This window comes from Aphelocoma coerulescens, chromosome 27, assembly GCF_041296385.1.
Source record: "Aphelocoma coerulescens isolate FSJ_1873_10779 chromosome 27, UR_Acoe_1.0, whole genome shotgun sequence".
Classification (NCBI taxonomy): domain Eukaryota; kingdom Metazoa; phylum Chordata; class Aves; order Passeriformes; family Corvidae; genus Aphelocoma; species Aphelocoma coerulescens.
The window spans coordinates 1,058,209-1,124,360 of NC_091040.1; the positions used below are offsets into that span (position 1 = coordinate 1,058,209).

The 66,152-nt window shown below is 56.7% G+C and overlaps 6 protein-coding genes and 1 non-coding gene across 10 annotated transcripts in view; 3 read left to right on the forward strand and 4 right to left on the reverse strand.

Moving 5' to 3' along the window:
- Positions 1-874: 874 nt before the first annotated feature.
- On the reverse strand, positions 875-946 carry TRNAQ-UUG (transfer RNA glutamine (anticodon UUG)). Its single transcript has one exon. It is a non-coding gene; the product is annotated as a tRNA-Gln (tRNA).
- A 9,726-nt stretch (positions 947-10,672) lies between these two features.
- On the reverse strand, positions 10,673-30,284 carry IGF2BP1 (insulin like growth factor 2 mRNA binding protein 1). Of its 2 annotated transcripts, XM_068996412.1 has the most exons (15): positions 30,110-30,284; positions 28,903-28,963; positions 18,883-18,931; positions 18,342-18,393; positions 17,994-18,057; positions 16,584-16,856; positions 15,820-15,954; positions 15,520-15,642; positions 14,550-14,685; positions 13,330-13,452; positions 12,782-12,898; positions 12,597-12,671; positions 11,922-12,053; positions 11,714-11,827; positions 10,673-10,765 (listed from the first exon to the last, which is right to left on the reverse strand). In XM_068996412.1, exons 1-15 carry the CDS (start codon positions 30,282-30,284, stop codon positions 10,673-10,675), a joined length of 1,722 nt encoding a protein of 573 aa, XP_068852513.1. The 2 variants fall into 2 exon arrangements, with proteins under 2 accessions (XP_068852513.1, XP_068852515.1); XM_068996414.1 differs by lacking the exons at positions 15,820-15,954; positions 16,584-16,856.
- A 7,699-nt stretch (positions 30,285-37,983) lies between these two features.
- Positions 37,984-43,018, forward strand: GIP (gastric inhibitory polypeptide). The gene is made up of 5 exons (XM_068996133.1): positions 37,984-38,192; positions 39,513-39,659; positions 39,949-40,080; positions 42,340-42,432; positions 42,890-43,018. The coding sequence occupies exons 1-5, from the start codon at positions 37,984-37,986 to the stop codon at positions 42,897-42,899; spliced, it is 591 nt and encodes a 196-aa protein (XP_068852234.1). The 3' UTR covers positions 42,900-43,018.
- Positions 43,019-44,451: 1,433 nt separating this feature from the next.
- SNF8 (SNF8 subunit of ESCRT-II) lies at positions 44,452-48,727 on the forward strand. 2 transcript variants are annotated; one of them, XM_068996460.1, is made up of 8 exons: positions 44,452-44,528; positions 45,353-45,403; positions 45,538-45,676; positions 45,922-46,026; positions 46,509-46,581; positions 47,050-47,191; positions 47,447-47,521; positions 48,498-48,727. In XM_068996460.1, exons 1-8 carry the CDS (start codon positions 44,475-44,477, stop codon positions 48,633-48,635), a joined length of 777 nt encoding a protein of 258 aa, XP_068852561.1. In that variant the 5' UTR covers positions 44,452-44,474; the 3' UTR covers positions 48,636-48,727. The 2 variants fall into 2 exon arrangements, with proteins under 2 accessions (XP_068852561.1, XP_068852562.1); XM_068996461.1 differs by having other exon boundaries at positions 48,469-48,593.
- A 123-nt stretch (positions 48,728-48,850) lies between these two features.
- On the reverse strand, positions 48,851-58,698 carry UBE2Z (ubiquitin conjugating enzyme E2 Z). The gene is made up of 7 exons (XM_068996459.1): positions 58,373-58,698; positions 56,454-56,526; positions 54,302-54,489; positions 53,643-53,754; positions 52,423-52,535; positions 52,009-52,099; positions 48,851-51,106 (listed from the first exon to the last, which is right to left on the reverse strand). Exons 1-7 carry the CDS (start codon positions 58,696-58,698, stop codon positions 50,936-50,938), a joined length of 1,074 nt encoding a protein of 357 aa, XP_068852560.1. The 3' UTR covers positions 48,851-50,935.
- A 2,084-nt stretch (positions 58,699-60,782) lies between these two features.
- On the reverse strand, positions 60,783-64,398 carry ATP5MC1 (ATP synthase membrane subunit c locus 1). Its single transcript, XM_068996579.1, has 5 exons — positions 64,293-64,398; positions 63,618-63,666; positions 62,821-62,898; positions 61,955-62,130; positions 60,783-60,982 (listed from the first exon to the last, which is right to left on the reverse strand). Exons 2-5 carry the CDS (start codon positions 63,654-63,656, stop codon positions 60,868-60,870), a joined length of 408 nt encoding a protein of 135 aa, XP_068852680.1. The 5' UTR covers positions 63,657-63,666; positions 64,293-64,398; the 3' UTR covers positions 60,783-60,867.
- Positions 64,399-65,694: 1,296 nt separating this feature from the next.
- The window catches only part of CALCOCO2 (calcium binding and coiled-coil domain 2), a 14,269-nt gene continuing 13,811 nt past the window's right edge, over positions 65,695-66,152 (forward strand). For both annotated transcript variants that reach the window (XM_068996438.1, XM_068996436.1), the window contains exon 1: positions 65,695-65,760. The gene's annotated coding sequence lies outside the window, so the exon portion shown is untranslated. The remainder of the gene's footprint in view (positions 65,761-66,152) is intronic.

The window sequence follows — 66,152 nt, forward strand, 5'->3', positions numbered from 1 at the left end:
AATCCGTGGTGATAACGGGGCCGCGGGCGGAGGGGATTGACCCGTTAATCGACGTTAAACGGCTGGAAACCTGCGTCAGAGCCGGCTAAGCCGCCTCTGAGGGGATTCGGGACGCTGCCGGAACAACAGCGGCTTAAGGCAGGGCCAGAGGGGCCGCTCAGCGCCCACGAGCGATGGCAACGCGTCGTGAGGGCTCGAACCCGCCATGAGGGCTCCGGGTTGCTGAGGGGAGAGGCGGGCCAAAGCGCGCTCCGAGCCAATAGGAACGCGGGATTGTCAGAGTGACATTCCCCTCAGCCAATCAGCGGTGGGGAACGGAGAGCGCGAACCCGCTCCCGGGGGAAACGGCCGTTGAAGCGGGAGGCGGGGTAAAGAGATGGTTCAGCCAATAGTAATGCGATATTACGAGAGTGACGGGAGGCGTAGCCAATCAACGATGGGAAACGGAGCGCGGGAACTCCCCCGGGAGCTACAGATTGCTGCAAGAGGAGGCGGTGCAAAGAGCGCTCTCAGCCAATAGAAATGCAACGTTTTCGGAGTGACAACTCGGGCAGCCAATCAGCGGTGGAGGGCTCCGGACCGCGCCGGTGGAAGGCGGGGTGAAGTGCGCTGTCAGCCAATAGAAATGCAGGATTGCGAGAGTGACATCCCATTCAGCCAATGAACGGCGGAACGCGGAGCGTGCCCTCCGGCTTCCACCCACCGCCTTCCCCCCGCGCCTGCGCCGTGAGGCGCCGGCGCCCACGCACAAAATGGAGCGCAGCGGCCGCCGGTGCGGGCCCGGCGCTCCCGGTGCGGGCCCCGCCACCCCTCAGCCGCCTCCGGTCCTCACCTCTTCCCTCCTCGGCCCCGCGGGCGGGCAAAAAGAAGCGCGAGGTCCCACCGAGATTTGAACTCGGATCGCTGGATTCAAAGTCCAGAGTGCTAACCATTACACCATGGGACCGCTGGGTGTACCGGGAGGCTCCGCGCGCCCGCCCTATCCCTCCGCTCCCGGGAAATAGTCCCGGCTCCCGCCGGCCGCGGATTCCCGGGAATTCCGGGACGTTCCCGGCCCTAAAACCCCCCTTAAATCCCGGCCCCGGCCCCGTTCCACCCTCTGGGACAGCCCCGAGCTCCGCCGCTGGCAGCCGCGCTCCTCGTGCCCAGCACTCTGATTCCCACCTTTATTTTTGGATTTTTAAAATTTATTTCCCCCTTTATTCCTCTGGGTTTTTTCCCTAATTCCCCCTCCTTTCTTTCTCTGTTTTCCTCTATTTCCCGCTTTATTCATGTGTTTTTACTCGATTCCCCTTTTATTTCTCTGTTCCCCATTTATTTCTCCTTTTCCCACTTTCCCCCTCTTATTTCCCAATTTTATTTCTTTTTTATCCATTCCCCCCCTATTTCCCAATTTCCCCATTCCCTTTTATTGGTCCCCTTTCCCTCTATTACCTCCATTTCCCCCCTCTTTCTTTTCCCCTCAATTTCTCTTTTTTCTCCATTTCTCCCTTTATTTCTTACTCCCATTTTTTCCTCTCTTCCCTTTACTTCTTTCTTCCCATTCCCCCTTTATTTATTTTCCTTTATTTTCCTATTTTTCCCCTCTAGTCCCCTTTCGTTTTCCCTCTATTCCCCTTTTTTAAAAAAAGAATTTCATTTTAAATTCCCCATTTCTTTTTTCTCCCCTCTTCATTTTCCCCCGAATTCCTCCATTTCCCCCCTTTTTTTCCCTCCCCAATCCCACGAAACCGCACAAACACTCAGATTTGTTGGTTTTTTTGCTTCTTTCTCTGTTTTTGCTCTTTATTTTTCACAATGAAACAGTGGAAATAAAGCGGTTTGTGGCAAAATAAAATAAAATAAAATAAAAATAAGGAAAACCATCCTCCCTGGAAAAGAAGCAGAGCCCAACATCCATCCCTAATCCCGGGAAAAGGGAAGGACACAGATTAGGAGAGGTCAGAGGAGAGGGAGGGGGGGAGAAAAGGCGAAAACAACTCAGCAAAGAGGCAAAACATCCCAGAAATGACAATTTTTACCTAAAGAGCCTGAAATTTCCTGGGAAAAGCAGCAAAGCAGCACCTTTGGATGCTCCCAAAATTCAGCTCCATCCCCTCCCCCCTCCCCCACGCTGCCATCACCCCAAAAAAAACCCCAAAAACCACTGGAAAAAAAAAACCCCAAATGATCAACTTTGATTCCCCCAGCCCCGAATGGGGAGGCCGGAGGAGCGAGGAGGATGGAGGGGGCGGAGAGGGAAGAAGGAAAAATCCGAGGAAAAGACCCAAAAAAAAAAACCCAAAAAAAAAAGGGGAAATCGAGTCTTTAAAAATAAAAATAAAAATAAAAATAAAAATAAAAATAAAAATAAAAATAAAAATAAAAATAAAAATAAAAATAAAAATAAAAATAAAAATAAAAATAAAAATAAAATCAGTCCCAGCCCAAAGTTGGGACTGGTGAGGTCTGGAGCTTCAGAGGACTAAAAATCCACTTTCCTCGAGGGAAAAGCGAGCCCATAAATCCTGGTGGTTGTTGTTGTTGCTGTTGTTGTTTTTAAGGAACATTTTTCTTTGGAAAAAGATGAATTTTTATTTTTTTCTGGTATTTTTTTTTTTTTGGTTTTTTTTTTAATTAATTTTTTTTTTTAACTTTTTTTTATTTTTAATTTTTCTTTTCTCCCTAAAAGCTCCGCCTGGGGAGGTGCCCCTAGCGAGAGTCCCCTACGGCTAAGAGGTAGATAAACACAGCTGGCTTGGTTCTGGGTGAGGATTCCCGGGATCACCGCCGGGATCGCTCCCGGGCCGGAGCCCAGCGGCTCCGTGGGCGCTGCACGTTCCAGGCTCTCGGGATCGCCTCCGTTCCCCTCCTGCTGCCCCGGCCTGGAATTCATCCCGAAAGGCGCCGTGGGGCCGTGGGTTAAGGCTGGGTTTGCTCCTGGAATTCCAGGGAATTCTCCGGCCCGAGGCGAACCCGGACGCGCCGATGGAATTCCGGGCTGGGCGCGGAGCGCTGGCGCCAAGCGCGGATTTTTAGGGATGAATTCCCGCCGATTCGGGTCGATGCCGTCGATTTCCCGGGATCAGCCATGGGAGAGGCGCTCCCTCTCTTCCTGCCCCAAAAATTCCCGCTGGGTCTGGCGTCGCTTTGCAGAGACCGTTCCCAAACCGCTCCGGAAAATTCCTTCGGTTGTGGAAGATCCCAAAGGCCGCGGCTCCGGGAGGGATTCCTCTCCTCAAAGCGGGACTGTGGAGTTGGATCCTCGGCACCCGAATCCTCTCCGGGTGGGAATTCCCCGCTCCCAAGGGAATGAGGGGCTGGAGCATCCCAGGGCCGGAGGATCGCACTGGGGTCTGGGGGGAATCCCAAAAATCATCCCAACGCCAAGATCCGGGAATTCATCCCTCTACGAGGATCTGAAGCCATCCCACTCCCAGGATCCCAAAAATCATCCCACTCCCAGGATCCCAACAACCATCCCACCACTGGGATCCAGGAATTCATCCCACTCCTGGGATCTGGGAATTCATCCCATTACCAGGATCCAGGAATTCATCCCATTACCAGGATCTGGGAATTCATCCCACTCCTGGGATCTGGGAATTCATCCCATTACCAGGATCCAGGAATTCATCCCATTACCAGGATCTGGGAATTCATCCCATTACCAGGATCCAGGAATTCCTCCACTCCCTGGCTCTGGGAAACCAGCCCGGAAATCATCCCCACGCTCTGCTGGAGCATCCCAAAATCCTCCTGGGCCAGGAGAACATCCCAGAACCCCCATGGTCCATCAGAGCATTCCCAAAGTCCGGCGGAACATCCCGCCCCGGCTCATCCCCCTTCCATGGTTTTGGTGGAACATCCCGGGAATTCCTCTCCCACAAAAAAATCTCCAGGAATTCCGTCCCGCGCAGGAAGCCGCGGGATCAGCCAGACTTTTCCAAGGGATTCTCGGGAATTCTCCCAGCCCGCTGCCCTCCTGGGGTGCTCCGGAGCCTTCCCCACGGGCTCCTCCTCCTCCTCCCCCATGGAGTGATCCCAAAATTCTGCCTCCAACGGGAAAATCCCTGCGGAGCCGGGGCCGCCCCACCCCCCCCCCCGGCTCTGAGGTAGTTCCAGGTGTGTGTTCCCAGCTGGCAGCGCTTCCCAAAAAAAATACGGGAAGAAAGGCAGGATGGAAGAGGCTCGGGATGGCTCTGCTCCGGAATCTCATCGGCGAGGAAAGGCGGGATAAAGTCAAAATAAAACACGGAGAAAAGCTGGTTCAGGGAAAGGGGGAATTCCCCTCCCTGGGGGTATTCCCAAGATGATTCCAGCCTGGATCCGTTATTCCCAGCGCCATTCCAAGGTTGATGCCCAGGATCCACATGGAAATCCAAGCGGGTTCCAGCGCTCGGAGCCTCCCACGCTCCTCTGCCGCCGCCGCTCCCGGAGCGGATCCACGGCCAAATCCCGGCCAAACTCCCGGGAAAAGCCTCCCAGGGATGCCGGGATCCATCCGTGCCATCGGGAGCAAAGGGATTTCCCGGGATCCCAGAGATTCCATCTGGGCAAAACAAACGGCAACGGAAAGAAAAAAGGAACTGGGAAGGAGCCAAGGAAATAAATCCAAAAAAAACCCAAAAAATCCGCAGCTTTCTCGGGAAATTCCCAAAAAAATCCCAAAAAAGCCTGGGCTGGGTGGAGCAGCTGGGACAGGGAGGGAAAACCGAAAGGAATTCAATGAAGGAAAAGTCCTGGAGCAAATCCCATTTCCGAGTGGTTTCCTCAGAGTCTAAAACCCCAAAACCTCGGAGCTGGGAACTCAAAAAATCCCTTTTTTCCCTGGCACTGCTGAGCTTTTCCCACTTTTCCTCTCTTTTTTTGGGGGAATTTTTCTTTTTTTCTGCCCTACGAAAATCAACCCAACCCCAAAGGCCTGGAATTCCCAGGAAACAGAAGATCCGGCTGGGAGGGAGCTTCTTTTCCAATCTTTCCAAAAGATTTTCCGTGGGTGGGATCCCAGGAATCCGTTCCGTGCCCTTCCTCCAAGTCCAGGGAATGCCGGGAAGGCGTTGGAAGAGCTCGGAAGAGAAGGAAGATCCGCCGGGATTTGGGATCCGTTTTTTTCCCAGTTTTTCCGGCTGGGTGGTGAAGGAGACTCCGATCCCATGAAATCCAAGTCATTCCAAGGCTCATTCCAGCGACGTTTTCCACGGGATCCGCCGCTTCCAAATGGGAATTTCTTGCTGCTCATCCCAGCCCCCCTGGGAATCCGGACCTTCCCTGCAGGGGGAACTGGGGCCCAGGGAAATCCCAGCTTCCCGAAATTCCATTGCCCTGTTCCCAATCCTTCCTGATCCTGCGGAAATTCCAGGATCCCGCTGTGTTCCTGGAGGGGGGAAGATCCCAAGGAATGAAACAACCCCGGATGATTCCTGCCGGGATGAAACCCCCGGCGCCGCTCCTCCCTGAATTCCAGTTTTCCCTCAATTTCTTGGCACAAAGGGAGCGGATGGAGGATCTTTCCTGCTGCTTTGGGGGGGATTGTTCCATGTTTTTCCATTCCAGGCCGGATCCATCTCGTTCCCAGTTTCCTGCCCCCTCCAGGATCCCGTTTTTCCCCCACTTCCAGCTCTCCCCAGCTCCAGAGAAAAGCAGGAGATGCTCTGAGGTCTCTTCCTGCCCACAAATCGCTTTGATGTGAATCCAATTCCCCCCCGGAATTCTGACAGCGCTGCCGCCAGGACCCGGGAATGGGAGAGAGAGGGGGAAAGCACCAAAGATTTCCCTGAATTCTTGGAATTTTAGGTCAAGATCGTCTCAGAGATCCCGGGGTTGGGAATGGTTATTCCCGGTTTTCAGCGCTCACTTGGAATGGGATGGGAAAGGTTTGGGATTCCCGAGGTCTGGATTGGCTGGGAGCGGGAGGAGCTGAGAGCCGGAGGTTTCAAGTATTCCAAACCAGCTTTTCCTAACAAAAATTCCCAGAAAAGGCAGGAAAACGCCCTCGGAGCTGCCAGCCCCAAACCCGGCTCCTTTCCCCCCAGATTTTTTGGGAATAAGAGCTCGGTGCTGCCCCGCTGCCGGCGAGGGGGGATCCCACCTTCCCCAATCCCAAATATTCTTTGGGAGCACCGGGACGGGGGGAGAGCGGCGCCAGCGGCCGCTTTTCCAGCGCGGAATTTTGGATGGGTTTTTTTTAGGATTTCATCCAAAACTTGGATTTTCCTGCAGGGACAAAAGCAGCGGGAATTCAGCCCAGGGAAAACCACCCTGTGAGGGTCTGGGAGCATCCTCGGGCCGGGAATTCTCCTCTCCCTGCTCCGTGTGCGTCTGGAGGGAATAAAAATCAGCTCCCACCTTACGAAGGAATCCTTTCATTTCTCTCTCCTCCCTTTTCAAAAATAATTTTAATCTGTTTTTTTTTTTTTTACTTTTTTAAAATTTTTTTCCTTTTTTAAATTTATTTTTTTCCTTTTTAAAATTTTTTTCCTTTTTTCAACTTAGTTTTTTATTATTAACTTTTTCCTTTTTTTAATGAACTTTTTTTCTTTTTTAAAAATTATTTTTATTCTTTTTTTTAAATTATTTTTTCTATTTTTTAAATTATTTTTTCTCTTTTTAAAATTATTTTTCTCTTTTTTAATTATTTTTTCTCTTTTTAAATTATTTTTTTCTTTTTAATTATTTTTTTCCTTTTTAAATTAATTTTTTTTCCTTTTTCCATTAATTTTTTTCCTTTTTTCATTAATTTTTCTTCCCCTGTCTTAATTCATTTTCTCCTTTAATTAATTCTTTCTTTTTTTTCCCTCGGTAAAACGGAGGCAAAAAAATCTCTTTTTAAAGAACTCTTTTTTTTTTTTGTCCTCTTTTTTTGTGGTTTTCCTTTAATAAGTTCACAGCACCATAGTGGAGAAGATGGATCGACACCACCCCCCCCTGGAATTCTGGGAAGGCTGGGATCGCCTTGGGATTCTGGGATCTTTAGGAATTTCTATCAAATATAGAAAAGCAAAAATCTCTTTATGGCTTCCAAAAAGAACCCAAAAAAGCCCTTTTTTAACCCCACTTTGCATAGAAAACGCTGCCCGCGAGTGGAAAAACTGATCCCAAAAAATTCCTGGATTCCTGCTGGCTGCCATCGGGAAAAGCCTTTCAGCCTTTCACGGCCGGCTTTGCTTTCACCCCTCGAAATTCCCGGAAAAAAAGATCAAGAAACAAAAAAAAAAAAGGAAGAAAAAGCCAAAAAAAAAAAAAACAAACCCAAAAAACCCCCAAACCCCGCGAGTTTTTCCCGCTGGGAAATCCAAGGCGGCTCCGATTCGCGCCGGGAGCTGCAATCCCTCGGGAAAGGCCCCGGAGCGTCCGGAGCAGCGGGAGGGCCGCGGAGGCTGCGCTGCCGTCGGTGCCAGCGGGGCCGGGACTGCCGGGGCTCTCCACAGGGAGCTCGAGGAACGCCCGGACTCCTCCTCCAATCCGGGAGAAAATTCCAACAGAAACAACACCAAAAAAAATTAAAAAAAAAAAAAAAAAAAAAAAATCCCCCCTCCCCCCCCCCCGAAAAAAATGAAAATTCTCTTTTTTTTTTCTGTTTTTCCTTAAAAAAATAAAATCTTCCCCCGCTCAGCCCTTCTATAAAATACCCACGAACCCCAAAAAAGCGAGAACGGCCCCGCAAGCCCCGCACCTCCCCTGCTGAGGTAATCGCGCCTGAGGTAGAGTTTTTATCCTTTCTCTGTGGTTTCTCCTCCTTTTCCGGGGGTTTCTTTTGGCCCCCGCAGCTCCCTGGAGCCGCAGAATTCCAGGGAATTCCTGCTGCCGCCTTCCCTTCCCCAAATCCCGCTTTTCCTGCTGCTTCGAGAGTTTTGGTTCTGGAGGATTTTCCCCCAAAAATTCCCCGCTGGGAAGGGCTGGGCTCCACTCCACGACAGCAAAAGCGTCAGTGCCGCTCTTGTCCCGAATTCCCACTTTTTTGCCTCGTCTGGGAGCTTCCCAAGTTTCCTTCAATGGCTCTTTTCCCTCAAAATTCATCCCAAATTTGCTTTCTATCCCAAATTCCCACTTCTTTGCCTCCCCCGGGAGCTTCCCGGCTTTCCTTCCATCACCTTTATCCCTCACAATTCATCCCAGTTTCACTTTTTGTCCCAAATTCCCACTTTTTTGCCTCCCCTGGCAGCTTCCCAAGTTTCCTTCCATCATCCCTGTCCTGCAAAATTCATCCCAAATTGCTTTTTGTCCCAAATTCCCACTTTTAGCCTCCCCTGGGAACCCTCCAATCACCCTTCTCCCTCAAAATTCATCCCAATTTCGCTTTTTCTCCCAAATTCCCACTTTTAGCCTCACCTGGGAATCCTCCCATCATCCCTGTCCTGCAAAATTAATCCTAAATTTGCTTTTTGGCCCAAATTCCCACTTTTTTGCCTCATCTAGGAACCACCCAGCTTTTCCTCCATCACCCTTCTCCCTCAAAATTCATCCCAATTTCACTTTTTCTCCCAAATTCCCACTTTTTGGCCCCTCCCAGGGCTTGCTCCCAGCTTTCCTTCCACCACCCCTCTCCCAGTCCATCCCAATTTTCCTTTCCCACCCTCCCCGCTCCAATTTTGGGGGGAAAACCATTGGAAAATCCCCGTTTTCGGGGCTGGAATCGCAGCAGAATCCCTGGAGCCCAGACCGTGCCCTGGCGGGAGGCGGCGGCACCTCCTGACCCTTCCCAGAATATTCCACATCCCAAAAACCCAAATCCACGGAAAATCCCTCCGGGAGCGCCGGGGATCCGCGGCCGCTGCCGTTCCCGCGGGTTTGGCTTTTTCCTCTCCCGGGAACGGGGATTTTCCTGCACAAATGAGGGAATTCGGGGCATTTTCCCTCTTTTTCCCCTGGAATCGGGAAAAAGCCCAAACCCCATCGCCTCCAGCCCCGATCCCAAAGCTCGGGAATTCCTCCCCGCTGGAGGAGGGGGATGGGAATGAGGAGCCCCAGGGGGGGCCGGCTTTGAGCAGATCCAAAATTCCCTGGGGCTTTTCCTCCCCCTCTCCAGCTCCATCCCTTCCGCATGGAATTCCCGGGTTCTGATGGTGGAGATGAGGATGAATTCCATGGGTTTTACCAAAAAAAGGGAATTTTTTTTGCCTTTTTTTCCTGTTTTTTCTTTTTTTTGCCTTTTTTTTTTTTGGTGGTTTTATTGCTGTTCCCGGCAGGAAAAGCCAAAGCTTTTCCCGGGATAAATCTGCCTCATCCCTAGGAAAGGTCGTCACCTCCACAGCGGAAATCACCGGGAAAAATGGGGGAAATGAGGAAAAATGAGGAAAAATTGAGGAAAAAATGAGGAAAAAATGAGAAAAAAAATGAGGGAAAATGAGGAAAAATATGGAAAAAGGTCACGTGTCCCACTCCTGCCAGAATTCCATAGGCTTCCATAAAAAATAAAATGTAAAAGAAATCGTTTCTGAGCTACTCTAAACTGGGAAAAAAACGTTCAAACAATGGAAAGAGGGGAAAAAATCCTGGAAAATCCAGGTTTTCCTGGCTTTAAAGGCTTTCCAAGGCACTGCAGGGAGGGAGGGAGGGAGGGGGAATTTCCCGCCCGTCCCGTGGTGCTCCCGAGGGATCCCGGATCCGTTCCGGGGGAATTTGGTGGATTTTGGTCCCAGTGGATCCGATCCCAGCACAGGAGGGTGGAAATCCACTGGGATTTGTCTTGGAGGAAGGAAAATTGGGATAGGGAAGAAACTAAAATGGGGAAAAATAAAAAAAAAGGGGGGAAAAAATTGAGGAAAACAGAGGAAACTAAAAATGGAGGAAAGTAAAAAAAATAGGGAAAAAATAGGGAAAAATTAATAAAAAATAGGAAAGGAAAGCAGGGAAAAATAGAGAAAAGGTAAAATGAAGTGAAATGAAATGAAATGAAATAAAAAAAAATTAAAAAATGAAATGAAATGAAATGAAATGAAATGAAATGAAATGAAATAAAATAAAATAAAATAAAATAAAATAAAATAAAATAAAATAAAATAAAATAAAATAAAATAAAATAAAATAAAATAAAATAAAAGGGATGAAATAAAAAAGGGGAAAAAATAAAATCGGGGGAAAATGGGGGAAAAGGTAAACTAAAATATGGAAAGAAATATTTAAAAAACAGGGAAAAAAGGTCAAAAAGAAACCAGGAAAATCACAGAACTGGGAAGGAGCAGCGCAAAGGCAGCGCCCCACAAGGAAGGGCGGCGGCTCCCTGGGAATGCCCCGCAGCCAGGGAGGGAGGGAGGGAAGGAGGGAGGGCCGGGGAGCCCCGGGATGGCTCCTCCAGAGGGGACGGGAACGGGAACAACGGGAGCAGCGCTGCTCATCCCGGAGGGCCGCGGGATTCCCGCCGAGCCCTGCAAGCCAATGGAAGCGCCGTGATCCCACGGGGGCCGGAATTCCCAGCGGAATTCCCGGTGCCGCTGGTGGAAGTGGTTCCCAGTCCCACTGCGGGGTGACATTCCCAATCCCTGTGGAAGCGATTCCCAATCCCTGTGGAAGCGATTCCCGATCCCTGTGGAAGCGATTCCCGATCCCTGTGGATTCCCAGTCCCTGTGGATTCCCGATCCCTGTGGATTCCCGATCCCTGTCTCCCTGCGGTTACTGATTCCCAGGCACTCCGAGCCCGGCCTGGCTGGGCCGTGTCCTCGCTCTCCCGGGATCTGGGGATCCTTGGGGTCCCTATTTCCTCCGGGATTGGCTCTGGCTGCTCTGGCCCTTCTGGTGCTGCTGCTTCACCTGCGCCAGGATGTCCCGGATCTTGCGCTGAGCCATCTGGGAACGACAGGCAGGGATTCATGGAATGCTGCAATCCCATCCCATCCCATCCCAACCCATCCCAGCCCTCACTGGCCCAGGCTGCTCCCAGCCCTGTCCAGCCTGGCTTTTCCCATCCCAATTTCCCAATTAAACCCCTTCCTTTCCCAGTTTCCACCCAAGTCCAGGTGCAGCTCCTATCCCAGGGCTCTCCTGTGTTTTTCCTGGGAATGATGGGCAGGACTGATGAGATGATGACCAAAAATGAGCTCTTTGAGCAACGCCAAAGCTTTGGATCCTGCCCATGCAGTCACTGGTGGGAATTTAATTATGGGATTCCCAGACTGGTTTGGGTTGGAAGGATTTAAATCCCATCCCATTCCAGCCCCTGCCATGGGCGGGGACAACTCCCACCATCCCAGGGTGCTCCAGCCTGGCCTGGGACACTTCCAGGGATCCAGGGGCAGCCACAGCTTCCCTGGGAATTCCAGCCCAGCCAGGAATTCCTCCCCAGTGTCCCATCCATCCCTGCCCTCTGGCACTGGGAAGCCATTCCCTGTGTCCTGTCCCTCCAGGCCTTGGCCCCAGTCCCTCTCCAGCTCTCCTGGAGCCCCTTCAGGCCCTGCAAGGGGCTCCGAGCTCTCCCTGGATCCTTCCCTTCTCCAGGTGAAAAATCCCAAATCTCCCAGAACTGCAAAGCAGGGGGGGATCCCTGAGACCTCAGGAAAAGGGAAACGACCTCGTTTGCCATGGAAAATGCTCCAGTGTGTCCAGCAGGGCCAGCAGACATCTCGTGGACATCCCATTTTCCATGTTATAGTCGGGTTTGGGATTGACGCTCCCACATCCCAAACAGCAGCCATGCCCAGCAGCCAGGCACGGAATCAACCATTCCCAGGAGGATTCCCACGGGGACACAACCCTGGAGAAGCCCCGGAGATTCCCCCGCAGCTGCCGGGGCCGTACCTGGCTGGCGTAGAAGTGCCCGATGATCTTGACGATGACCTGCTCGTTCTCGTCCGGGGTCTGCTCCCGCGGCACCACCACCTCGGCCGCCGTCAGGTTCTGCAGCTCGTTCACCTGCGGGGCACCGACGGCGTCAGCCCCGCAGGAAAACCCCGGCTGCTTCCCGGGAATTCCGCCCCCGGGCCGCGCTCCTCCCGTCCCCACTCACGGTCTTGCCGCCCTTGCCGATGACCCGGCCGGCGGCCGAGGCCGGCACGCGGATGTGCGTCTCCAGCTTCACCTCCTCCTTCGGCCCGAAGAAGTTCTCCTCCTTCAGCTTCCCATAAATCCTGCCCTGGGCCTGCAGAAGGGATGGAGTCAGGAAGTCCCACCCTGAGATCCATCCCTGGATGGGGCAGCGTCCCATAAAATCTCAGTCCTTTGGAATTTGGAAAACTGAGGAGAAATGTCACGTGTCCCGCTCCCCGCCAGAATTCCACAGGTGTCCGGAAAAAAGTAAAATTTAAAAAAAAAAATTGTTTCCGGGCTACTCTAAACTGGAAAGAAAACCACTCAAACAACAGAAAGAGGGGAAAGAATTCCCCTGGGAGAGCTGATCCTGGGATTACCCAGCTGCGGATTGGGGGGTTCAGAGCTGGGGTCACCCCCCTGCCCTCCCTCACAGGGGACACCCCGAAGCCCCCGGGCTGGTGGCAGCACAGGGAGCTCCATCCCCAGATTTGGGCTGGATTTGGGCTGGGGCATCATCCCGTAAAATCTTGGGAATTCCAAACCCTCTCGGCCCCTGGGAGAGCCCAGCTCTAAATTCGGGGCTCAGTTGGGGTCACCCCCCGCCCTCCCTCACAGGGGACACCCCGAGCTCCCCGGGGTGGTGGCAGCGCACCTTGAACTGCGCCTCGGGCGGGCCGGTGATCACCACCATGCGCACTTTGGAGTCCGGCGTCTCCGGAGGCGCGATCTGCAACGGGACGGACACGGCGCTACAGCCCCGCCCGCGCTTCCCGGGGGCTTTTCCCGGGAAAAATGTTCCTAACTGGGGACAAAAGGGCCCCCGAGGGACGGCCCCACCTTGATGGAGGCGCTGGCGAAGCGCGAGAGCTGCTTGATGTGCTGGCCCTTCTTGCCGATGATGGCCCCGACCGCCTGCGCCGGAATGAAAACGTGCACGGTCTCCTGCTCCGGGGGCTGCGGGAACGGGATCGGGAGGCAGGGTCACTATTTGCGGTCAGTGCCACCGTTTGGGGGGTTCCTGTCACCATTTGGGGATCACTGTCACCATTTGGGGGGTTCCTGTCACCATTTTGGAGTCATTGCCACCATTTTGAAGTCACTGTCACCATTTGGGGGGTTCCTGTCACCATTTTGGGGTCACTGTAACTATTTTGGGGTCATTGTAACCATTTTGGGGTCACTGTCACCATTTTGGGGTCACTGTCACCATTCTGGGGTCATTGCCACCCTCCTACTCCCCAGCGATGCCCACACCTCTCCCACGGGGCTGAGCCACCCTCAGCGCCTCTCCCACCGCCTTTCCCCCGATGAATCCAGCCTGTCCCGCCTCCCTGCCCATCCCGGGGGAGTTTTCCATCGGGAATATCCCGAGCGGGGTCACCCACCATGAAGGAGCTGTAGGGAGCTGCCCCGGAGACGCTGCTCGGGGGCGGCGGCACCGCCGTGGAGGAGGCCGGGAAGAGCCCGACGGCGGCCAGGTTCAGGCCGGGAATGAGGTGGGATTGTAACTGAGGGGAAAAGAAACATGGATTTGGTCAGGAATCGTAACTGAGGGGAAAACAAATGGGGATTTGGTCAGGAATCATAACTGAGGGGAAAAGAAACATGGATTTGGTCAGGAATCATAACTGAGGGGAAAAGAAACGGGGATTTGGTCAGGAATCATAACTGAGGGGAAAACAAACGGGGATTTGGTCAGGAATCGTAGCTGAGGGGAAAACAAACGGGGATTTGGTCAGGAATCATAACTGAGGGGAAAACAAACGGGGATTTGGTCAGGAATCGTAGCTGAGGGGAAAACAAACGGGGATTTGGTCAGGAATCATAACTGAGGGGAAAAGAAACATGGATTTGGTCAGGAATCATAACTGAGGGGAAAAGAAACATGGATTTGGTCAGGAATCATAACTGAGGGGAAAACAAATGGGGATTTGGTCAGGAATTGTAACTGAGGGGAAAACAAACGGGGATTTGGTCAGGAATCGTAACTGAGGGTAAAAGAAACATGGATTTGGTCAGGAATCATAACTGAGGGGAAAACAAATGGGGATTTGGTCAGGGATTGTAACTGAGGGGAAAAGAAACATGGATTTGGTCAGGAATCATAACTGAGGGGAAAAGAAACATGGATTTGGTCAAGGGTGAGGTGGGATTGTAGCTGAGGGGAAAACAAACGTGGATTTGGTCAGGGATTGTAACTGAGGGGAAAACAAACGGGGATTTGGTCAGGGATGAGGTGGGATTGTAACTGAGGGGAAAATGAACATGGAATTGATCAGGAATGAGGGGGGATTGTGGCTGAGGGGAGAAATCAGTGTGGATTTAGTCAGGGATGAGGTGGGATTGTGGCTGAGGGGAAAACGAGATCAGGAATGAGGTGGGCTTGGAACTGAGGGCAGAAATCAGCATGGATCTGATCAGGGATGAGGGGGAATTGTGACTGAGGGGAGAAAGGAACAGGGATTGGATCAGGGATGAGGGGGAATTGTGACTGAGGGGAGAAAGGAACGGGGATTGGATCAGGGATGAGGAGGGGTCGTGACTGGGATCAAAGGGGCGCTGGTGTCCTGGGGTCGCCGCCCTGGCCAGGCCCGGCCGCACTCACGCTCATGGCGGCCACGTCGTTCTCGTAGGCCTCCCGCACTTTCTTCATGATCTCCTGCTCGGCGCGGCAGCAGCTCTCGGGGGAGCCCTTCACCGTGATCGTCCTCTCGGGGTTGTACAGGGTCAGGTCCTGCAGCCTGAGGGGGAACGTCAGCACCGGGGCACGGGGACATGGCCGGGGCAGGGATGGGGACAGGGCTGGGGCAGGGATGGGGACAGGGCTGGGGCAGGGATGGGGACACGGCCGGGGCAGGGAGGGGGACACGGCCGGGGCAGGGAGGGGGACACGGCCGGGGCAGGGAGGGGGACACGGCCGGGGCACGGATGGGGACATGGCCAGGACATGGACGGGGACACGGCCTGGGCAAGGAGGGGGACACGGCCGGGGCAGGGACAGGGACACGGCCGGGGCAGGGATGGGGACACAGCCGGGGCAGGGATGGGGACACGGCTGGGGCAGGGAGGGGGACAGGGCTGGGGCAGGGACAGGGACACGGCTGGGACAGGGATGGGGACACGGCCGGGGCAGTGATGGGGACACGGCTGGGGCAGGGAGGGGGACAGGGCTGGGGCAGGGACAGGGACACGGCTGGGGCAGGGGATGGGGTTTGAGCCAGGGGGTTCTCGCTGCCTTCCCCAAAAATGGGGTTTTACAGGAAAATCCCAGTTCTGGACACCAAACTGGGCAGTGCTGAGAGCTGCAGCCCTGAAAGGGTGGGAGGGGACAGCAAAGAGGTGGGGACACTGAAGGGAACACTGAGGGAATAGGGAAGGAACCCCAAAGGGATGGAGAAAGGACCCCAAAGGGACCCCAGAAGGGATGGGAAAAGGGAGTACAGAAAATCCAACACCAAGGTTTCCCGAGAGAACTTTGGGGACTAAAACCTCTCCCCCCACTCCCATCCTCATCCTCCTCCCCCACCCATCCCAGAGTAAGGAATTCCCGCCCCGCTTCCCAGGGGAATCCTTACGAGGAGATGGTGATTTTGGTCTCCGTGTCCTGCTCCACCTTCTTGAGGTTCCGGCCCTCTTTGCCGATCAGGCGCCCCACAAAGTTGTTGTGGGCCAGGATTTTCAGTGGCACCTCCTCAGCCCTGGGAACGGGAACGGGGGGAAACCCCACAGGAGGGATTGTGGAAGCAGGGAAAGGAGGGGTTGGCACAGAGGGACGGGGGAAGCTCAAACCCCATCACTTGGAGTCCCCAAACATGAAATTCCTGCCCCACAGAGCCCGGGGCAGACCCCGGCATGGGATCTGTGGGAATTCTTACGTCTTGGTGTCCTTGGCCTCCTTCTGCATGATGTCCAGGATCATCCTGCAGGCGGCCGAGCAGCCCTCGGGCGTGGAGTGGATGCTGATGGCTTTTTCCGCCGCTCCCGCGTTCTCCTTCCGGTGCACGTCGATCCTACAAAAACTCGGGATGGGCGCTGGGAGCGGCTCCCCGGAGCTCCCGCTCTGCCCTAAATTTGTAATTGCACCCGGGAAGGCAAGAGGAGGGAATTGTGGGCTGGATATCCCGTAGGGATGCGGGGGGCTGGGAGCTCAAATCCCAAAAACCTGAATGGGATTTTTAACAGCGGGAGGGATTGAGGGACGAGCACCCGACTGGGGTGGGATGGGATGGGATGGGATGGGATGGGATGGGATGGGATGGGATGGGATGGGATGGGGTGTCCACCTCCTCGTATCCCAAAGAAATCCTTCCCCGGGGGGTATAAAGGGTTCCTTGGGGGGATTTAAAGGGTTCCTTGGGGGATAAACCCTTCCTTGGGGATAAAGAGCTCCTTGGGTGCCAGTACAAGCTCAGGAGCCAAATCCAGTAGGGAGAAATCCCACAAATTTATGTCCAGTGCAACCACTTGGGTCCCAGCCCAGCCCTGGCATCGGGAGACACGGAGGGAAGCCTGAGGGCCGGGGCAGGGAGCAGCGAGGAGGAGCCACAAATCCCATATTTCCTAAAAAAAAAAAAAAAAAACAAAAAAAAACAACCCAAAATCCCAGCCAGGCAGGGAAATTCCGGGCAGAGGGACTCACTTGGACTGGGTCTGCTTGGTGATGTTGCGGATGGTGGCCCCCTCCTTGCCGATGATGGCCCCCACGAACTGGGTGGGCACCAGCAGCCGCAGGGGCACGTCCAGGGGGGGCTGCTTGGGGGGAGCCCCCGCGGGTGTGGGGGAGCCGGGCCTGGCCGCGCCCCGGGCCCCGAAGGCCCTGCGGCCGTTCTCCGGCCCCGGCTGCTCGTCCGGGATGTAGGAGACCTTCAGCGCGTGGTTCTCCAGCTGGTGCCCGTTCAGCTTCGTGATGGCTCTGGGGAAAGGGGGGAGAACGCTCGGAGCTGGGGTTTGTGGGGTGATCGGGCGGCGGGTGGGCACCAAAAGGGACGGGGTCTGCCACGGGAAGCAAATTTCATGGGAGAAGGGAAAAGCGGCAGCAGGAGCTGGAGGGAATTCCCAGGAGTATTTTAAGGGGAGCGTCTCCCAGAACTCCCATACAGGGAGTGGTTCCCAAATTTCCTCTGGGGGACTGTGGGGAGAGATCGCAAATCGCTGTCCCGGTGTTCCTGTAATTCCCACATCTCCTCTGAGGGACTGAGTGAGAGCTCCCGAATCCCTCTCCCAAAATTCCCATACAGGGAGGGATTCCCAAATCTCCTCTGAGGGACTGAGTGAGAGATCCCGAATCCCTCTCCCAAAATTCCCATGCAGGGAGGGATTCCCAGATCTCCCCTCTCTCCTGAGGGGTTGAGTGAGAGATCCCGAACCGCTGTCCCGGTGTTCCCACGAGGGAATGATTCCCGAGTCTCTGTGGGATTGAGATCCATCCCGACTCCCGTCCCGCGGGAATCCCGGGATGCAGGAGCCGGCAGCTGTCGGTAGATGGGGCTGGCAGCCAGAGGAGGAGCCGCTCTCCGCTCTCCGCGTTCCCTCCCACATTCCCGGCTCCGGGAATCGGGCACCGACTCCGTTCCGGCGAAGAAAATTCCCTAAACTAACCCCCAAATTCCCTAAAAGTGGCAGGACTGAGGTTTTCCGTGGTGCGAAGGGAGCAGGGGAAGGTGCGGGATGAGGGAAAAAGCAGGGAATGGTCTCCGAGTCTCCCACTGAGAGCTCCTGGGATATTTCTCCCCATGATTACTTTTTCTGGAGGCAGAATTCCCGAAATCATGGAAGCACAGGGAAATCCCCACTTCTGCTCCAGCGAAAAGTTCAAGTTTTACTCCCCGAGCTGCAGAGAAAACCCCAAAAACTTGGAATTCCTTCCGAAGGCGAAGGAAAACCAATCGGATTTAAGGGGTGTCCTCAAGGATTTGCTGGTTTTAGCCAAAATTTCGGGATTTGGGAGTGATGGGATCCCAGCACTGGAAATCCTTGTTCCTACAGGTGGGGCAGGGAGGAGATCCCGGATTCCCAGATTCCCGGATTCCCGGATTCCCAGGGCACTCACTGCCGGGTCTGCTCCCGGTTGGCGTAGGTGACGTTGACCACGGCGGTCTCGCTGTCCGTGTTCACTGTGGGAATTCAGGAAAGAAGGCAGGAATTAGGGAAAAGGAATCAGGAATTAGGGAAAAGGAATCAGGAATTAGGAAAAGGAATCAGGAATTAAGGAAAATAATCAGGAATTAGCACAAAAACCTCAGCTCAACCCCCCAGAAACCCCTGGGATGAGGGATGAATCCCCTCAGGATCTCCCCAGCAATTCCCAAGCAGATTTTTCCTGGATCCAGACTTTATTCCCTCCTCCCCCTAAAATGGAACAGAAATTCCCGAAATCTGGATTTTATTCCCGTCCTACCTTGCTCGCAGTTTTCCACAGTGCCGTACTGAGCCAGCAACCCATCCAAAACCTGGGAAAAGCGGGAAAACCATCCCGATTTACCCCGGGATATCCAGGGAAATCCCATCCATCCCTAAAGGCAGCGCTGCCGTCATTAGGATCATTAAGAATTCCCAAGCAATTAAGGCCGGGAAGCTCCAGGACGCTGCTGGACCAAGGTCGGAGCCAGCGGGGGGGGAAAGCAGAGCCAGGGAAAAATCCCAGCGGGAAGCGAGGATCCGTTTTATTCCCTCTACAATGGGGAAATCACAAACACCCCGGAATTCATGGGGATTCCGGAATAATTAATGGGGATTCCGGAATAATTAATGGGGATTCCAAGCGGTGTCGCTTTCCTCGCCCCCATCCCGGGATTTCCCCCCTGTAATGGGAGAGGAAGGGGGTAATTAAGAGCCAATTAATGACAAAGAGGAGGGAAAATCGACTCCAATCCCGAGGATGGAATCCTGGAGAGAGGGAATTAGGGAATTAGGCCTGGAGCTGCATCCGCTCCTCTTACCTCCCATCGCAGCTGCGGCGGGATGTTCCGGATCTGGATTTTCCGGCTCCTGGAAGGATGAAAAAAGGGGGATTTTGGGGTGGAGCTGGTGTACATCCATGGATCGGAGCGAGCCTCGGAATTCCGTGTGCTCCGGGGATTCCCGGCAGCTCTCAGTTCGTGATGGGGCCGGAATTACACCGGGACCAAAATTCTGGAATCCCTCCGGCACCGCTCAGATCCCCGGGGCGGACGTGGCTTTTGCCAGGATAAACGGGAGGATGGGGAAGGGGCAGAGAGGGATGAGGAGCCGCCCCTCGGGATGCCGGCGGCGTCATTCCCGTGTCCGAGTTCTCTCCGGCGCGGCTCCTGACTCCGGCTGCTCCCGATTTTGGCTCTTCCCAACTCCCTTTCCCCAAAACAGCAGCTCCTGGTTCAATCCTGAGCCCAAATTTCCCCGGATCCCGATCTGAGCAGCTGCTGGGGACAGCTGGGAATAGCCTTGGGATCATCCGGAGCCTCCAAAACCCCAAATTCCTGAGGAAAGGGAGCGATGCCTCAAGGTGCCCAAAAATGGGGATTCAAAGATATCCCCAAAATCCCTGCCAGGCCGCACCGGAGCAGCTCCAAGGGACAGGGGTCGGCATCCCGAAAAAGCCCCGGATCCCAGGGAGGCAGAATCCCGCTGGAGCCCAGAGCGGGTTCCAGAATCGAAACTTTGGAAGCTCCCAGGGGAAGCTCCGGAAGTCGGGATCCCCCCGGATGCATCCCCAGGGATCTCCTTCACTGGGAATCCGCTGGGAAATCCCTGCAGTGTCTCGGCACGGGGGCAGCAGCCGGAGCAGGGACCTGGCCGGGATCCAGCAGGGTCAGCGCCGATGGAAAAGCGGCTCCGGCACATCCCGGAGCGTCCCTGCCCTTTTCCACAGGGAATTCTCACTTTGAGGCACAGAGCCCATCCCCGCTGGATGGCAGAGGCTCCTCCCTGGCTCCCGGGGGACATCCTGCCTCTCCCACCTCCTCTTCCCAAAAACGTTTTGGCCACAGGTCCCAGCTGTGATTTGCCCTCTGAGCCAGCGAAATGTGGGAAATCACAGGAACCCCACGGAAACCCCATGGAAACCCCACGGGAATCCCACAGGAACCCCTTGGAGACCCGACGGGAACCCCAAGGAAACCCCACAGGAATCCCAGGGGAACCCCATGGAAACCCCATGGGAATCCCACAGGAACCCCATGGAAACCCGACAGGAACTCCAAGGAAACCGCACAGGAATCCCATGGAAACCCCACGGGAATCCCACAGGAACCCCATGGGAACTCCATGGAAACCCCACAGGAATCCCACAGGAACCCCATGGGAATCCCACGGGAATCCCACAGGACTCTCCAAAACCCCCCTTCTCCTCGCCGTGCCCCAAGGATGATTCCAGCCATCCCCCAGATTCCCAAAATCCATCCATGCCAAAGGCAGCAGCTGCAGCCAGGACAAATTTCCCGGTGATAGCGAGGGGAACGGGATGGGTTCGGGATGAGCTGGGGATGAGTTTGGGATGAGATTGGGATGAGTTTGGAATGAGTTCGGGATGAGTTCGGGATGAGTCTGGGGAAGCCCGGCTGTTTTCCGTGCTCTTCCCACTGCGGTTTGCCGACGGAGCGGGAGCCTCTTCCCGGTGCTCCCAGCCTGCCCCAAAGCCGAGCCCGGGGGGTTCCCCAGGTCCCCCCTCGCTGAGAGATTCCCATTCCCATTCCTGCAGGAAAATCCCAAATTCCAGCTCCCAAACGGACCCCAGAGCCAGCACTGGCTGGACCATGAACATCCAGGAAAACATCCCACGGCTGTCGGTGAAAATCCCAAAAACCAGGAGGTTTAAAGGCAAAGCCTCTCCCGGAGCAGCTGCTCAGCCCAGCTCGGATCCCAGAGCGCTTCCCAGATCACCCCACAGCGCCGGGATTTCCCGCTCCATCCCCGATCCCTGGATAAGAACCGGGATTTCGGCCCCCGCCACCAGGAACGTTCCACGTTTCGGGAGCAGCCGGAGCAGAGAAAATCCCAAAAGCGGATCCCAGTCGCTGCCTCCCTCCGAGAATTGCCTCGCCCAGGGATCCCAAATCCTGTCCGTCCGCTCCCGTTCCTGGGCGGCTCCCAAAATGCTGGAATTCCTGGCTAATTGAGCCTCATTATCCGGGTGATTGACAGCTGTCAATCATCCATCGCATCATCGGTAGCTGTGCTCGCTGGCACTGCGCCTGCAGAGGGAGCAGGAGCCGCCCGGGGGCTCCGGCCTGGATGTGATCCATGAATCCCAAGGAATGTTTAGGATAAGGATTGACAGCCCTGGATAAAAGGGAAAATCCCCAATTCCAGCCCTTTTTCCCAGCTCCCGGCAGGTGAAGGCTCCAGGAGTTTGGGATCCCTCCAGTCAGGAATTACTGGGATTGTTTAATCAGGACAGATTAATTAGGATGGGTTAATTAGGATGGATTAATTAGGATTATGGAATGGCAGGGAGCTCCCTGCACAGCCAGGGCTGATCCCACAGCTCCAGAATCCTGCGGGAATCGAGGCAAAGCTGGAGCTTTGCTGGTGAAATTCCAGGAAAAACGTGGAGCTGGGATGGAGATCAGAGCCTCTCCCTGCTCTGCTCTGCCCCTCATCCACACAAAATCCCGGAATTCCCAACGTTCGGAAAATCTTTCAGCACCAAACACAGCATTTCCCAACGCACCGAGGAGGGAAAAGTCGGGAATTCCTTTGGATCCGCCCCCTCAGAGCCGTGGGGTGACGGAGCAGGAGCTGGGGGGGCCGGGAAGAGCCGGAATTTCCCTGTGGGAACAGGTGGATCCCAAATCTCCAGGAATCCAAGGACATCCCGACAGTCTGGGTTTTCCAGGAGCGCTCGGAGCCGGGCACTGATGGGAACATGGAGCTTTGATTCCACTCCAATCCCAGCTGGAAAAACCCGGCTCTGACGGGGGGAGAGAACCCAGCCCTGGGAGCCATTCTGTGGGAATTTTGTTCCTTTTTTTTTGGAATTCTGTTCCCAATTCCCATCTCCTCCACGCTCTGATCCCGGGAGCCGCTCCCTCAGGATCTCCCTGAACCTTGGAAGAACCCCGGAACCGCGGCGGGGGAGCCCAAACTTCCCGGTTTTTCTGCCCCAATCCACTGCCCGGGAACCTCCGGCGCTGTTTGCCCACGGAAAAGCCCCGGCGAGGATCACGTGGGATGGATCCCACCGGGCTCCGTGGATCCCGGCCAGCTCCAGGCGCTTCCCTGCCTGGAGCCCATCCCGAGCCCATCCCGGTGCCTCATCCCTAAGCCCGCACCCGGAGCTCTCCCCGGGGGTCTGGGGGCGTTTTCCCGGCTGGGGTTGCTCTGGAGCGTTCCGGTAGCCAGGGGAAGTTTGGAATTCCGGCTCCGCTCTGGAGCGTCCGTCCCAACAAAGCACCCGAACCATTCCCGATGCATCCGAGGCTTCCCACAGTCGGATTCCTTTCGGTCGCTTCAGTTCCTCCCTCTTTTTTCCTTTCCAGGCAGGAATTCTGCTCCCCCCACCCAGAGCCGGGATGTTCCCGCTCCGGGGTCGCTCCCATCCCATTCCCAGCTCCTGCCCCCTCACTTCCAGCCACATTCCCAAGGAACTCCCCCTGCCCCTCGGCTTTCACGGATTCCCAGCTCCTGCAGGGAAGTTCCTCTGGGGAACAGCGGCAGAGCGGGATCGGCCCGGGATGGGGGATGGAGGATGGAGGATTCCCAAAGCTCTTCCCAACACACCTGGACCACCTGGATATCCCAAAATCTCCCCTTGGAAAAGGCTCCGGGATCCAAAGCTCGGCTGGAATCTCTTGGGATGATCCCAGAACAAAACCAAGCCCAGGGAAGGGGACACGAGCCAGGGAATTCCCGGTGGGAACGGGACACGAGGAACGCGCTGTTCCTGACGGGGATGAGCCACGAACAGCTGCAGGATCCCAACCTTCCCAAGCCCCTTGCCAGAGGGAAAAATCCAGCAGTTTTCCATGTAAATCCCGATTTCTCTGTTAAATCCGTCGATTCCAAGCCGGGACAATTTTCCGGCGGCTGGAGCGGAACCTGAGCGGGATCGGCTCCTGCTCCCGAGGCTTTTCCATGGAAACTCGCCAGGGTTTCGGGGAAAGGAGCCCAAAACAACCCCTGAAATTCCCTTTCCCAGCAATTCCCAGGGAAACCCACGGACTGAAACTTCCCAAACTTCCCGCTGCATCCCGGGATTCCTGCAGGAACCAGGAAAACCTCCCAGCCCCAAAAGCCCCAGGATAACCTGGAAGCAACCCCCAGCAAGGATTTCCAGGCAGAATTCCCTGAAGGATTCCCACGTTTCCCGGGAATGCCGCCGGGATAACCCCGCTCACCGCCGGGATCGGGATTGGGATCAGGATTCTCCTTTCCTCAAATTTGGGTTTTCATCCCAAAAAACCCCCCCATTCCTGGGGAGGAGACGATTCCTGAGCTGCTGCAGGTGCTTCCTGTCCAAATCCACCCCGGAATCCGGGAAGGGGCAGCAGCTCAGCCCCATCCCTGAGGGAATTTTCTCCCGTTTTCCCAGATTTTTTAGGCTTTTCTGGGAAGAGATTTCTGTTCCCACTCCGGAGCCTCCCGGATCCGTCCCACGCTTCCAGCGGGGCAGGATGAGAATTCCCAGGTGCTCAGGGACTCCGAGGATGGGGAAACCCTGGAATTTCCTCATCCCAGTTGCTTCCCAGTATCCCCCAGTTTGGCAGCTTCCCACCCCCAGATCCACCCGGAATGGGGGATTTGGGGATTCACATCCCAGTTTAAGCTTTGAAATTCCTTCGGTTTGGGTAAAAATGGGAATTTTCCCCTAAAACTTTTCCCAAAATTCCCTGTGGAACAAAGAAACCCCGAACAGTGCCCTTGGAAAAGTTCCTCAAACCTCTCCAAAGAGCTTCTTCTCCAACAAAAACCTGGAATTTTCAGGTTTCACCTCCTCATTTTTTTGGGAAGCGGCAGCTCCAGCCCCGCTGGGCTTTCACTTCAGGGAAATTCCGCCCAGTTTTGCCCCTTTTCTCCATAAAAACCAGCGGGATGGGTTAAAAGAGGCGGGAAAATCCCAAATTCCGCCTGGATCTGAGGCACCTCCCGCTCCCAAACCCAGCAACCCTGGAAAAGCAGCGGAAAAAGCCCCAAAAAAAGTCAGGAAAAGGAGCTGGGGTCCCTCATCCAACCTGGATTCTCCCCCAAAACCCCTCCCAAAATCCCTGGAAAACTTTAACACCGCTGGGAATTTGGGCTGGAAGGGGCAGGAATCTCCTTTTATTTTTGGGGAATTTTTTATTTAAATCCCTCAAAGTCCCAATTCCCAAAGGGAGGAACTTTCCCCCCCTTCCCTCAGCCTGAGCTTGAACCCAAATTTCGACCCAGATTCCATTGGAAAACTCGGCTCAAGCCCTGCAATTCCCACCGAAATTCCCAAAATCCCATCATTTCTCCTCCTCCAGATCCTCCAAATCCCTCCTCCGTGGCTTCACAATTCCCAAGTTTTCACCGAAATCTCCCTTTTTTGGGACATTTCCCCCACATTTCCCACGCAGGAAGAGGGGAAATAAAGGAATTTTCCTCACTTTTGCCCATTCCCAACTTTCTTTTCCTCTCCCCGCTATCCCAAATTTCATGGAATTCTCTCCGTTTTCACCCTCAGGAACGAAATTTATGGAAAAACCCTTCACCATTCATTCAATTCTTTCTCTTCTTTTGGGGCTGAAAATCATCAAAACCTCGGAATTCCCAAATTATTTCCCTCCCCGGAGGTGCAAAACCGGGAGCGGCCGGAACCTCCCGGACGGAGAAAATGAGAAATTTGCCTGGAATTCCTCTTTTTCCCCCCGGAATTTCCCGTTCTCCAGCCCAGCCTCGCCGGAAGGGAAAAGGAACGGATTTAGGGATTCCAGCCCAAAACCATCGGAGCTTTTATGGGGCGTGGAAAGAGCGCTCCGAGTCCCTGAGCCCCTTCTGGGGTGGCTTCCGTTCATTTTGGGGTGGTTTTAGTTCATTTCTGGGTTTATTTCATTTTTGGGTTGTTTTATTTCATTTTTGGGTTGTTTTATTCCATTTCTGGGTTGTTTCAGCCATTTTTGGGTTTATTTCATTTTGGGGTTGTTTTAGTTCATTTTTGGGTTGTTTTATTCCATTTTTGGGTTGTTTCAGCCATTTTTGGGTTTATTTCATTTTGGGGTTGTTTTAGTTCATTTCTGGGTTTAGTTCATTTTTGGGTTGTTTTATTTCATTTTTGGGTTGTTTCAGCCCATTTTTGGGTTTATTTCATTTTTGGGTTGTTTCAGCCATTTTTGGGTTGTTTTAGTTCACTTTTGGGTCGTTTTAGTTCATTTTTGGGTTTATTTCACTTATGGGTTGTTTTAGTTCACTTTTGGATTGTTTTATTTTATTTTTGGGTTTATTTCACTTTTGGGTTGTCTTAGTCCCTTTTTGGGTTGTTTTATTTCATTTTTGAGTCATTTTAGTTCATCTTTGGGTTCGTTTTTGCCCATTTTGGTTTTTTTTTTTTCATTTTTGGGTTGTTTCAGCCCATTTTTGGGTTTAGTCCATTTTTGGGTTGTTTTATTTCATTTTTGGGTTGCTTTAGTTCACTTTTGCATTGTCTTGTTTCATTTTTGGGTTGTTTCAGCCATTTTTGGGTTGTTTTTGCCCATTTTTGGGTTCTTTTAGCTCATTTTTGGGTCATTTTAGTTCATTTTTGGGTTTGTTTCAGCCCCTTTTTGGGTTGTTTTATTTCATTTTTGGGTTGTTTTTGCCCATTTTGGGGTTGTTTCAGCCCATTTTTGGGTTTATTTTCCAGCAAATCCAACTCTCACCGGGGGGAAAAAAAAAAAACAAATTTTGGGCTGAAAAGTGGCAAAACAAAGGAACCCCACTCGCCCTCCACCTGAATTCAGCATTTTTCGTTAGGAACAATTAATTCCAGGGATTTCCCTGGGTAAAATCGGGATTTTTCCGGTGGGAAATGTCAGATTTGAAGGGAAATCCAAGGAAAAAAAGCTGAATTTGAGGCGTTTTCCAGCATTTCCCTGCTCTGAACTTTGCTGCCACCACAGCAATTAACAATAATAATAATAATAATAATAATAATAATAATTTAATTACAACTCAAATCCACGCCCAGAGCACAACCCCGTGAGGGACTGGAAACCCCCTTTCCATTCCCGTTTTTTCCCCCATCCCAAATCCGACCCCAATCCCTAAATCCCAACCAAAATCCCAGAATTTCAGCTTCTTTTCCTGTCAAGAATTTTCGCTTTTTCAAACTTTTCTGGCGACTCCAACGAGGAGGATTTGGAAGATTTTTCGGGATGCAAATCCCAAGTTTTCCCATCAAACAAAATCCAAGAAGAAGCAGCTCCCCAACAGCAGCAAAATGCTGGGAACGACCCCAAATTCACCTGAAAGTTCCTTTTTGCTGAGAAAACCCCATTTTTAGCAATATTTTTCCCGATTTAACACTTCTGAGCGATCCCGCTGAATGATTCCCGCTGCTCGCCAAAATAATTTGAAGAATCCCGGGAATTAATCCACAATAAATCAATTTATTCCTCTGGGAGCCACTCACCCCGAATCCCTTTTTTGGTGCCATTTTAACCCATTTTGGGTTGTTTTTTTTTTTTTTTTTAATTATTTTTTTCTGCTGAATTTAGGAGAGGTTTTTAAAAAGGGGGAATAAAGCAGCAGGAAAGAATTCCTCGGAATTTTAAGGCACGAATTCATTCAGAGCACCCAAATTAAGGTTTTTTTGACGCTTTTTCCCACTTCAACCTAAAGAAAACCCCAACTTTTGGGGGTTTTTTTTGCAGGTTTTGTTTTAATGAACGAACCGGGAAGGGCAGCGCCGCTCCTGACTCGTTTTCCCACATTTTTAAAGGGATAAAAAAAAAGGGGGGGGGGGGAAAAGCAGGAAAAAAAAAAAAGCATCTCCTGTTTTGGGGGAGGGGAAAGGGGAGGATTTCTGCTCTCGGAGCCTCCGACCCACCCGATCCTGCCTCCCTTAACCATTTCCTGCTCCCCGCGCGTCCCAGCTGGAAAATCCAGGCTGGAAAACGAGAAAGGAGAGAAAGATTAAAAAAAAAACCCCAACCCAAACCCCCCCCAAAAAAACCAAACCCTTCCCTTGAGGGAGCCGCTGCCTCTTCCCGGGATTGGGGGGATCCCAAATCCCCCAAATCCCCCCCAGAAATCCCCTTTGCAGCACCCGAGCTTGCCCAGCTCGGGGCAGCGGCCCCAAAATCGCCTCTTGCCCACCCAGAAGCACCAAACGCATCCCAAAAGTGGCACAAAAGCACCCGGGACGCTCCCGAAATCCCCCAAAATTCCCTCAAAACGCCCCCGGAGGGAAAAGTGGGAAAAGCGGCGCTGGCCCTTTAAGAGCAGCCCCGGAGTGGGGGGGCGCGGGGTGTTCATTTTAACCCCAAAAAAACCCCAAAAAGGGATTTTAGCGCCCAGTCCAAGGCACGGCGTTTTTGGGGACACCCGGGAGCAAAACCAATCCCAATCCCAAAATATCGTAAAAGTTCCCCCCTTGCCCAGCCCTCCCTGAAACCCCAAAACCCGGAGGAATATTCCCATTTCCAGGGAATTCCGCGGGGGGCAAAGGGGGGCGAAATCCGCTCCTCCCTCCCCAAATTATTGATTACCCAAAGGGGGGGGTGGAAATAAATAAAAAAAGAGCTTTTCCTGGTTTTTTTGAAGGGATATTTTGTTACTTTTCATGGAATTCCATCCCAATATCCTCCCCCCTCCCCCGATCCCTGGATGCCGAAGCCGCGGCGAGGCGCGGGAACAAAAATCATCGATCGCGAGGCGCCGGGGGAGGGGAAGGGGGGAAATTAATAAAAATTATAATTATCCCACGAAAATCGGGGAATCCGAGCCGGGAAAAAGCTCTGAGGAATTCCCGGCTGGATTTGGGATCAGCCCGTTGGGATCAGCCCCCGCCGCGCTCCTCGCGAAGTTTGAGGCGAGGCCAAAGGGGGCGATCCCAAAACGGGGCAGGAAAGGGATGGAAAAGGTCGGGAAAGGAGGGATTTGGGGAAGTTTGGGGATGGGAAGAGTTGGCGTCGTCCCCTCCCTCTTTCCCCTTTGGAAAAGGCGCCTCCCGTCACGTGGCGATGGATTTGGGTCCAACGTGGACTCTTTGGGATCGGGGATTCCTGGAGTTCGGGAGGGAAAAGGGAAAGGGGAGGGGGGCAAATTTCTGGGGGGGAAAAACCGAAATCCAGGAAGGATTTTCGGGAATTCTGGCGGGGCCGGAGCGCGGGGAGGTTTTTCCAGAGCTCTCCCAGCTCCAGCCGGGAACAACAAAGGGCCAAGGAAGATGGAGATGGGATGGGCTGGGCACGGCGGCGGGAGAAGGAAAGCCCACGGAAAGCCCAAAACCGGCGCTTTTCGCCCCAAAACCCAAGGAATTCAGCCAGGCTTTAAATCCCTGCCCGGCCGCGTGGGGTTTTTATTCCTTTCTCGCCATCCATCCCCAGCAAAATTCACTTGGTTTGAAGCAATTTTTTTTTTTTAATTAATTTTTGAAATTTTGACTTCCTCCAGACCAAAGGATCTCCCCCATTTCCCAGCCCAGGAGCCAAGAGGAGCCGGGAAATTCTTCCAGTGCCACAAGTTTGAAAATCCCAAGCCAAAGGCATCCATCACCCTGGGCCGCCGGGTGGAGAATTATTTATTTCACCTTTTTTAAAATTTCTTTCTCTCTCTCTTTTTTTTTTTTTTTTAATAAAAAATTGGCCGAGGAAGTTTTCTTTGCCCAAAAAAAAATTAAATGAATTCATGAAATGTTGAAAGAATTAATTAAACTCGCCTCGCTGGGGACGAACCCGAGCCCAAAGCACCGACACCTCTGCGTTTTACACGTTTTAGGCGTAAATTTTTGCCTCTTTTCTCTCGTATTTTTTACCCCCCCCCCCCAACAGAAATCAATAATTACGGTGATAACAATTAAAAATCAATTAAAACGCTGTCGTTACCTTTGCTTTTTGGGGACCGAGTGTTCGATCTCGAGCTGCTTCCCGTGAAGCTCCACTTTTCCTAAAAACAAAAATGTGCCTGGGTTTGAAAATCCGGGACGAGTGGGCAGGAAAAGCTTGGGATAAACAGGAATCATGCCGGGAAACCTCCCCAAATTCCCCCAAATTCCACCAAATCCATCCCCCGGCTCCTTCACAAGTGGATTTTTATGAAATGCGAGCCTGGCTCCAAGTGGGAGTGGTGGCTCTGGACAACGTTCCTTAGGAATATTTAATTCCTCACTTCAGCCTGGAAGGGAACGAGGGATGGGATTTGGGACTTTTGGGTGGATTTGGCGAGTTCCCCCCTTTCTTTCAGCCCTCCAGGAAAAGTCCTTGGGGCAGATTCCCTCCCCCTTTCCCACCAAAAGGCTCCAAAATCGGGACTCCACGGCAGGAATGGATTTCTCTTGGAAAATGGAGCGGGCTCTCCTCGCTGCTGGCTTATTCCACGATTCTTAATTTCATTTATTTTTGGGGGGCAGCGAGGAAGAAGAGGAAGAAGAACACGGGAAGAGCGCGGCTGGAGGAGCCCGGGGTGGGGGGGGGGGAGATGGAGAAGGGGCCAAAAAAAAACCCCTTCAAAAACCTCCCAATTCCCAACATTCCCCCAAATTCCCCCTTCCCAGAGCTTTCCTCTGTGGCTGCTCGCAGCATGGCGACCTCGCGCTCCCGCACACGCCACACGCCCCAGGAACCCCGGCTGGAATCAAAATGGCCAAAGTCCCGCGGTGCCCAAAGCCCCCGAGCCCGCCGGGGGTGCCGCTGCCGGGGGGACCCACGCGGGGCCGGGGTCGCTTTGTGCCCCCATCGCCCGCCGGGGCTCCCGGGGAAGGGACAAAAAGCGGGGCCACGGCTCGGCCCCGACGGGGACCCCGCGGTTTGTAGGGGAGGGAGAAGGGAGCGGGAGGGACCGAGGGGAACGGGAGGGATCGAGGGGAACGGGAGGGGGTCGGGAAGGATCCAGGGGTTCAGGAGGGGCTGAGGGGAACGGGAGGGATTGAGGGGTCGGGAGGTGTTGAGAAGGACGGAAGGAGGGCGAAGGGGGTCGGGAGGGGTTGAAGGGGGCGAGGGATTGAGGGGGTCGGGAGGGATCCAGGGGGTCGGGAGGGATCCAGGGGGTCGGCAGGGATCGGGGGGGGGGGGGGGGGCTCCTCCCGCGGCTCACCCGAGAAAGTTTCGATGGCTTTCATGGCCCACTGCTCGTCGGGGCAGTCCACAAAGGCATAGCCGGACTTGACGAGGAACTGGCCGCTGAAGGAGATCTGGTGCTCGGTGAAGACTTTCTCCAGCTCGGCCGCGGTGACGCCCTCGGGCAGGTTCCCGATGTAGAGCTTGTTCATGGTGCGGCTCCGGGGGGCTCCGCCGAGCGCCCGTCGAGCTCCGGCCGCGCTGCGCCGGGCCGGGGGCTGGGCTGGGCGGCTCCGCTTCGCCCCCCTCGCTTTTCCCGGCTTTTTTGCCTTTTTTTTTTTTCTTTCTTTTTTTTTTTCTTTTTTTTTTTCTCTTTTTTTTTCTTTTTTTTTTTTTTTTTTTTTTTTCCGAGCGGATTTTTGTGCCGTTGGGGAGGGGGCGGCGGCCGCTGGAGGAGGAGGAGGAGGAGGAGGAGGAGGAGGAGGAAGAAGAGGAGGGGGCGGCCCCGGCGGGCAGGGCGGTGGCGCCGGCGGCTGCGGGGCCCCCAAGTCGGCCCGAGTGGCACTCGAGTGTCACCGGACGCCTCTGGGCAGCCGGGGCACCGCCTCTAAATAAAACCGACCTGGAAAAAGGAGTGAAAATGTTTGCGGGAGGAAGCCACGTGGTGATGCGGGAGGGCCCGGCCCCCCGGGGGGAGGGGCCGCGGGGGGGAGGGGGCGGCCGCCACTTATTTATTTATTTTAATTGAATTTAAATACTCCGGCATTTCCCTCCGCGGGCGGGGGGCGCATCCTTCCCCCACCCCGTTCCCAAACGCCGGGATCCCCCCCTCACCCCCCCCCCCATTCCCAGCTCCCACCCCGGGCCCGTCGGGGGCACTTTCCCATCTGCTGCAGCCCCCCGCCCCCACCCGCCCCTCCCCCACCGCGCCCCTCCCCCTCCCTTCCCCCGGTGCCTCAATGGGATTTTTCTGGGTGTAAAAAACTTCGGCATCAAAGGCGCCGGGAGGTCCCTGGCGCCGGGGCTTGGGGTGGGGGGGGGGGGGTCGCGCCGGGCTCAGCCCCGCCCGCGCCCCCTCCCCCGGGGCTGCCGCGGGACCCCCCCGGGCTGGGGAGGGGGATTGGCCCCGCATTGTTTTAATCCCCTCATGTGCAGCCCCCGGGGGAGGGGCGGAGGGGCCGGGGGCTGCTCCCGGCACAAAAGGGCCCCGCGCGGGCGGAGGGACCCTCCCGACGGGCAGGACGCGGGGTGGGGGCAGAGCTGCGACCCCCCCCCCCAATCCTTCCCTCTCTCCCTCCATCCCTCCCCGCTGCCTTTTCGGGAGACTTTTTATTTTTAGTCCGGAGCTGGGTTGAAAATAGCAGCGAGCCCACCCCCCCCCCCGGGCCGCCCCCCGCCTTCCCCGGCCCCGGCGGGGCGGGCGCGGAGCCCCGGGGGCACCGGGGGCACCGGGGCTGGGCCGGGGGCTCCGGGGGCGGCCGCGGCTCCCCCGCTCCTCCCTCCCTCCCTCCCTCCTCCTCCTCCTCCTCCTCCTCCTTCCCTCGCCCTCCGCTGCAAGTAGAGGCACGGAGCGGCCCCTCCGCGCCGCAATTAACTCTTAACGAGGGAAACTCTTAACGAGGAAAACTCTTAACGAGCAGAACTCGCTCCCGCCCGCGGCTCCGCTCAGCCCCCCCCCCCCCCCTCCCCTCACTCCGCCTTCCGCCGGCCGCGGGAAAAAAAATTCCTAAAAATGTTTAAAAATTCCCCAAGAGCCGCGTTTTGCCCGCGGAGGGATGGGCTGGGGTCCCGCGGCTCCGGGCGCGTTCCCCGCGCGGCTCTGCGCCCACCGCCCCAAAATCCGGGGGGTCCCCGCCGGGTTTGGGGGTCCCTCGGTGCTGCCCAGGTGGGACGTGCTGGGTTCCAGGGACGACTCCTTTTATTATTATTATTATCTCCATATATATTCGTGGTTTTGTTTTATTTTATTTTATTTTATTTTATTTTATTTTATTTTATTTTATTTTATTTTATTTTATTTTATTTCCCCCTCCTCCCCCCGGCTGAGGAAGAGCCACGCGTGGAATTCGGCGCTCAATAAATAAATAAATTCGGTGCCACCCGGGACACCCGAAAGTGCCTTTTCACACCTCAAAAAAGAGCTGCACACGCGCCCCCCCAGGACTTGGAAAACTCATCAAAAACTCATCAAAAAGGAACGATAAAAATCCTGGGAAATGGTTATTTAAAAGGGAAAACCTCCAGCTTTCCCTCCCGCAGCCGATCCAGGAGGTTACCCCGGGGTTTTTGGGGGGTTTAACATCCCGCGGCTGCTGCTCAGCGGGGAAATTCGGGATCCCATCGCTCCCACTCGTGGAGCACCAAACGCATCCCAGCTCCGTGCGCCGGTCCCGGGCAATTCCAGGGTGCGATCCCAGCTCCAGAGGCGCAGGTGAGGAGAAGGAAGCGATGGGATCGCGGCGGTGGGGGAGGAAATTCCCTGCCCGAAAAGGGAATTCGGAGCTTTTCCCGGGTGGAAAACCCAGCAGGGACCCCCCCAAGAGCAGAGGGGGAATAAATGATCCGTTTGCAGCTCGGGATCCATCCCTGATTCCTGGCAGGAATCTGGGGCTGGGGTTGGGATTGGTTCGCTGCAGAAGGAGCAGAGCCCTGAGAAATGAAGGGAAAAACCGCAAAAAAGGGGGAAACCCCCCCAAACAAAGAGGGAAATCTTCGCTCGGGATCGGAGAGCAGCAGGGCTGTCATCAGCCACCCTCCTTCCCCTCGCGCAGCATTCCAGATGCCAGGAATTCCGGGAATGCGAGCGGCGGGGATGGAAGCAGGCAGGGCAGCGCTGCCCCCACCCCAAAATCCCCACCCCGAGAGGGAAACGCTTCCCCCCCCCCCAGCCCCGGCTGATCCCGAGGATTTCCAGCCTCTGCAGCGGAATTCCAGAGGCAATTCCAGGCTGAGCGACAAGTCTGGCGCTGGGAGACCCCCCCGGGCCTTTCCTGCTGCCCCGGGATTTTCCTCGCTCAGGTTTTGGTTTCAAAACCCCCCCGGGAAGTGAAATTTTGGGGTGGATTTTGAGTTAAATTTCGGGGTATTCGTGAATTTTGCTGCCCCATCCTCCCCCCAGCACCGAGCTGCTTCCGATTTATCCCAGGAAAAGCTGATTTGGGGCAGAAGTTGGGATGGGGTTTTTTTTAAGGATTGAAATCTGGGAATCAGGCAGGATTTTTTCCAATTTCTCCCCAGCTCCGGAGAGGTTTTGGTGCCGCTTTGGAGCTGGGGGGAATTCCTGAAGGGAGGAATTTGGGGCTGAAAAAAGCAGCTGAGGTTTGCCCAAAAACGGGGGATTTGATCCAAACCCGTGGAATTCCTGCATCCTGCTGAAGCCTTGTGGATTTCAGGCAAAACAAAAAGTCTAAAATTGAAATTATTTTTAAGGCAGATTTGGTGTGAAAAGGAGCAGATTTTATTCTTTTATTTTTATCACCATTTATTTCTAATTTATTTATATATTTAACATTTATTTATCATTTTTTATTATCTTTCCTGCCCTTATCATTTCAGTCTCTCTTTCATTGGATTTTTTTGGGTCTAATTGTTTTTTAATTCCAGTCTTTATTTTGGGCAATATCGAAGAAATCCCAGAAACTTTTCCTGGGGAAAAAAAAAAAATCTTAATTTTTGGGAAGTTTAAAAAATCTTTATGAATTGTGAGGTGAGAAAAAAGGGCTGGGAGTGTTCAGGAAAATCCAAAGCCCATAAAGGAGGGAAAAACAGCAATAAATTCTGGGAGCAGGATTCCTCGGAAGGACAAATTTTTCCTTAAAACAAAATTAAGGTTGGGAAAGGATCCTTGGGAATCTCCGGGTGTTCGGAGCGTTGTCCCAGCGCTGGAATTCCGGTTTCTGGGAGCTCTGGCTCAGGGGTGGGAAGAGCCCTCAGATCCCTCGGGACTGGGAATTCAGGAGGATGGGAATGGTTGAACCTGGAATTTCCTCCAGGATCTGCTCCTTCCCCATCAAACCTGGAATTTCCTCCAGGATCTGCCCCTTCCCAAAAATTTTGGTGCTTCCCATAAAAACCAGCCCTGCCTTCCCAAGCAGCTCCATCCTGAAAAATCCCAGTCCTAAAAAAAACCTGGGATCTCTTCCCAAGGGAAAAACCACAACCAAACCACCTCTGGCTTCCTCTCATCCCCATTCCTTGGGCTCTGGGGCTGGAGCTGCTTCCCAGATTTCCTGGGACACGAATTCCCCACTGGAAATTTGGGAAGTCCCAGAGAAATCCTCGAATTCTGACCAAAAAAAGCCACCTTGGATCATTTCAATTTCCCCCCCACCATGGGAATTGTTCCCTTTTTTGGGAGGGGTTTTCCCTCATTTTCCTTGGAAAGGGATGAACTCTAAAAGTGAGAAGAGGGAATTCCCGATCAGCACGGCCGCTGTTGGGAAAATCCCTTTTACTGGGAATTCTTTCCCTCAAAGTTGGGAATTCTCTGTGGGATGGATCCTGGCAGAGCTGAACTCCGGGAGTTGGGAATTCTCTGTGGGATGGATCCTGGCAGAGCTGAACTCCGGGAGTTGGGAATTCTCTGTGGGATGGATCCTGGCAGAGCTGAACTCCAGGAGTTGGGAATTCTCTGTGGGATGGATCTGGCAGAGCTGAACTCCGGGATTTGGGAATTCTCTGTGGGATGGATCCTGGCAGAGCTGAACTCCGGGATTTGGGAATTCTCTGTGGGATGGATCCTGGCAGAGCTGAACTCCGGGATTTGGGAATTCTCTGTGGGATGGATCCTGGCAGAGCTGAACTCCCCCTGACCTCGCTTCCCGAACCAGCCTGGGGGGGTTGTCCCAGATTCCCTCGGTCTCAAATCCATGGATTTTTCCAGCAGATCCGGGCTCCCCCAAGGATGGATTCGGGGGATTCCGAGCTGGTGCTGGAATCCCTCGGGATTCTCCCATTTTCCCGCCTCTGTTTCCCCAATCCCCGGAGTTGAGGCGAGGCTCAGCCTCCCATTCCGAGTTTTCCCGGGTTCCTGCTACCCAGAACAGGATCCCGGGAGGACGGAAGCGCTTCCCTGCTTGGGGTCACTTCCCAATCCCAAACCTCACCCGGAACCCCCCGGAGCCGCCGGGAAAGGGGCGCTGGGAGGGCAGGAGAAGGAAATCATTGCGGGTTACTGAGCCGGCCCCTCGGGAATGGGAGATCCCTGTCCCGCTGGGAAATCCTTGGGATTGTCGGGATCGGTCATTCCCTGCGGCTCCGGGGAATGTTCTGGCTCCCTCTCTGCTCCCAGTGGGAATAAGGGATATTTTCCCCCATAAAACAGCTGTCCCGAGGTAAAGCACCAGGAATTTTGATGCTCGAGCCAGCCTGGATCATCTCCCAACCTCTGGAAGCAGCATGGATCTGGAAGTTGGAATTTTGGGATATTTATAGGGATGATCCAAAGAAATCCTCCCCAGGTGCTCCTGTGGGGTTTTCGTCCTGGCAGTGACTTCTCCACGGATTCCCACTGCCAGGGGAACAACAGGGATCTGGGAAAGGAGAAACCAGCAGGAAGGAGAATTCCCTGTTCCTCGGGTTTCCTGGTTCCCAGTTTTAGTGGCTGTGGGATTTTCCCTCCCCAAAGGGCTGGAAACCGGGAAGGCTCCGAGCCTTCTGCTCCAGAATTCCTGGGGAAGGAACCTCTGGAGCCTTGAAAGGCCCTCGGGATGGTTGGGAGTGAAAAGGGCGGATCGGAACCTCAAAACAAATCTGGAATTTTCCCTTCAGGGAAAAAAAAACCTCTCCCGGGAGGTTTGGATCATGATTTGGGATAATTCCTGGTTTTCCCAGAGGGAGCAGAGTGGCAGCACCTCCAGAATTCCCACAGCGACATTCCCAGCGCTGGAACCCCACAGAGCCCTGCCTTCGGAGCCAATCCCACCTTTCTGGGCCTCTTTGTCCCAGACATGCCGGGAAATCCGGGAATGCTGCTGCTTTTCCAAGGGCAGCCCTGGCAGCAGCTGCCCTGGGATAACCGGGAACGCCGGGCCGGCATTTAGCGCTGGATATTCCTCTCACCCGATTAACTTCCCACCCCGCAGGGGCCCTTCAGGAGAGGAAAACAAATGGAATTGCACCTGGAGCGAGCGGATCCGGGAGCCGGGCGGGCGGGAAGTGCCCGCAGCGCACACACCATAAAGATATCGGGATAAATATTCCCCGTTTTCCATCGGCAACCGCGCCGGGAGCGGGAACGGGGCTCACCGGGGGCATCTCATTTATGGCAGGACCAATATTCCCGGGCCGGAGAGCTGCGGGAGCCTCTGGCACGACCCGGGATCAGGGAATGGCGGTTAAGTGGTTCTGGGAAGGGTAATTAGTCCCTGAGAGCCTTAATGACCCCGATAACGCCCCTTCCCTTATCGGGAAAATCCCGGTGCCAGGGCTGGGTCGGGAATGGGGTAACCATGGAGCAGGGATCGGGGTCGCGCCCGGAGCAGGAGCAGGGCTTGGAGCAGATCTCCTGTCCCGAAAGAGACAAAAAACCCTTCTTAGGGAAAAAGTGGGAAATGGGGAAATGTCGGGAGGAGACACGGAGCCATCCCGCTGGATTTCGGGATTGTTGGGATCCAAGCTCCGCTGGGGTTGGATATTCCCGAATCCCTGTCCCACACCAAAATCCCCAACGCTCCTTTCCCGGTATTGCCACAATTCCACCCGGGAATTGCTCCCCGCTCAGCCCTCCCAGACAGAATTCCCAGGTTTTCCCCTCAGAAATCCCTGGAGCGGCGGGGCCGGCACAAACCTCGAGGATTCGACGCATCCACAGATCCCTGCTCCAGCCGGGAGTGCGGGAATGGGAACAGCCGGGCAGGGACTGGGATAACCTCCTGGAATTCGGGATGCTCGGGATGGGAATGAGCTCCGGGATCACAGCGAGCCCTGGGCACCAATCCCTGTGGGAATGATGGGAGCAGAGCTGCAGTAAACATCAGGAATCCTGGATGTGCTGGGATCCCTGGTGGCAATCCCAAACCAGGATCTGGCGATCCCAAAACCAGATTGGACAATCCCAAACCAGGATCTGCCCCTCTCCATCCCGAGTTTTCTCTTGGAGAGCACATTTTCGGGGAAGAAATGCCGGATTTGGGGCTGGCAGATCCCTGGATTTGATGATGCCAGAACCAAAAGCGACAGGATCCAAGGATTTCAGGAACAGAAGGAGCGGGTCGGGGCCTTTCCATGGCAAAAAATGGGAATTCAGGACGGTTTTTCCATGGAATTACGACTGGAAGCGGCTCCGTGAATCCCCCCGGAGAGGCGATGCAGAAATGTTTAATTGCCATTAATGTCAATATTTTCCAGAGGCGATTTCCCGGCTCCGGGGGGCAATGGAGCGCACGGAGCGGCCCTAAAAGGGCTGGAATTGCTCCGGCTCAGGGCTGGATTTCCTGTTTACCCTCTGGAACTGGGATCGGGCAGGGATAAAAACACCCCCGAGGGGCTCCGGGGCTCCAGAAGCGCCGGGAATCCACTGGGAGCTCTGCAGTGCGAGGTAAGAAATTCCAGGAAAACCCGGGAATTCTGTGTCACTTTGTAGGTGTGGGGTTTTGGAGGGAAACTGTTCCTGCAGAGGATTTGGGATTGGGCAAATCCCTGCGCAGGAAAATGAGGGAGAATTGGGGTTTTAATTATTTTTGGGATCTGTCCTGCGGAATTCTCCGCTCCAACAGGACATTCCCATTCCCAGGCTGGGGCTCGCATGGAGCCTGAGAGCTCCGTGAGGGTGGGGAAAGGACAAAAAGCCATTCCCGCCGGGAATTTGGTGGTGCCGATCAAAGTTTGGGAAGCACGGCAGGAAAAAGGTGGGAAGGAGCTTTGGGATCGAGGGAAGGATTTGCTTGGGAAGGGCGGGAGAGGGTCCGTGGGATGGAGAAGGGATTGAGGGAACGCACTGCCAGCCGCGTGCCCGATCCCCCTGGATTCCCATCCCGACAATCCCGCGTGTTCCAGGCGCTGGAGATCCCGATTATCCCAAGGGAGAATCCATCCGGGAAAATGCCCCTGAGATCCTTGCGGGCGCTGCCGCTGCTGCTCGCCTCGCTGGGCGCGGTGTGCGCGGAGGAGAACATCCCGGGGTGAGTGCTCGGGAAGCTCCCGCCGTGCTCGGAGCCCTTCCCCGCCCCTCCAGAGGCGGATTCCATGGAATCTTTCCATTGGCACCGCGGTGAGGAGGTGAGAACACAACACGAGGCCCGGGGAGATCCCGGCCCGGAGCCAGGCAGGGAGCAGCGATGAGCGGCTGATAACAGCGGCTGATAACAGCGGCTGATAACGGGAGATCAAACCCAAAAGCCCGAGCCAGAGCCAGGCGCTCCCATGTTTTCCCTAAAATCCCACGGCTCGGGGTGAGCAGGAACGCGCTGGGATCGCGCAGGGTCAGGGGGTTGTCTGGGAACAAGGAATGAGCTCTCCAGGAGTGCGGCCGGAGGGCAGCCGGGGCTTGGAAGCTCCTGGAAACACGAGCGGAACCATAAATCAGGGCTCGGGTGAGGACTTTGCCCTCTCCTCCCCTGACTCCTGCGGGAAAACTCCCCAAAAATCCCAAACAATGTCGGCGGAGCAGCAGGAGCTGCTGCAATCCCAGGCAAGGATCAGCCCTGGAATCCTTTGGGGATTTAGGTCCTGAGGTCGTTTGTCCCCTGCCGCTCCCTCCGAGCCTCCCGGGGACACCGGGAAAGGTTTCTTTGGGAGCAGGGATGGTGCCAAATAAACCGGGAAAACAATTCCAGCCCGGCAGCAAAACCCCGGAGCAGCCAAAAAAAAAAACCCAAAAGAACTAAAAAAGGGATGTGGGATTCACCAGCCTTTTCCCAGCGCTGGAATGAGCCCGGTCCCCAAAATCTCTGGGAGAGCTGGGACCGGGCTGGGCAACGCAGGACAGCCCAGCTCCAGGGGGTGCTCCCGGTGGGATCGGGAGTGACCAAACCCCGGTGGGATCGGGAGTGACCAAACCCCGGTGGGATCGGGAGTGACCAAATCTCGGTGGGATCAGGAGTGACCGAATCCCGGTGGGATCAGGAGTGACCGAATCCCGGTGGGATGGGGAGTGACCAAACCCCGGTGGGATCGGGAGTGACCGAATCCCGGTGGGATGGGGAGTGACCGAATCCCGGTGGGATGGGGAGTGACCAAACCCCGGTGGGATGGGGAGTGACCAAATCCCGGTGGGATGGGGAGTGACCAAACCCCGGTGGGATGGGGAGTGACCAAATCCCGGTGGGATGGGGAGTGACCAAACCCCGGTGGGATCGGGAGTGACCAAACCCCGGTGGGATGGGGAGTGACCAAATCTCGGTGGGATCCGTGTCCCGGTGGGATGGGCACTCACCGTGTCCCGGTGGGATCCGTGTCCCGGTGGGATCGGCACTCACCGTGTCCCGCTTTTCCCGTCCCAGTGCCAGCCTGGCCATTCCCAGTTCCAGACCAGTCCAGCGGCGCTACTCCGAGGCCACCCTGGCCAGCGACTACAGCCGGACCATGGACCACGTGCTCAAGAAGAACTTCGTGGAGTGGCTGCTGGCCAGGAGGGAGAAGAAAAGCGAGTGAGCGCCCGGAATTCCCAAATCCCGGCATTCCCAAGCTCCCAGCAGCTCGGGCGTTTTCCTCGCAGCGCCGTGGGGTTGGGGTTTTGGGGTTTTGGGGTTTTTTTTGTCTTTTCCCAAAGCGTGGAAGTTTCTCATCCCTCCCTCCGCGCCCCAAAGCGCCGGGGATGGAGCCGGGATTTGTGGAAAGGGATTTGTGGAAAAGCGACCTTCTGGCACCCTCTCGTGGCTTTTTGGGATGAGTTGGGAGGGTTTTTGGTTTTTTTTTTCCCCGGTTTTCCTTTTCCAGCAACATCGTGGAGCCGTTCAAGAGGGAGGCCGAGCCCCAAAAAGCGGAGGTGGATGGGAAAAAGTTGGATTTGGGAGCTCAAGGAGCCAAAGATTTCCTGGCCTGGCTTTGGAAAAACAAGGAAAACCAGAGGTGAGGTCGGGGATAGAAAGTCGGGATGCAGGGACGCGGGGATTTGTTGGGTTTGTAGAGGATTCAGGGCATTTGGGGTTTTTTTAGAGAATTCGGGGGATTTGTTGGGGTTTTTTTACAGAGTTTGGGGTAAATTTGGGTTTTTTTTACAGAATTTGGGGGATTTGTTGGGGTTTTTTAGAGAATTCGGTCTCCAAGTGTTTAAATTGCTGGAGGAAATTTTGGGGAAAAAACGTTGGAAAACGAGAGGGTTTGGATGTGAAAGGGAAAATTTCAGGGACTGGGATTTTGTGTCGTGAGCGAGGGAAAGAGCAAAGAATAAAAAAACAACAACAACTCCTTTTTCATTGGGGAATTTCTGATGGAATATAAAAGGGAAAGGGGGGGGAAAGGGGATTATTTGGGAATTTGTGGAAATATCGGGACAGGCTGATCAAACCTTTTGATAAGGGTTTATCAAACCTTTTGATAAGGGTTTATCAAAGCTTTTTTAATAAGGTCAGAGCTGGGATTTTGGCCGGGGCTGGAGCCTCCTCCAAAACCCCAAAACTACCAGGATGGAGAGGCCAAAAACCCCCTGGAAAGAAAAACCTTTGGAAAACCAGATGAAATTCCCACAAAATGTTTGGATTTGAGCAATTCAATCTCAGGGGGTAAAAAAAAAACCCCAAACCCCAAACCAAAAGGCCAAACGAAGCTGGTCCAGGCTCCCATTTCAAAGTCAAAGAAATGATTTTTTTTTTTTTTTGCCTTTCTCCTTGGTTTTAGCAGGAAAAATTCCTCCTTTAAGCGTGGAACAAGGCAGGAGATCCAGGAGGAATTTCCCAGTTTGTTCCTGAACGCTGGGAGGGAACAGCTTTTAATTGTTTTTTTTAAGCTTTAATCACCTTAAGAGACTTTTAAGATGTAATCACCTTAATGATGCCACGTCGTGATTAAATGCTGTTTGTTCGTGGCGTTATTAAAGGGTGTGAGCACCCTTCGGGGGGGAGGTTTGGGGATGAAATCACCTCCAAAAGATCCCAATCCCAGGAAATGAGGGGGATCCAGGGACCCGAGCCCAGTTTATGCCCCCAAATGTTCCCAACCCCCCCCAAAAAAAAGCAAATTAGCCCCCCAAAAAAAGCAAATTAGCCCCAAATCCCAAGGAAAAACTGGTCTGGATTGGGGAAAACCCCCCCCCCCCAGGAAAGGGCTGAGGGTTCGTTTTGGTTTCCAGAGTGAAGGGATTTTAGGAAAACTCACGGCTGGCTGCTCCTGAGCGCTGGAACTGGGGGGAAAAGGAGGGGAAATCACTTAAAATGCATCCAAAACTTTTCCAGGGCCAATCCTGAGTGTCCTGGGGGGGGGAAACAAACGGGAATTTTAACCACAGGGAGTTCTGGGATCATCACCCAGAACGGGGATTTGGGGGGATTTGTAAAGAATTTGGGGGGTTTGGGGGATTAAAAAAAAATTTGGGGGGATTTTTTGTTTTTTTATAGAATTTGGGGGGATTTGTTGGGGTTTTTATGGAATTTGGGGGGAATTGTTAGGTTTTGTACGGAATTTGGGCTATTTTGTTTTTTTTTTTTTTAATGGAATTGGGGGTATTTGTTGGGTTTTTTACAGAATTTTGGGTATTTTGGGGTGTTTTTTATAGAATTTTGGGTATTTGGGGGTATTTTTTACAGAATTTGGGGGATTGGGGGTTTTTTTTATGGAATTTGGGGCTGGTTTGAGCTTTTTAAAATCGAATTTGGGGGTATTTGTTGGGGTTTTTTAGAGAATTTGGGGTATTTTGGGGTGTTTTTTACAGAATTTGGGGGATTTGGTGTTTTTTAATGGAATTTGGGGGGTTTTGGTTTTTTTTTAATGGAATTTGGGGGGTTTGGGGTTTTTTTAATGGAATTTGGGGGATTTTGGGTTTTTTTTATGGACTTCGGGCTGGTTTGGGGGGGTTTTAATGGAATTTGGGTGGTATTTGTTGGGTTTTGCAGCTTCTGCACCAAAATAGGTTCTGAAATGAGGGTCTGGGCTGGGGGAAAGGAGCGGATCTGTGGTTCCCAGAGGGTTTTGGGGCCAAGCCCTCGGAATATCCCAGCCCAGGATTGCCAAAATCCAAGGAATTCCCCCATTTCCCCAGGAGATGAAAGCTTTTGGGGTCTTTATCCCAGTGGGGGACACGGAAACCCAACAAAACTCCCCGGGAACTCGGCACTGGGAGAAGGGGGTGGGATTTTCCTCACCCTTCTCCCTTCCTGTGGATTCCTTTCCCAGTTTTCCAGCTCTGGAAGGCTCCGAGGGCCTGAGGGAATTCCTGGAGCAGGAGTTTGTGGCGTGGCTGATGTCGAGTGAGCTCTGCAGGGCCACGTGAGTCCCCAGCATCCCAAAAATCCCCCCACATTTAGGGCTTCTTTGGGATCACATTCCTGGAGAAGCTGCGGCTGCCCCATCCCTGGAGGTCTCCAAGGCCAGGGAGTGGAACTGGGTGGGATTTAAGGTTTTCCAACCCAAACCATCCCAGGATTCTGGGATTTGAGTGGTTTTCCAAATTTATTTCAGGCCATTCCCACAACAAAAGCGGGAGAGGGAGAATTCCCAGCCATTCCTGCCCGGAGCAGGGGGGATGGAGAAGCCTTTTCCCTCCTTTTTAATGGAAAACCTGCAGTTCCTGGGATAAAACCGAGCCAAAACCCCCAAAGCCTCCGGAATCAGGAGGGACTAAATGACGTCTCATCTCCTACAGGGACAAAATCCCATTTTCAAGGGCAATTCCCCAGGGATTGATAGGAATTTCTGCTTTTCTTTCCCACTTCTGCCCTGCCAGGATGGCGTAGCTCCAGGACTCTCCTGGGAATTCCCTGCTCATCCCACGGACACGGCAGGAGGAGGAAGAGGAGGAGGAGGAAGAGGAGGAGGAGGATTTTCCCCGGTCACACCACGCCCCTGGAGCCTTCTCCTCGTGAAATAAAGAGAGTTTTAATTCGAAGCTGAAACGAGCTTTGGAGGAAGCTGATGTGGGGAAGGGGTTTTAAACGTGGCTGAATTCCCAAATAAATGGCCTGGGATGGTGGAATGGGCTGGAAGGGGTTTTAGAGCCCGTCCAGGGACGCCTCCCACTGTCCCAGGCTGCTCCAGCCCGGCCTGGGACATTCCAGGGATCCAGGGGCAGCTCCGGGAATTCCATCCCAGCCCCTCCCCACCCTCTGAGCCCCTCAGAGCCCCCCAAACCACCCAGAGCCCCTCTGAGCCCCCCCAAACCACCCAGAGCCCCTCTGAGCCCCCTCAAAACCACCCAGAGCCCCTCAGAGCCCCCCTTATCCCCTCAGAACCCCCTTTTATCCCCTCAGAACCCCCCTCAGAACCCCCCTTCATCCCCTCAGAACGCCCTTTATCCCCTCAGAACCCCTTTTATCCCCTCAGAACCCCCCTTTTATCCCCTCAGAACCCCCTTTATCCCCTCAGAGCCCCCCTGACTACTCAGAACCCCCTTTATCCCCTCAGAACCCCCCTTTTATCCCCTCAGAACCCCCTTTATCCCCTCAGAGCCCCCCTTATCCCCTCAGAACCCCCCTTATCCCCTCAGAGCCCCCCTGACTACTCAGAACCCCCTTTATCCCCTCAGAACCCCCCTTATCCCCTCAGAACCCCGTTTTATCCCCTCAGAACCCCCTTTATCCCCTCAGAACCCCCTTTTATGCCCTCAGAACCCCCTTTTATCCCCTCAGAACCCCTTTTATCTCCTCAGAACCCCCCTCAGAACCCCCCTTATCCCCTCAGAGCCCCCCTGACTACTCAGAACCCCCTTTATCCCCTCAGAACCCCCCTTCATCCCCTCAGAACGCCCTTTATCCCCTCAGAACCCCTTTTATCCCCTCAGAACCCCCCTTTTATCCCCTCAGAACCCCCTTTATCCCCTCAGAGCCCCCCTGACTACTCAGAACCCCCTTTATCCCCTCAGAACCCCCTTTATCCCCTCAGAACCCCCTTTATCCCCTCAGAGCCCCCCTGACTACTCACAACCCCCCTTTTATCCCCTCAGAACCCCCTTTTATCCCCTCAGAACCCCCCTTCATCCCCTCAGAACCCCCTTTATCCCCTCAGAGCCCCCCTGACTACTCACAACCCCCCTTTTATCCCCTCAGAACCCCCTTTATCCCCTCAGAACCCCCCTTCATCCCCTCAGAACCCCCTTTATCCCCTCAGAGCCCCCCTGACTACTCACAACCCCCCTTTTATCCCCTCAGAACCCCCCGCTCCCCACCGGCGCTGCCGCCATCCCTCAGTGAGGGGAGGGGGGGGGGGGAGCCCTGAGGGGGAGCCGCGGCCCCGCCCCCTCCGCGCGCGGCGCCGTTCGATGACGTCACGGCGGCGGCGCGGTGACGTCAGGCGGCGGCGGGCCCGGTTCCGGGATGCACCGGCGGGGGGTGGGCGCGGGGGCCATCGCCAGGAGGAAACTGACCGAGGTACGGCCGGACAGCGGCACCGGGCCGCGGGCACACGGCTGCCGAGGGGCCGGGGAGCCGCCCTGAGCGCCGGGGAGCGGCCGGGGAGCGGCGCCGGGGTGTCAGTCAGTGCTGGGGGCAGGTCCCAGGGTGCCCGGTTTGGGGTGGGGGGAGCCGCCGGGGCTCATCGGTGCTGTTGGAGGGGGGTCAGGACCCCGAGTTTGGGGTGAGGGGAGCTGCCGGGACGCATTGGTGCTGTGGGAGGGGGCTCCGAGCCGCGGTCTGGGGGCGAGGGGAGCTGCCCGGAGCCCCAGTTTGGGGTGGGGGTCCCTTGGTACCGTGGGAGGGGGGTCAGGACCCCGAGTTTGGGGTGAGGGGAACTCCCAGGGGTCCCAGTTTGGGGTGAGGGGAGCTGCCCGGAGCCCCAGTTTAGGGGGGTGGGGGTCCCTTGGCACCGTGGGAGGGGGGTCAGGGCCCCGAGTTTGGGGTGAGGGGAGCTGCCAGGGGTCCCAGTTTGGGGGGGTGGGGGTCCCTTGGCACCGTGGGAAGGGGGTCAGGACCCCAAGTTTGGGGTGAGGGTCCCTTGGTACCGTGGGAGGGGGGTCAGGGCCCCGAGTTTGGGGTGAGGGGAACTCCCAGGGGTCCCAGTTTGGGGTGAGGGAACTGCCAGGGTCCATTGGTGCCGTGGGAATGGGATCAGAGCCCCCAAATCTCGGCTGGGGGAACGTCCAGGCTCCCCTGGCGCCGTGGGAGGGGGGTCAGGACCGCCAGGTCCCTCATGGGGACGGTGGGTTTGGGATTCTCCTGCCCTTCCCTGCCGCCCCCATCCCGGTTTCCTCCCGCAGGCCAAGTACAAGGAGCGAGGGACGGTGCTGGCCGAGGATCAGCTGGCCCAGGTGGGGATTCCCCCTGGGATGGGGCCGGGCTCTGGGTCCCCTTCCCTTCCCCATCCCCACCCAGAGCCTTTTCCATCGCCGCTGCTCCGTGCTGTCCATGCTCTGATCCCGGCTTTCCCCCGGATTCCCCGCAGATGTCCAAGCAGCTGGACATGTTCAGGACCAACCTGGAGGAGTTTGCCAGCAAACACAAGCAGGAGATCCGGAAAAACCCGGAATTCCGGGTGCAGTTCCAGGACATGTGCGCGACCATCGGCGTGGATCCCCTGGCGTGTGAGGAGGAGCGGGCTCGGGGCCGAAGGATTCCTCCCGCTCTTCCCAGCTGGAGCTGCTGGAAGCTCTCCTGGAGCTGCTCCTCTTCCTTGGGAATTGCTGGGACGATCCCTCTTTGCTTGAGGGGTGGGGGGAAAGCGGGGGGAAACCCCAAATCCGAGCGCTCCGGCGAGGTTTGTGCGCGGGAGCTGCTCCGGGAAGGATTTTTCCCAGCGCTCCAAGCCCTTTTCCCTCTCCCTTCCCAGCTGGCAAAGGGTTCTGGTCGGAGATGTTGGGGGTTGGAGACTTCTACTACGAGCTGGGGGTGCAGATCATCGAGGTGTGCCTGGCTCTGAAGCACCGCAACGGAGGTGAGGATCCGTCCCGGGCATTCCCAGCCTTCCCTGTGGGAAAGGCGCTGCATCCCATGGGATGTTCCCGCTGGGATCCCTTCCTGGGACTGATTCTGTCTCTGCTGCCCCGCCCAGGCCTGGTTTTGTTTGTTGGTTCAGAAATGCCCGGTTCTGCCCCGTCCAGGGAGCGCAGATCCACGCCGGGATCCCGGGGAGGAGCAGGGATCAATCCCAAGGAATGCCGGTCCCTGGTGGAGCCTGGCAGTGGGGTCAGGTCTGAGGGATCCCAGTGATCTCCAGAGGGTTGGGATTCACGGAGAGTGGATTTTCTTCATGCCAGGGATGGGCTCCAGCAGAGCCAGGAGAACCCGAATCCCATAAATCTGCTGGGAACAGAAGGGATTTGGGGGCTTGTGCCACTTCTGGGATCAGGGAACAGCCGCTGGAGGAGCCCTGGCTGCTGGCCCGGGAATAAATTCCCAACTCCCTCTCATTCCCAGGCCTGATAACCCTGGAGGAGCTCCAGCAGCAGGTGCTGAAGGGAAGAGGGAAGTTTGCCCAGGACGTCAGCCAGTGAGTGGCCGGGAATGTCCCGGGAAGCGGGAATCCCACGGAATTCGGGGCAGGAAAAGGGGGGATTCATTGGGAGGCTCCGGATTTTGCAGCACTGGAGCCAGCCCTGCCTGATGCACAATTCCTGCTGCTGGTTTGCTCTGGGATCCTCAGGGATCGTTGCCTGGAGCTGGAGACAACTTTTTCCCTAAAAATCCAGCCCTGGGAGGATTTTTCCCGCTGGAGCTGCGAGGAACGGGCGGATAAAGGTCCCAAGAGAAGCAGATTTTTAGGACAAAACTCCCATTTTTGGGGCTGAACCTTCAAGTTCATCCATTGTGTCCAGATGCCAAAAAATCCCAATCCCAGATTCCTTTCTAAAAACCATTCCCAGCTTTTCCCAGCACAGGGGCTCCCAGGGGCTCTTCCTGATTCCCAGGAGCTGGAGCTGCAGCTTGGGAAGCTCTGAGTGCCTCTGCCCCTCCCCAGGGATGATTTGCTCCGGGCCATCAAGAAGCTGAAGGTGCTGGGGAACGGATTCGGGCTCATCCCGGTGGGGGGAACGTTCCTGGTGCAGTCGGTGCCGGCGGAGCTGAACATGGATCACACCGTTGTCCTGCAGCTGGCAGAGGTGTGGATTTCCCCTGGAAAACGGCTGGGAAGGAGGAATTGGTGCTTCCAGGATGGGGAATCGGGGTGGGATCGGGCCCGTGGGCGAGGCTGGGCCCGCGCTGCCGGAGCGTGGATTTAAATCGGGATAAAAATCAGCCGGAATTGCAGCTTCCATAAAAAACTGGGATTGGACTGAACTGGGATAGAGCGAGCTGTCCCCGTGGCCTGGAGTCCTGGCTCCCAGCAGATGGGATTTTCCCTCTTCTTTTCCCAGAAAAAGGGGTTTGTGACGGTCAGCGAGATCCGGGCCAGCCTCAGGTGGGAGACGGAGAGGGCGAGGCAGGTGCTGGTGAGTGGGAATGGGAATGGGAATGGGGATGGGGAACTGGGAATGGGGAATGGGAATGGGGAATGGGAATGGGGAACTGGGAATGGGGAATGGGAACGGGGAACTGTGAATGGGAATGGAGAACTGGGAATGGGAACTGGGAATGGGGAACCGGGAATGGGGAACCAGGAATGGGGACCGGGAATGGGGAACCAGGAATGGGAATGGGGAATGGGAACTGGGAATGGGGAACCAGGAATGGGAATGAGAACCGGGAATGGGGAACTGGGAACTGGGAATGGCAATGGGGAATGGGAATGGGGAACCAGGAATGGGGAACCAGGAACGGGAATGGGGAACTGGGAATGAGAACCGGGAATGGGGAACTGGGAATGGGGAACCAGGAATGGGAATGGGGAACTGGGAATGGGGATGGGAAATTGGGAGTGGGAAATTGGGAATGTGAAATTGGGAAACTGGGAATGGGAATGGGAAATTGGGGATGGGAGTGGGAATGTCCCAGTCCCAAGGCAGAGCACGCTCGCTGTAAACAGGGACTGGGGAAGGCAGAATTCCAGAGCTGCAGAGATTCCTTGGGTTTCACTCATTTCCCTGAAAATTCCCTGGGATGGTTGGGGTTGGAGGGACCTTAAATCCCACCCCGGGACACCTCCCCCTATCCCAGGCTGCTCCAGCCTGGCCTGGGGCACTCCCAGGGATGGGGCAGCCACAGATTCTCTGGGAACTCCATCCCAGCCCCTCCCCACCCTCACAGGGAAGGATTTATTCCCAAAATCCCATCCAATCCTCCCCTCTGGCACTTCAAATCCATTCCCTCTTGTCCTAAAAATCATCACCATGAGCCCGAGTTCCCTTCCCTGGAACAACACTGGGGTCACTGTGGGGTCAGGCTTTGTCGGGAGGAGCTCCTCGGATCATTCCCAGCTCATTCCCAGTTCCACTCCCAGCTCATTCCCAGTTCCCTGCTGGTTTCCAGGAGCACCTGCTGAAGGAAGGGATGGCCTGGCTGGACACACAGGCCCCGGGAGAGCCCCAGTACTGGCTGCCCGCCCTCTTCACGGAGCTCTGCTCCCAGGAAATCACTCCTGAGGAAGCCAAGGAGGCGATTCCATGACTGGAATTCCGGCTGGAATCCTCAGGAGGCCCCTCCAAGGCCCAGAACTGCCAGGACAGAGGGACTGGAAATAAAAGAGTTTTGTACAAAAATGATTGAGCTTGGGAAGTTGCCCTGGATCCATCCCTGCTGGATTCACTCCCTGGGTTTGGGTGGAAATGCTGCTGCTGCTGCTGCTGGAAAATGAGGAAAGGGAGCGGAGTCTCAGAGGATGCAGGTGGGATTTGCCCTGGGAAATGGGACTTTGGCTCTGGAATTTTGCCTCCCAGCAGTGGGAAAACTGCTCTGTAGCGCCTCTGAAGTCGTTATTCCAGGAGGATTCCCACTAAGGAACAGCACAGGCTCCGTTCTGCCAAAACAAAACTTTATTGCACAAAAAAAAAAAAAAACCAACAAAAAAGGAAAAAAAAAAAAAAGGAAAAAAAAAACCAAACCCAAACTAAAACAAAACAAAGAATCTTATGTACAATAGATACAAACAAAGATCTCCGAGTGACTCTTGTGCATATATTTGTTTGTTTTTTCAACTCCATTTAAGTCTAAAAATCTGTTTCTGCTAAAACATCTCTGCCTACAGCAGTGGCTCGAGGATTGTCACTGGGGACGGGGCCACGAGGGACAGACGCTCCCTACGAGCTGAGCTGGGGGAGCAGAGCCGGGATAAGGCATTTTCCAGGCATTTTCCAGGCATTTTCCGTTCCTGGGATGCCGGAAAAGCTCCACAGGCGCCGCCCCCGGGGCCGGGACAGCGCCAGCCCCGCCCCGGCGCTGCTCGGGTGACAAAGGTGACAAAAGGTGACAAAAAAAGTGAGGAGGTGGCGCCTCTTCCCAAGCTGATCCCGAATTCCTTCACCCTCCGGGTGTGGCAGAGCCTCCCCTCAAGGGTTAAATCCAAACCGGCCCCGGGGGACTTGGATAAAGGGGGGAAAAAAATCCCCCAACTTGTTCAGCCACACCGGAATCCCTGAATTTTCCACCTTTCTGCCCAGGCCTGGCAGGGCTGAGGGGAATCCCAAATTATCCCAAGGGGGTTTCTGCTCCTCCCGGCCCTGCTGCCCTCAGGACGAGGATCCCGGCCTGGGAAGTTCTCCCAGCACCAGCTGGAATCTGAACTGGGGCCAAACTGGTGGGGAGGAAACTGGGAGAGGGCGGAATGTGCAACTTGGTGCTCGGCTTTCTGTCAAAGCTCCCGTAAAAACTGCTGGGATGGGGGGAGAAATAAAGGTAATGAAGCTCTTAATTAAGCAAACTCTGCTCCAATCCATCCTCCCGGGCTCAGCTCCCTGGGAAATGTGGAATTTCCCACCTGTGGGACGGCACAGCCGCCTCTCCCAGGGGTGACCGTGTCACTCACGGGACAAACCCTGCTCGAAACAGTCCAAATGCTCCCCAGAAATGTGGGATTTTACAACGTTTGGCAAAGGAATTTATCCCTCACGACTCCAGAAATCCCCCTGGGAATTGGGAATTGTCCGGGGTGGCAGCAGGGAGGGAAAGGAAAGGTGACACTGACTCAAAGGGGGGAGCAGAGAATTCCAGGTGAGGAAAAACGGCTCCAGCAGAAGAAAAAAATCCTCCTCAAACGCTACATCCAAACCAAGACCTGACAGAAACAATACACAAAGCCATCTGCTAAAGTGCCCCCCTCCTCATCCTCCCTTTCCCAAACCTCCAGGATGAATCCACGGATTCCTGCGGTTCCCTCTTTCCACACCTGAAGTCTCCAAAGTGCCCCAGGGCTCGAGGGAAGCTTTGGGGAGGGAGCCCGAATGCCAGCAGTGCTCTTTTATCTTTGGTCTGCCTAGAAAAAGACATCGGGGAGGCTCCAGCTCTCCCAGATTTCACTTGGACACACCCTGGACTCATCCAAGCACTCCCACGGCTCCGGGGAAGGGCTCCCTCCCTGCCTAGGAACAGAAAAGCTCTCGAGGATTTGCAGTCTAGAGCTCATTCTTTAATCAAATGGAGAAAAAAAAACCTGGAAAACCAAAAAAAAAAAAAGCCAAAAAAAAAAAAAAACCAAAACAAAAACCCCAACCAGTGTAGGTGTTGTCCAAAAAAAATAATGACCTGATGCCACATGCCAGGAAGTACCTTTGTCCAAGAGGAGCCTGTCCCAAGCTCGGATTTTTCCCATTTTCCCCTCGGGAATTCTCTCGGGAGTTCTCCTCGCGATCCAGCGGAGCAGTGGAGGAGGGAGGGAGGGAAGCAGGAGCATCCCCGCAGCTTTCCCTGCCCTGGCCTGGCTTTGGTGGAGTCTCCGGGGCCCTGGGCCGGGCACAGAGGCCGCTGGAGCTCCCTCAGGCTTTGGAGCAGCCCTGAGTGTCCGTCTCTGGCTCCGAGGAGCTGCTCTCCGAGTCCATCTCGGCGCTCTCCTGCTGGTGCTTGTCCTGCACCCGCTGCCGGATCCCCTGCAGGCGCAGCAGCAGCGCCTGGTAGTCGAAGTGGCCTCGCTTTTCCCCGAAAGGATCCTGGGAAAAAAACAACACCAGGGATGAGCCTCTTGAGATGCGGGGAGTCACCGTGGGGAGAGGTGATGGGGTGAAAAAAATGGGGAAAAAAATTCCAGGGTTAAATCCTATCCTGGGGTGGATCCCATCCCTAAATTCCCCCTGGAGAGGGTCCTTAAATTCCCCCTGGAGCTGTGGATCCCATCCTTAAATTTGCCCTGGAAAAACTCCTTGAATTCCTCCTGGAGAGGATCCTTAAATTCCTCCTGGAGCTGTGGATCCCATCCTTAAATTTGCCCTGGAAAAACTCCTTAAATTCCCTCTGGAGAGGATCCTTAAATTCCTCCTGGAGCTGTGGATCCCATCCTTGAATTCCCCCTGGAGAGGATCCTTAAATTCTCCCTGGAGCTGTGGATCCCATCCTTAAATTTGCCCTGGAAAAACTCCTTAAATTCCCCCTGGAGCCGTGGTTCCCATCCCTAAATTCCCCCTGGAGAGGATCCTTAAATTCCTCCTGGAGCTGTGGATCCCGTCCCTAAATTCCCCCTGGAGAGGGTCCTTAAATTCCTCCCAGAGCTGTGGATCCCATCCTTGAACTCCCCCTGGAAATCTCCTTAAATTCCCCCTTCCTGCCTGACACCGAATCCAGGTGAAACCAAACCCAGTTCCAGGGCTGGAAGGAGCCCCTGGAGAGAGTCTCAGCTCCAGGCTTTGTAAAGCTGAGCCTGCAGAAGATCCTGAGTGCGTTCCCTGGGGATTACCCACCAGAACCTCCCGGCTCCACGGCTGATCCGAGCCGGGATATGGATTCCACGGCACGACCCCGGTGCAGATGTGCTGCACATCTGTCTCCAAGCACAGATCCTGACCCAAAACCTCTCCCAGACCCTTCCCTCCGGCCTTGTCTCGCCGCCAGCACTCACCTGCATGGTCTGGCCCTGCAGGTACAGCCTCTCTTTGCACACCCCCTCGTAGAAGTCGTAGTATTCCATGAAGGATTTCTCCATGACGCCCCTGGGACAGGCGGAGAGGGCAAACGGTCACGGCGGTCCTGTCCCCACCCTCCCACCCGTGGGACAGCCTGGCTGTCCCCAGAGGGGCTGCAGGGAGGGGACAGAGCCCGGCAGCTGCAGCTGAGGGGGATCTTCCCTCCAGGAATTGGGGTTTTCCCTGGCACACGAGGCCCGTTGGTTCCCGAATCCAGGCGGAGCTCGGCGCCGCATCCCCCCGCAGCCCCCGGCATCCGCCCCCACGGAGCCGAGCAGCCCCCGGCATTTGGGGAAAAACAGCTGGAAAATGGGTGCTGCTGCCCCCCCCCAGGCCCTGCCCATCCCTACCGGAGGGGCTCGGGACAGGGACACTTCCCCTCGAGCATGTCGCACACGGCCACGCGGATGGTCTCGTGCCGGATGCACTCGTTGTAGTTCTTGCTGTCCCCGGGGTGCCGCTCCTGGAAAACCATTGGGGAGGGTGAGGGTGGATCCCAGCTCTGCATCCCTGCTGAGCACTCCAGACCCCACATTCCATCCCTCCTTGTCCGCTCCACATCCCACATTCCATCCCTCCTGTCTGCTCCACATCCCAGCTCTGCATCCCTCCTGTCCCCTCCAGATCCCACATTCCATCCCTCCTGTCCGCTCCACATCCCAGCTCTGCATCCCTCCTGTCCCCTCCAGATCCCACATTCCATCCCTCCTGTCCCCTCCACATCCCACATTCCATCCCTCCTGTCCCTTCCAGATCCCACATTCCATCCCCCCTGTCCACTCCAGATCCCACATTCCATCCCTCCTGTCCCCTCCAGATCCCAGATTCCATCCCTCCTGTCCACTCCAAATCCCATCTGTGCCAGAGGCAGAGAGAGCTGGGAAAGAGCCCAGTGATCCCAATCCCACGCTGGGATCTGCCCCAGGAGCTGGGAAAGAGCCCGATGATCCCAATCCCAGGCTGGGATCTGCCCCAGGAGCTGGGAAAGAGCCCGATGATCCCAATCCCAGTCTGGGATCTGCCCCAGGAGCTGGGAAAGAGCCCGGTGATCCCAATCCCGGGCTGGGATCTGCTCCAGGAGCTGGGAAAGAGCCCGGTGATCCCAATCCCAGGCTGGGATCTGCCCCAGGAGCTGGGAAAGAGCCCAGTGATCCCAATCCCGGGCTGGGATCTGCCCCAGGAGCTGGGAAAGAGCCCGGTGATCCCAATCCCGGGCTGGGATCTGCCCCAGGAGCTGGGAAAGAGCCCGGTGATCCCAATCCCAGGCTGGGATCTGCCCCAGGAGCTGGGAAAGAGCCCGGTGATCCCAATCCCAGGCTGGGATCTGCCCCAGGAGCTGGGAAAGAGCCCGGTGATCCCAATCCCAGGCTGGGATCTGCCCCAGGAGCTGGGAAAGAGCCCGGTGATCCCAATCCCAGGCTGGGATCTGCCCCAGGAGCTGGGAAAGAGCCCGGTGATCCCAATCCCAGGCTGGGATCTGCCCCAGGAGCTGGGAAAGAGCCCGGTGATCCCAATCCCAGGCTGGGATCTGCCCCAGGAGCGAGGTGTGGAGGGAGGCGGAGGCTCTCACCTGCTCGAAGCCCGGCTCGTTGTGATAAGGGTTCTCGGTCATCAGGGACTGGATGGAGATAAGGACCGAGGAGATGCTCTGGGCCGGGCTCCAGGCAGGGCCTGTCCACGTGCTGGGGCAGGAGAGCACAAAACCAGCAATTAATTAATTAATGAATTAACGGTGGCCCGGGGAGCATCATCCCTCCAACAGCAGAGCTCAAAAACCCTGTGGGACCGCAGCTGGATCTGAGGGAATGCACAGGAAAGGGAACAGCTGGGGCCGGGGACTGCCGCCCTCCCTGGGCAGAAACTCCAGTGCCCAAGCCCTCCTTCCGTGAAGAATTCTTTCCTGCTGTTTCCATGACTCCAGAACCATGGAATCCCAGAACCACGGAATCCCAGAACCACGGAATCCCAGGATCACGGAATCCCAGGATCCCAGGAACCAGCGAGGTTGGAAAAGCCCCTTGAGACCACCCAGCCCACCCCACGACCCAACCCCTCCTCACCAACCAAACCCCGGCCCCCGAGTGCCACCTCCAGGCTCTGCCCAACCCCGTGCCGACGATTCCAGTGCCCAACCACTCCGTCAGTGAGGAATTTTTTTCCTGATGTTCCGCCCAAACTTCCCCTGGCACGGCTCGAGCCGCGCCGCGTTCCCGGGAGCGGAGCCCTTACCCCAGGATGCTCAGGCAGACCTTCCCGTTGCGGTAGAAGTTGGGGTTGAACCTCACGGTGTTGTTGCCCGTGGTCATCAGCTTGACGCGGGGCGGGTGGATGGGGTAATCCGGGGGGCAGCGGAACAGGAACAGGAAGAAGCCGCCCTCGTAGGGGGTGTCGAAGGGGCCGGTGATCAGCGCGTGGATCTGCAAAAACAGCGGCCGCCGGCTCGCCCTGCGCTCCCCATCCCACATTCCATCCCTGCTGAGCGCTCCTGATCCCAGCCCTGTGCGCCCAATCCCAGCCCTGTGCTCCCGATCCCACATTCCATCCCTGCTGAGCGCTCCTGATCCCAGCCCTGTGCGCCCAATCCCAGCCCTGTGCCTGCAATCCCAGCCCTGCGCTCCCCATCCCACATTCCATCCCTGCTGAGCGCTCCTGATCCCAGCCCTGCGCTCCCCATCCCACATTCCATCCCTGCTGAGCGCTCCTGATCCCAGCCCTGTGCGCCCAATCCCAGCCCTGTGCCCCCAATCCCAGCCCTGCGCTCCCCATCCCACATTCCATCCCTGCTGAATGCTCCTGATCCCAGCCCTGTGCTCCCAATCCCAGCCCTGTGCCCCCAATCCCAGCCCTGCGCTCCCGATCCCAGCCCTGCGCTCCCCATCCCAGCCCTGTGCCTCCAATCCCAGCCCTGCGCTCCCCATCCCACATTCCATCCCTGATGAGCGCTCCTGATCCCAGCCCTGTGCTCCCAATCCCAGCCCTGAATCCCTGCTGAATGCTCCTGATCCCAGCCCTGTGCTCCTGATCCCAGCCCTGAATCCCTGCTGAGCACTCCCGATCCCAGCCCTGCACTCCCGATCCCACATTCCATCCCTGCTAAATGCTCCTGATCCCAGCCCTGTGCGCCCAATCCCAGCCCTGCGCTCCCGATCCCAGCCCTGAATCCCTGCTGAGCGCTCCTGATCCCAACCCTGCGCTCCCGATCCCACATTCCATCCCTGCTGAGCGCTCCTGATCCCAGCCCTGCGCTCCCCATCCCAGCCCTGAATCCCTGCTGAGCACTCCTGATCCCAGCCCTGTGCCCCCAATCCCAGCCCTGTGCGCCCAATCCCAGCCCTGCGCTCCTGATCCCACATTCCATCCCTGCTGAGCGCTCCCGATCCCAGCCCTGCGCTCCCGATCCCAGCCCTGAATCCCTGCTGAATGCTCCTGATCCCAGCCCTGTGCTCCTGATCCCAGCCCTGAATCCCTGCTGAGCACTCCCGATCCCAGCCCTGCGCTCCCGATCCCAGCCCTGAATCCCTGCTGAGCGCTCCTGATCCCAGCCCTGTGCGCCCAATCCCAGCCCTGTGCTCCCAATCCCAGCCCTGGGCTCCCGATCCCACATTCCATCCCTGCTGAGTGCCCCCAATCCCAGCCCTGTGCCCCCAATCCCAGCCCTGCGCTCCTGATCCCAGCTCTGCATCCCTGCTGAGTGCTCCAGATCCCACATTCCATCCCTGCTGACCACTCCACATCCCAGATTCCATCCCTCCTGTCCCCTCCACATCCCACATTCCATCCCTGCTGACCACTCCACATCCCAGCTGTCTCTCTGTCCCTGACCAGCATTCCCAAATCCTCTTCAGAGCCTCTTCCCGGGAATGTGCAGCCGCTGCTGCGCCCTCCCACCTCCCCTCGTCCGCTGTGTCCCCCTCCTGTCCCAAACACGGGATCTTGGAATGCTCTGGGATGGAGGGGACATTAAATCCCATCCAGCTCCATCCAGGGGCACCTCCCGCTACCCCAGGGTGCTCCAGCCTGGCCTTGGACACTGCCAGGGATCCAGGGGCAGCCACAGCTTCCCTGGGAATTCCATCCCAGCCAGGAATTCCTCCCCAGTGTCCCATCCAGCCCTGCCCTATTCCAGTTTGAAGCCATTCCCTGTGTCCTGTCCCTCCAGGCCTTGTCCCCAATCCCTCTCCAGCTCTCCTGGAGCCCCTCCAGGCCCTGCAAGGGGCTCTTCCATTTAACCCCATCCCAACACCCCCAGGAAAGCTGGAGCCTTGCTGCTCCCTCATCCTGACTTCTGCCAGGACACTAAGGGAACATTCCAGCTGGGAAACTATCCCAAAATCCCGGAGAGCTCTGCAGGGAGGAGGAGGAAGCTCCAAACCTTCCTTACCTTGGTCATGTCGTGGGGATCAGGCACAACGAACATTCCTGGGGGTGGCTCCTTGTAAATGGACATGATATCCCTGGAAAAAGGGAACAGGAATCAGCCAGGATCACCCTGAGATGGGCCCGGGGGACAAATCCCTGCAGGGCTGCAAAGGGACAGACTTTTAAACTGGGATTTGGGAGGTTTTGTCCTGGCTCCGAGTGGTTTTTGGAGGAGCTCCTTTAATTGATCCCCAAAACACAGGCGAGGCATTCCAGAGGCACCGAGCGCACCCGGACGAGCTCACAGCTGGGATTCCGCCACCTCCAGCACCCCGAATGAAAATAAAATGGAACCCCCACCGTGAATTCCCCTCGGGAACTCGTCCCCAACTTCTCTCAGGTGAGGTTTGGGATTTCACCTCTCCCTGCTGAGGTTTTCCCTCCTCACACCCAGATATTTCCAGAAGCCCTTTCTCCCCTGAGTCATTTATTCTCCCCAAGCCGTGACTCAACCGCTCCTGGGAATGTTTTGCTCCGATGAATTTGGGGTTAAAGGATCAGGGCACGGATTCCAGAGCTCCCAGGGAGCTTCTTCCCCTCCCAAACCTCATCCCGACGACCTCGTTCTCCAAGAACTCGGAGCAAACGAACCAAAACCCAACAAATCCCCTCCAGCTCCACGCAGATCACGGACAAACCATCAAATTCCATCCTCCCAACCCTTTCTCCCACAGTCAGAGCTTCCCACTCCGCCTCTCTTCCCCTTTGGGAAGCGGCCAGAGCTCGGGGAGGCTTCAAGGGGAGAGCAGCAGGAGAAGCCTCTGCCTTCCCTGCCGTGGGGAGCTCCAGGCTGGAAACTTCCCAAAAACCTGGTGCCACCTCTGGGAGACATTAGCCAAGCTCCAGAGGATGAGCAGGAGCCTGGCAGGCAGCAATTCCCGCTCCGAGGGAGAGGGACGTGGTGAATCAGAGCCAGCGTTTGGAGCGCCCGAGCTGATCCCTCATCCCAAAGGGGATCCTGGAAAGGTCAGGGCGGCCACACGGGTGGGCACTGCCAGAAAAGAGGGGGAATGTGGGCAGCTTTGGGTAGAAATATCTTAATTTGGTCATCGTGGGGCTGAGGAGCCGGATCCAATCCCAGATTGAACGGGGGGCTGCCAGCGACGCCGAGGGCGGGATTAGCACCAAGGAATTCTGCTGGGAGACAGCCCGGGGGTGGCACAGGGGGACCCCGGGGGGGGCAGCTGTGACACCCATCCCCACCCAAACAGCTGGGCAGGGACATCCCAGGCCGGGAATTCCAGGCGGTTCTGGACAGGGCTTGGAACAACCTGGGATAGAGGAAGGTGTCCCTGCCCAAGGTCCCTTCCAACCCAAACCTGTCCGGGATTCCGGGATTCCAGGGCATGGTGGGGACCGGGGGCTGTGCTCAGGAGAGAGCCGGGACACGGGCAGGGACCGGGGGCTGTGCCCAGGAGGATCCCGGGGCACGGGCAGGGACCGGGGACTGCGCCCAGGAGGATCCCGGGGCACCGGCAGGGACCGGGGGCTGTTCCCAGGAGGATCCCGGGGCACGGGCAGGGACCGGGGGCTGTCCCCAGGAGGATCCCGGGGCACCGGCAGGGCCCGGGGGCTGTGCCCAGGAGGATCCCGGGGCACGGGCAGGGACCGGGGGCTGTGCCCAGGAGGATCCCGGGGCACGGGCAGGGACCGGGGGCTGTTCCCAGGAGGATCCCGGGGCACCGGCAGGGCCCGGGCGCTGTCCCCAGGCCCGTCCCCAGGTCCCCATCGCGGCTGCCGAGGGTCGGTGCGGCCCAGGGCCCGCTACCGGCCGGCAGGGCCGAGCCGAACGCCCCCGCCGCGCTCCGGCCTCGCTCCGTGCCCGGGGCAGGGCGGCCCAGGCCCGGGCCCCGCGGTGCCGGTGCCGGCGGCTCCGCTCACCGTTTGATCCGCAGCAGGCAGGCCGGGCTGGGCCGCTCGCTGTCCCAGTCGCCGCTGACCGTGGGGTCCCAGAAGGCGGAGTGCGTGAGGAGCGCGGCCCCCGCCGCCGCCGCCGCCATCGGGGCGCCGCCGCTCCCGGGGGCCACGCCGGTGCCGGGCGCCGCGGCCGCGCCGAAGCCCGCCGCCGCCCAGAGCTCGGCGGGGATGAAGACGCCGGGGGTCCCCGCGGCGCCGGCGGCGCTGGGGGAGGCGCTGCTGCCGCCGCCCGCCGCCAGCACCGCCGCCGGGGCCGGGGCCGCGTCCTCGGCCGCCGGGCTCTCCGCCATTGCGGCCTCGGCCCGCGCCGCTTCCGGGACTCCGCACCACCGAGGCGCGCGGCCAGAGCGGCCCCGCGCCGCCCACGCTCCCCGCCCCCGGGCACCATAGAGCGCGCGGCGGAGCGGCTCTTCCGCAGAGGCGCCTTGGCGGTAAGGGAGAGTGGAAGCTGCGACAGCGCCCCTTGGCGTGGAGGAGGTCTGGAGGGCCGGAGGGAAAAAGGGGAGTTCGGGATTTTTGGGGATTTCTGGGGAAAGAGGGCGTTTAAAGAACGGCGGAATCCTAGGACAAAAAAGGGTGGGGAAGACCTCTGGGATCGGCACTCGCCACGGGCCCGAGGCTGCCAGAGCTCAAGGAGTGTTTGGACAACGCCCTCAGGGAGGCCCAGGGGGGGATTTTGTGCAGGGCCAGGGGTTGGACTGGATGATCCCGGCTGGATCCTTTCCCACCCGGGATATTCGCTGGTTCTGAGATGATCCAATCCAACCTCTGCTGTGGCCTCGCTCACCCACGTCCCCAGTGCCACATCCACAGGGATTTTAAACCCACCAGGGACGGGGCCTCCATCACGGCCCTGGGCAGCTGTGCCAGGGCTGGACCCCTTTCCAGCGGGGAATTTTTTCCCAAAAATTCCAACCTAAACATTTTCTGGCACACCTTGAGGCTGTTTCCTCTCATCCTGTTTGTTGGGAGGAGAGGCTGAGACCCTTCAGGGAAGTGCCAGACGGGGCTCAGGGTGCTGGGGACACAGGGAAGGGCTCGATCCCGGTTTTGATCCTGGTTTTGATCCCGGTAATGGGATCAGGCAGCACGCAGGGGTTCCCATGCCCAGCACCCTCAGGATGGAAAACAGCCGGATCAGAGAGGTGTGAGAGGGAAAAAAGGAACATTCCTGGTGCTCCCAGGGACCCCGGAGCTCCTCCTGGGCTCTGCCAGGACCATCCCAACCCTACAACACCCCCAGCCCTGCCCGAGGCACTCGGTGACGGCCGCAGCTCCAGCTCCAAGGTCGCTCTTGCTTTCCAGGGACACGAGGAGCTCCTTTTCCAGTTTCTGGGAGTCGGGGAGGGTAACTGTAACTCCTCACCCCGGGTAACAGTGTTGTTCTCCCGGACACCCCGCACAGATTCCCAAAGCCCCGGTTTCGGTTCACACCATCCCGCCCAGAACCCAGGGAATTCTCCCTCTCCAGTTCAGCGAGTGTCCCCCGAATTCCTTCTGCTCTCACAGCCAAATTTCGCCAGATCTTGGAGATTTTTGAGCCAGGTTCTCCTCACCCCCTTCCCTTCACAGGAATCCCAAGCAGAGCCGTCCATCCCTGTGTCCCATTCCCATTCCCAGGAATGTGCTCCCAGTCCCGGGAAGGTCACAGCCACTGCCAGAGCCTTTGGGCACAAGAGGCTGCATTAATTTAATTACCCAAAGCAGGTAATGAGCCAAGATCCCTCGGGGCTGCCCTTCCTTAAAGGTGCAGCTGCCTCACCCCAAATCCCGGGATTCAGGTGGGATTTGGGAATTTCTCGTCCCTGGTCTACCCCAGGCTTTTAAGGGGATGAGGCATGGAAGAGCTAGAGGATAAAAAGCCCCTGAGCCGTGGGATTGTGTGGGAATTTGGCTTTGAGGAGGGACACGGACAGCGTGACCTTGCGACCTCTGTGGTGAGAATTCCCATAACGGGGGCACTTCCTGGGAATTCCGTCCTGCCAACACCCTGCCATGAAATCCTGGAATGGTTTGGGTGGGAAGGGAGCTTAAATCCCACCCACTCCCACCCCTGCCATGAGCAGGGACCTCCCACCATCCCAGGCTGTTCCAACCTGGACACATCCAGGGATCCAGGGGCAGCCACAGCTTCCCTGGGAATCCCATCCCAGCCCCTCACAGGGAGGAATTTCTCCCTATTATCCAACCCCAACCTCCTCTCATGGAGCTTCGCTCTCCCAGGGCCCAGCTTTGGGGCGATTTCTGTAGCTTTGAGTTAAGTTTTCCTCCCCATTCCCACTCCCCGTCCCACAGCTGGCATTTCCCACCCTTCCACCAAGCCAGGACCAGAAAGTGAAAAAAAGGCAGAAAAAAAAAAACCCCAAAGCTGCGATTTCTTTAGAGAAACCCTTTGTTTAATGGTCAGGCTGGAGGGCTGTGCTGGAGGATGCCCCGAGGGCGCAGCGGGGCCGCAGCTGTCACATGGCAAAGAGGATCAGGAATGCCACCATCAAACAGAAGAGCCCCATGGCCTCGGACAGGGCGAAGCCCAGGATGGCGTAGGAGAAGAGCTGCTGCTTCAGGGATGGATTCCTGAATCCAGAAAAACAGAGAACACAGGGAATCAAACCAGGGGATGCCCCAAACCAGGTGGGATTCCCGGGGCTGGGAGCACAGGGAAGGGACTGGGAGCACAGATCAGTGTCCTGTGGGACAGAGAACACAGGGAATCAAACCAGGGGATGCCCCAAACCAGGTGGGATTCCCGGGGCTGGGAGCACAGGGAAGGGACTGGGAGCACAGATCAGTGTCCTGTGGGACAGAGAACACAGGGAATCAAACCAGGGAATGCCCCAAACCAGGCGGGATTCCCAGGGCTGGGAGCACAGATCAGCGGGTGTGCAGGGAGCAGCTGGAATGGGATATCCAGGGTTTCCCCCTGTTTTTAGGGATGTTAAGGCCTGAGTTTATCTGGCAGCTGGTGGGACCGAGCTGCAATTCCAAGATGCTCTGCTCCTTGCAGAGGCAGCAGAGCTCCGGAGGGAAGCTTGGAATGAATCAGGAGGTGGATTCAAAGAATTGAGGAACTTTGTTTTAACAGGATAATGGATCCATGTAAGAGAATAATGGATTGTTTTAGTAGATTAGTGGATTATTTCAACAGAGTAATGGATTATTTTAGGAGAAGAATGGATTCTCCTAATGAAGCAATTATTTTAACAGAATACTAGATTTTAACAGAATGGATTATGTTAAGAGAACCAGGGATTTTTTAAATACAATAATTATTTTAAGGGAGTGGATTATTTTTAAGTGGGTTATTTAAAGAGAATGGATCCTTTCAAGAGAATAATTTTAATAGAACGGATCACCTTAATAGAACAAGGGATCCTTTTAGCAGAACGCATTCGTTTCATAGAAGAACAGACCGTTTTTAGGGGAATGCTGAACCACTACACCCATTTTATACCCCAAGGGCTGCTCCACTTAAAACCACCCTCCACAGGCAGAGCTGGCCACAAATCCCAGGGAAAACTCCGCCGCGGGCGGGATCCCCCCCCTGACCTGGCGTAGCCGATGATGAGGCTGCCGAAGACGGTGCCGATCCCCGCTCCCGACCCCGCCACGCCCACGGTGGCGGCTCCGGCCCCGATGAACTTGGCGGCCGTGTCGATGTCCCGGCACACGGCGCTGCTCTGGAAGTGCCGGCGCAGCAGCTGCGGGGAGGGCACGGCCGCTGCCTGCGGGGACAGGGCGGGGACACCTCAGGGAGCCGCGCGGGAAGGGGCGGCAGCGATCCCGAGAGCCGCGGTCCCGAGAGCCGCGGTCCCGAGAGCGGCGATCCCGAGAGCGGCGGTCCCGAGAGCGGCGAGCCCGAGAGCCGCGGTCCTGAGAGCGGCGATCCCGAGAGCGGCGATCCCGAGAGCGGCGAGCCCGAGAGCCGCGGTCCTGAGAGCGGCGATCCCGAGAGCCGCGGTCCCGAGAGCCGCGGTCCCGAGAGCGGCGATCCCGAGAGCGGCGGTCCTGAGAGCCGCGGTCCCGAGAGCGGTGATCCCGAGAGCCGCAGTCCCGGGAGCCGCGGTCCCGAGAGCGGTGATCCCGAGAGCTGCAGTCCCGGGAGCCGCGGTCCCGAGAGCCGCAGTCCCGGGAGCCGCGGTCCCGAGAGCCGCGGTCCCGAGAGCGGTGATCCCGAGAGCCGCAGTCCTGAGAGCCGCGGTCCCGGGAGCCGCGGTCCCAAGAGCGGCGGTCCCGAGAGCCGCAGTCCCGGGAGCCGCGGTCCCAAGAGCCGCGGTCCCGAGAGCGGTGATCCCGAGAGCCGCGGTCCCGAGAGCGGCAATCCCGAGAGCGGCAATCCCGAGAGCCGCGGTCCCGAGAGCCGCCCGGGGCTCGCCGGCCTGCGGATGGAATCGAATCCCGTTCCCGAGTCTCACCTGTGCGGTCTGAGGCTCAGGTCTGCCGAAAACAGACACGGACACGGGCCTGGCCAGAGCCCTGGAGCAGCATCGGAACTGCAGGAAACACGGACAGGTCAGGGGGTGGTAGGAGCGGGGAATGTCCAGGGATGCACAAGGATCATCCCCAGTCCCACCCTGGCCGAACATTCCCGCAGCTCTGGCAGCCTTGGGGCTGTGATCGTTGCCTGGGAGTTGTTCCAGTGCCCCACCACCCTCTGGATGAAGCACTTTTCCCTAAAATCCAACCTAAATCCCTCCAGGCACTCCCTGGGTCCTCGCAGGGAGCAGAGATCAGCGTTCCTACACCTGGATGTAGCTGCAGTAGCCCTCAGGAAAACACAGCTGTTTTATGGAGCATTAAAATCCCCTGAAAACAAGACACAAGACTGACAAAGAAAGGCGTATCAACGGGGGGTATTTCTATTTCAGCCACTTGGATCAAGTCCATGAGCAGTTCCAGCCCCAGGAATTCAATTATTACCACATTTCCCTACATTTTCCTCCTCGAAAGGAAGGGATTCCTGAGTAACTCTGTGGAAATCAGTGAGTTTCTGCTGGGAGCAGCCCTGGGGCCTGCAGCTCACTCCCATCCACTCACATGGTGTCACCAGAGGTCACCTTGTTTCCCTTCTTCCTTAAATCCAGGCTAAACGAACCCCCAGGATCCCAGCTCAGCTGGGGGTGCCCAGGAAGGTGTTTGGCACCAGGCACCGCTGAGAAATCCCATATTCCCACCGGGAATCATCCCTCCCCGCCGAGGGACGGCCACCTACCAGCACTGGGGAGCCGAGAAGCGCCACGGGAGCCTGCATTTTGCTGGATCTAAGACAAAGAAAGAGCAAAATAAACAAAAGCAATGGGGATTCCCTGGCGTTATTGTCCCCAGTCAGCCCCCTCTGGGGTCAGACCCACATCTGACCTCACAGGTCCACCTGCTGTCCCCACCACGGTCCCCAGGGCTGTGTCCCCACCGCGGCTCTGTGTCCCCTCTCTGTACCCAAGGCTCTGACCCCATCACGGCTCTGTGTCCCCACGGCTTTGTCCCACTGACCCCACCGCGTCCCCGGTTGTCCCCGAGGTTCTGACCCCACCGTGTCCCCCCGGTTTTGCCCCCACCGTGTCCCCGCTTGTCCCCGCGGCTTTGCCCCCCGTCCCCTCCGCGTTCCCCGCTGTCCCCTCAGCCCTGCCCCGCACGGCTCCGCGCCCTCCCTCTCCCGTTAATCCCCGCTCGGTGCCTTCCCCGGGCAGCCCCAGCGCTGCTCCTCCCGCCCTCCCCGCCACACCGGCGCTCGCACAAAGCGCCGAGGGCAGCGCAGGCCCCACCGCCCGCCTGGCAGCGAAGGGCACGACCCCAGCGAGCGGCGGCCGGGCCCGCGGCTCTCCCCGGGAGCCCGGGGGGCCGCGGCGGGGGGCGGCGGCGGCGGGGCCGGGCCGGGCGCGGGTCGCACCTGCGCGGGGTCCGCTCGGGGCGGCGGCGGCGGCGGCTCTGTGGGGAGCGTCACCTTGGCCGTGTCCCCCCCGGCGTCCTCCGCGCCCATTGGCTGCCGCCGCGCGCGCGCGCCCGCGCCCGCCGTCCCCATTGGCTGCCGCCGCTTCCGCGCGCCCGCCTCCGCGCGTCTCATTGGCCGAGCCCCGGTGGATCCCCGGCCCCCCGGCATCCGGGGACGGCGGGAAGACGGTGGGAGGGCGGGGTGGGGAAGCGGGTGGTGATTGGTGGGTCGTGGGCGCCCGGCGGCCGCTGATTGGGTAAGGCAGCTGTCAATCTCGCGGGCGGGGCGGGAAAGGGCGGGATCCAGGGTGGGGCTGGGGAAGGGTTTGGGATGATGGAAAATCCAACGGGAGAAGGGGCTGGAGCAGCGCCCCGGCTGAGGGAACCGGGACTGCCCAGCCTCCAGAAGAGGAGGCTGAAATAGCGAAAGGGGGCGTGTGAAGAGGCTCTGCCCCATGTGGCCCAGCAGTGGCACCAGAGGGGCGGGCAGGAACTGATGCCCGGGAAGCTCCACCTGGACAGGAGGAAAAACTTCCTTGGGCAGTGCCCGAGCCCTGAACAGAGACCAGAGGGGGCGTGGAGTGTCCCTCCCCGGAGAGACTCCAGCACCGCCGGGACACGATCCGGTGCCTCGTGCTCTGGGATGGCCCCGGTGGAGCAGGGAGGTGGCACCAGGGAAGGCTCTGCGGGACCAGGGAAGGAGGAGTGGAAACCTCACAGCACCGAAGGGGCTCCAGGGAATAGGACAGGGACCCTTCAGCAGGAGGTTTAGGGACAAGACACAGAGTAATGCGTACAAATTGAAAGAGGGGAAATTTAGATTGGGCGTTGGGAAGGAATTCCTCCCTGGGACGGTGGGGGAGGCCTGGGATGGAATTCCCAGAGCAGCTGTGGCTGTCCCGCCCCTGGCAGTGCCCAAGGCCAGGCTGGACATTGGTGCTTGGAGCAGCCTGGGACAGTGGAAGGTGTCCCTGCCCATGGCAGGGGTGGGAATGGGATGGGATTTAAGTTCCCTTCCCACCCAAACCATTCCATGATTCCATGACAGGTGATGTACGTGCCCAGTCTGGGGATGTCCCGGTCTGTGTCCCGGTCCCGGGGATGTCCCGGTCCGTGTCCCGGTGATGTCCCGGTCCGTGTCCCGGTCCCGGGGATGTCCCGGTCCGTGTCTGGGTCCCGGGGATGTCCCGGTCCGTGTCCCGGTACTGGGGATGTCCCGGTCCGTGTCTGGGTCCCGGCGATGTCCCGGTCCGTGTCCCGGTCCCGGGGATGTCCCGGTGCCTCTCCCCGAACTACGAGTCCCAGCAGCGCCGGGCCCGCCCAGGGGTGGGGCCGGGCCGGGCATCCCGGGCGGGGGCTGGGGGGGCTCCGCCTATTCCCGGTCTTCCGCCGCTCCCGCAGCCCCGGAGCCTCCGGGCCGGCCCTCGGTGAGTGCGGGGGGCAGGAGGGGGTCGGGCTCCGGTGTCCCCATCGCGGGGCCCGCTGTCCCTGGGGGTGTCCGGGGCTGCCCCGCCGGAGGGGACAGCGACACTTTCACTTTCGGTTCCCGCTGTGCCCGGGCCGGGGGGAGCGTCCCGGCATCGCTGCCCAGGCTCCTCCGGGATCCCGGGGTTAGCGGGGACCGGAGTCGGGACACCCCCGTGTCCTGCTGTCCCCAGGCTCCATCGGGATCCCGGGATTAGCGGGGACACCCCCGTGTCCTGCTGTCCCCAGGCTCCATCGGGATCCCGGGATTAGCGGGGACATAACCGGGACACCCCCGTGTCCTGCTGTCCCCAGGCTCCATCGGGATCCCGGGATTAGGGGGGACATAACCGGG

Coding starts and splice junctions, on each gene's coding strand:
- IGF2BP1 (XM_068996412.1), bottom strand. CDS start 30,284: ATGAACAAGCTCTACATCGGGAACCTGCCCGAGGGCGTCACCGCGGCC. Junction 12,054..12,596: donor CGCCCGAGGCGCAGTTCAAG/GTGCGCTGCCAC, acceptor TCCCTTCTGCAG/GCCCAGGGCAGGATTTATGG. Junction 11,828..11,921: donor TCGGCAAGGGCGGCAAGACC/GTGAGTGGGGAC, acceptor GGTGCCCCGCAG/GTGAACGAGCTGCAGAACCT.
- GIP (XM_068996133.1), top strand. CDS start 37,984: ATGGAGAAGGGATTGAGGGAACGCACTGCCAGCCGCGTGCCCGATCCC. Junction 38,193..39,512: donor GCGGAGGAGAACATCCCGGG/GTGAGTGCTCGG, acceptor TTCCCGTCCCAG/TGCCAGCCTGGCCATTCCCA. Junction 39,660..39,948: donor AGGAGGGAGAAGAAAAGCGA/GTGAGCGCCCGG, acceptor TTCCTTTTCCAG/CAACATCGTGGAGCCGTTCA.
- SNF8 (XM_068996460.1), top strand. CDS start 44,475: ATGCACCGGCGGGGGGTGGGCGCGGGGGCCATCGCCAGGAGGAAACTG. Junction 44,529..45,352: donor CCAGGAGGAAACTGACCGAG/GTACGGCCGGAC, acceptor TTCCTCCCGCAG/GCCAAGTACAAGGAGCGAGG. Junction 46,027..46,508: donor TCTGAAGCACCGCAACGGAG/GTGAGGATCCGT, acceptor TCTCATTCCCAG/GCCTGATAACCCTGGAGGAG.
- UBE2Z (XM_068996459.1), bottom strand. CDS start 58,698: ATGGCGGAGAGCCCGGCGGCCGAGGACGCGGCCCCGGCCCCGGCGGCG. Junction 54,490..56,453: donor ATCCCCACGACATGACCAAG/GTAAGGAAGGTT, acceptor CTGTTTTTGCAG/ATCCACGCGCTGATCACCGG. Junction 53,755..54,301: donor GTCTGCCTGAGCATCCTGGG/GTAAGGGCTCCG, acceptor CTCCTGCCCCAG/CACGTGGACAGGCCCTGCCT.
- ATP5MC1 (XM_068996579.1), bottom strand. CDS start 63,656: ATGCAGGCTCCCGTGGCGCTTCTCGGCTCCCCAGTGCTG. Junction 62,899..63,617: donor TTCTCGGCTCCCCAGTGCTG/GTAGGTGGCCGT, acceptor TGTTTCCTGCAG/TTCCGATGCTGCTCCAGGGC. Junction 60,983..61,954: donor CTCATCATCGGCTACGCCAG/GTCAGGGGGGGG, acceptor TTCTGGATTCAG/GAATCCATCCCTGAAGCAGC.